Below are 65170 nucleotides of genomic sequence, written 5' to 3' on the forward strand. Positions count from 1 at the left end.
GGCCTTGGATGATACCCAGTGCTGTGCTGACTTTAGGTCTAACCCAGCACAGTCCCAGTGGTGGTAGCCACACAGGTGCTGTGTCACCCTTCCTGCAACTCCAGGCAGCTTAGCACAAAGAGAGAGAGAGAGACTCTGAGAGAAAGTAAGGGAAGTTAATGAGAATCTTTGCTTGGTAATCTAGGAAACTCTTCTGGATCTTATGCAAAACCAACAAGACGATACATCTACAAGTCTGCAAGAACCACAGCTTTATTAGGTGTGTGATGCCCAGTAATGCAGATGTGACATCAGTGAACAAAAACTTAGATCGTAACACTCAAATCCCTTCAAATACCTGGAAAGCCCTCTCAAGAACGATGGGTGGGAAATAGTCCAGACTGCCAAGACTGCAATAAATACCTAACTCTTCAATGCTCAGATACTGACAAATATCCTCAAGTAACAAGATTATTTAAGGAAACATGACCTCACTAAAAACAATAAATAAGGAACCAGGGGCCAGTCCTAAGGAAACAGAGATTTGTGACCTTTCACACAGAATTCAAAATAGCTGTTTTGAGGAAACTAAAAAAAAAAAAAAAAAAAAAAATCAACATAACACAAAGAATGAATGCAGCATCCTATCAGATAAATTTAGTGAAGAAATTGAAGTAATTAAAAAGAATCAAGTAGAAATTATGGAGTTGAACAATGCAACTGCCATACTAAAGAATGCATCAGAATCCCTTAATAGCAGAATTGATTAAGCAGAAGGAGGAATTAGTGAGCTTGAAGACAAGCTATTTGAAAATACAGCCAGTGGAGATTAGGAAAAAAATGAAAAGAATGAAGCATGCCTACAAGAGCTAGAAAATAGGCTACAAAAGGGCAAATATAAGAGTTACTGGCCTTAAAAATCAGGTAGAGAGAAATGTATATTAATGTGCAGAAAGTTTATTCAAAGGGATAATAACAGAGAACTTTGCAAACCTGGAGAAAGATATCAATATCAAAGTACAAGAAGGCTATAGAACACCACACATATTTAACCCAAAGAAGACTATCTCAAGACATTTAATAATCAAACTCCCAAAGGTTAAGGGTAAAGAAAGGATCCTAAAAGCAGCAAGAGAAAAGAAATCACATACAAAGGTACCCTGATATATCTGGCAGCAGAGTTTTCAGTGGAAACCTTATAGGTCAGGAGAAAGTGGCATGACATCTTTAATGTGCTGAAGGAACAAAACAAAGAAAACAGAAACATTTATTCTAGAATAGTATATGTGGCAAAAATATCCTTCAAACATGAAGGAGAAATGAAGACTTTCTCATATCAATAAAAGCTGAGGGATTTTATCAGTACCAGAACTGGCTTCCAAGAAATGATAAAGGGAGTTCTTTAATCTGAAAGAAAAGGGCATTAACAAACAAGAAATTATCTGGTAATATTATAATTATCAGATTATAAAACTCACTGGTAATATTAAGTACACAGAAAAGTGTATATAATATAATACTGTAATGGTGTTGTATAACAACACTGTAACATGGTGTATAAACTACTAAAAGATGAACCTGTCAAAAACAGTAATGACAACTTTTCTAGACAGACAGTACAGTAAGACAGATATAGAAATAAGAAAAGGTTAAAAAGCAGGAGGATGAAGTTAAAGTGTGGTTTTTGTTAATTTTCCCTTTGCTTATTTGTTTATTAATTAGTTTATGTAATGAGTGTTAAATTGTTATCAGTTTAAAATAATGAGATATGAGATGTTATTCACAAGCCTCATGGTAATCTCAAATAAAAAACACATACAGCAGATACACAAAATATAAAAATCAAGAAATTAAAAATACCACTAGAGAAAATGACCTTCACTAAGAGGAAGACAGGAAGAAAGGAAAGAAGTAAGAGAAGATTACAAAACAACCAGAAAATAAATAACAAAATGGCAGGAGTAAGTCTTTACTTATCAATAATAGCATTGAATGTAAATAACCTAAACTATCAGATCAAAAGACATAGAATGGCTGACTATATTAAAAAACAAGACCCAATGATCTGTTGCCTACAAGAAACACACTTCACCTGTAAAAACACATATAGACTAAAGTTGAATGGATGGAAAAAGATTGAAACTAAGAAAGAGTAAGAGTAGCTATAGTTATATCAGATAAAATATATTTCAAGACAAAATCTGTAAGAAGAGACAAAGAAGGTTGTTACATAATGATAAAGGGGTTAATTCAGCAAGAGGCTATAACAGTAATAAATATAATGCATCCAACATTGGAACACCCAGTTATAAAAAGCAAATATTCTTAGAATTAAAGGGAGAGAGAAAGAGAGAGACAGTGCTACAATAACAGCTGGAGACTTCAACACCCCAATCACAGCATTGGACAGATAATCCAGACAGAAAATCAACAAAGAAACATTGGACTTAATCTGTATTTTAGACCAAATGGACCTAATAAATATTTATAGAACATTCCATTTAGCAGCTATAGAATACACATTCTTCTCCTCTGCACATGGATCATTCTCAAGTGTAGACCATATGGTAGGACACAAGTCTTAAAACATTCAAAAGAATTGAAATAATATCAAGTATCTTTTCTGCACAATGGGATAAAACTAGAAATAAATGGCAAGAGGCATTTTGGAAACTATATAAACACATAAAAATTAAACAATATGCCCCTGAATGAACATTAGGTTAATGAAGAAATGAAGAAGGAAATTAGAAAATTTCTTGAAATAAACAATGGAAACACAGTATACCAAAACCTATAGGATAGAGTGAAAGCAATACTAAGATGGAAGCTTATAGCTACAAGCGCCTAAATTTAAAAAGCAGAAAAACTTCAAATAAACAGCCTCACAATGCATTTTAAAGAACTAGAAAAGCAAGAGAAAATCAAACCCAAAATTAGTAGAAGGAAAAAAAAAGTAATAAAGATTAGAGTCAAAATAAATGAAATTGGAACAAACAATACAAAACATCAGTAAAACAACAAAAAGTTGATTTTTTGAGAAAATAAACAAAATGGACAAACCTTTAGCCAGACGAAGAGAAAGAGACCCAAATAAACAACCAGCGATGCAAATGAAGACATTGCAACCAATACCACAGAAATTCAAAGCATCTTGAGTCTACTTTGAGCAACTATATGTCAATAAATTGGAAAACCTAGAAGAAATGGATAAATTTCTAAACACATACAACCTACCAAAAGAAACATAAAGAAATTCAAAACCCTGAACACACCAATAAGAAGTAATGAGACTGAGGCTGTAATAAAAGTCTCCCAGCAGGGAAAAGCCCAGGACTCAATGGCTTCCGTATCAGTCAGTTCTCACACTGCTATGAACAAATATCTAAGATGGCTAATTTACAAAGAAAAGAGGTTTAATTGGCTCAAGATTCCACAGGCTGTACGGAAAGCATGATACTAGCATCTGCTCAGTTTCTGAAGAGGCTCCAGGAAACTTACAGCCATTAGTGGAAGGCAAAGGAGGAGCCAGCATGTCACATGGACAGATCAAGAGAAAGTTGGTGGGGAGGTGCCACACACTTTTAAATGACCAGCTCTCTTAAGAACTCACTCATTATCATGAGAATAGCATCAAGAGGGAGATACACTCCCATTATCCATAGATGGTTACCAGATGCTGGGAAGGGTAGAGGGTGGGTGAGGGAGAAGTGGGGATGGTGAATGGGTACAAAAAATAAAAAGAATGAACAAGATCTAGTATTTGATGGCACAACAGGGTGAGTATAGTCAATAATAGTTTAATTGTACATTTAAAGATAACTAAAAGAGTATAATTAAATTTTTGTAACACAAAGAACAAACGCTTGAGGTGATAGCTACCCATTCACCCTGAGATGATTATTATACATTCCTGTATCAGAATAGTTCATGTACCCCTAAATATATACTGCTATTATGTACCTACAAAAATTAAAAAATAAAAATTTATAACTAATTTTGAATAAAATGCAACCAAACTTAGAAGACTTGTGTACCAAAAAAGTTCAACACTATTGTGGGACACTTCAAATTCATTAAAAAGTAATTCTTCATTGACTCAAACATTTCTCAAATCCAATTGACAATGGGTAGCAAGGAGAGAAAACAGTGCTGTGATGATGTGTGTTGTCTTGTATTCAACATCGGTGTTCTTAATAAAATTTTATAGGACCGTTACTCTAGCTATATAAAAATATCTAAAATTTGACAATTTGTATTTTGAATAATAAAATATCAGTTTTGGGGGCACATAGAGTGATTTGTAGCCTGCAACCAATTTTTAGGACATTTCTGCCCTATAGTTATTTTAATTTGGAAGAAAATACACTTTATTGTTTTTCACAATGTTATACTTCCATCATATTTGAATTCATATTATCACCACAAAAATAATTATTTTTCAATACTGAACTTTTAAACTGAATCTACAATACCATTTACAATAATTTCAGGTGTTTCGTGTTGCTATGGTTCGAATGTGTCCTTTCCAAAATTCAGCTTTTGTCAAGGTGATAGCAGTAAGAGGTGGGGTATTTAAGATGTGAATAGGCCATATGGGCACTTCCCTCATAATTGGGATGAAATCCCTTTTAAAAGTGGCGTCATGCAGCAATTCAGCTAGCCTGCCCTTCGGCCTTCTTGTCATGTGAGGATGCAGCAAGAAGGATTTCATCAGACACCAGATACCCACCCTGATCTTAGACTTTCCAGCCTCCAGAAATGTGAGAAATAACTCTTTGTTTTCTATAAATACCCAATTTGCAGTATTCTGCTATAGCAGCATAAATGGACTAAGACAGTTAGAAGGAATATTGTTTTTACACAACTTTATGCCCCATTCGTATTTGAATTTATATCACCACAAAATAATTAATTTTGGTGTTGAACTATTAAACTGAATTTAAAATAGCATTTATGATAACATCAGCTGTTTCTCCTTTAACCAGATGAACCACCCAAAAGCTTTACTTTTATTTTGTAAACGGGGTGAAAAGAATCCAACCATCCCATCATTGTTTGAATAACCATCCTATCTGATTTTCTATTTGAAATATCTGATAACATTGATATTAACTTGGTATTATATAAAAGCTTGGAAAATTGTTCTGCAAATAGAACTTCACTTTTATACACATACACACACACACACACACACACACACACACACACACACACAAAACTTGGAACGGAAAAAAAGAAAAGTTGATTTGAAGCATCAGTCATTTGATCTACCTAAAGGAAAATTTCTGTTTCACTTAGTGTCTTTGTCTATTCAGGCTGCTGTAACAAAATACAATAAACTGAGTAGCTTATAAACAACAGACATTTATTTCCCCCAGTTCTGGAGGTTAGGAATCCAAGATGAAGGTGTGGGCAGATTCGGCGAGGGCCTGCTTTCTGGTTTATAGATGAAAGCTTCTGGCTCTGTCCTTACCTGGTGGAAGAGGTTTGCTGGCTTTCTGGGTTCTCTTATATAAGGCTCCTAATTCTAAGCACCTCCCATAGGCCTCATTTCCCAATACTATCACCTGGAGGTTAGGATTTTAGTGAATTTGGGTGGGAATACAAACATTCAGACCATGGCACCTACTGATATAAAAAAATACCTTTGGCAACTACTTCTGTGAAATCATCATCTTTAGGCAAAATCTTCTTAAAATAATGATTTCTCTTGAAGTAGACAGTGATGCTTGTTCAGCAGATTTCTGTCTTTTGGTTTTCATGCTACATCAAACAACCCCATGGTGGTTGGTAAATGTCAACTAACATCTTATACAAGTTATATCTAAGTTATGCATTCACTATCAACTTTCTTGGAAAATACAAATTCATTACTTTTTCATTATGTAGACATTTGAAACTTTCAAAGCTCATTGCTGACAAAAGGATTTATTTGCAAAATTAGAAGTGTTACCAAACAATAAAATAAATATGTGGTTGTAGATTTATAAGACATAATCACAGCAAGCATGAGAGAGGGTTCCATAGAGTTCAGGGCTCAGAGCCTAAGACACACATCTTTAATGGGCTTGTAGGTCCACGCAAGGCCAAGCTTCCTGTGTAGGGAGCTGCCCATACTCTCTCTTGTGCCCAAGATAGCAGCTGGATAATGGAACTGTTAAATTAAATTTGGCCTAAGGTTATCTCTGTAGTTTGAGTTCCCACTAATGAACAGCAACCTAATGTAGTATGTAAATAAACTGAAACCTAACTTAGAAGTCTATGTTTTTTGTAACAGTAGCCAGATCTCAGCCGATCACAGGCAGCCAACTGATCAGCCCATGTTTAAATAAGGCAGACTCCTGGCTGTGGCCAATTAAACTATTTCTCTACTTTCTATTTTGTCGATAAATATCTGTATATTGCAGAGCAGAGCTCTCTGCACTTCTTCTGGTTCTGAGTGTTGCCCAATTCATTGAATCATTCTTTGCTCAAATGAGCTGTTATATTTGTTTTATCTAATGTTTTCCTTTTAATGAAAATAACAACAAACACAAATAATATTTGTGATGTGTCAGGCATTTGCCCAAATGCCTTACAAATATTAACTTACCTAACCATCATCATATCCCTGAGAGGTAGATTCTTTTATTATTCCCACCTTAAAAATGAGAAAATTTGGGGCACAGAAAAGGTAAATAATATGCCCAAGGTCACGTAGCCACTAGGTTGGTGACAAAACCCATGTGTGTGAACCCAGGAGATCTGGCTCAAGACTATGTTCTTCATTACTCTGCTCTTCTGCTTCTTGAAAAATCAGTTACCATAAGAAGCGAAGTTAGAAAGCCAGAGAGGTGCCCAAGCAATTTCTACTTTGCAGTAAGGAGATCTGAGCACTGGAGCAGCATTCAAGGGGACCTTGTGGACGAACCTCCCTAGTGTCCGTCAGTGCTTGCCACTCCCATTCTTTGGTGTGTACGCCCGGGGTTTTCTGTCATAATGGGATATTCAAAGCAGTTTTGAAAAAAGTCTCCTAGCATTCCCACCCTATGCCTCTTCGATCATGTGATCGTGTAGCCACCTCTAATCCCCGCCTCCACAGACATTCTGGTGCTGCCACCTTCTTGGATTCAGTCTAGTTGCCACCATTTACACTCATGCTCCAGTTAGCTCATCTGAAAATTGGGCTTATTATAAGCCACTTCACAAGCATAGTTAATGAGGATTAAACATGCGCAAGAAACTGCTGTTCAAAGGTCAGGATAAAAGTGACTTTTCCAGAAGGAAAAGATCAGAAGAAATTGGGAAAATAGGGGAAAACAGTTTATCCTAAAATTGAGGTGTCTGACATCAGAATCAGCCTTAGACTTGGTGCTATGGGTACCACGCTTTAGAAAAGGAGTTGGCAAACTTTCTGTAAAGCACCAGAGAGTAAATAGTTTAGGCTTTGCAGGCTATCCCATCGTGGTCATACTTCTCAACTCTGCCTTTGTTGAGAGAAAGTAGCCACAGACAATATGTAAACAAACGGGCTGTAGCTCTCTTCCAATAACATTTTATTTACAAAAATAGTCAGTGGGCTAGGTTTGATCCGCAGGCCATGGTTTGCTGACTCTCCTCTGGAGGGTTCCACTTGGGTCCTCTTCCAGCTGCACCCCTCCCCACAGGGTAAGGAGACTGTCAGGCTAGGAGCACATTCCCCTAAAGCTCACATACCTCCTCTTCTAAATCATGGTCCAGATATCCAGTATTTCTACCCAAACAGATGGAAGAACTTGTACACACTCTCAGGGCCTACACGTGACTTTTCCCTGGGCCCATCTTCATTGAGAGTGGACCACACATGCATAGCCCAGGGGCTGTGTGTGTATGTGTGTGTGTGTGTGTGTGTGTGTGTGTTGGAGGTTGAGGACAGAGGGTAGAGTGCAGATGAAGCTTGGATGCGAAGCCTACAATGTCCACAAGTATGCCCACGAGGCTTCTACTGTGAGAGACAGAGCCAATGATGGGAAGAGACAAAGATTGTTGGCTGGGAGCTGAGGACACGTGCAGTCGCATTCTGGTATGGAATTCCAAGGAGTCTGAGAATTCTAAATTTTCAGGTTCTGATCTTCAAAGTGGTTGCAAAGTTATATGTGTTAATGTTGGAGCCTAAGTCATATTTAACAGCATGTGAGCTGATTTTAATATTTAAACATCTAATATGCAGACCTTCATTTGCACCCTAGCTCTGGACCCCACAAATAATAGAGACAGGACAGCCTGATATCACAGGGTCAAGGACTGAACAAATGGGGCTATACTGGATGAACTTTTTATTGTACTTCAGGGCCACAAGTCAATAGCTGCAGGAAAACAAAGCCAGGCCCAATCCGCGATCTGAGAGGAAGTCAGGTAAGGCTTGGAAGAGAGATCCAAAGGCCAGCCTGCAAGGGGAAATCCCATGTGAGAATTCCTGGGAGAGAACAGGCCCCAGGCAGCAAGGTTACCTTGCCTGCTTCTCTGTAAGTTAATCCTGGAAACAAAAGGAAAACTATTTCAAAGCCCAACTCAGTAAACTGAGGCCTAAGTCAAATTACTAAACAATGGATACTCAGAGTTGGAAGGCTGCTACCCAACCATCTAATCAAGAGTTTTCAAATGGCTCTAGGCCCTTTGCCAGGATAGCAGAGCCAGTCCTTTTCCGTTGTCTGTCTGCAGTGAGACCCAGTGACCTGCTTCTCCACCCTCTGCACTAGAATCAGTGGATCACAGCATAGCTGGCTGGTCAGCAACAGCCTTCATCAGCACACCTAGGGAACAGAGGGCTCAGGGACGGAGCAGCAGCAAAGCCACCAACCTTCAAGGTCACAGGGAGGCTTAAGTAAAGGCATATATCAATAATGACCATGAGACCTCCCAAATATCAAGACTAAGTAATATCAACTGTGGGTGGGGAAAAAGAGCATTAGGTAATGACTGAGATTGAATTTATCATCAGTCCAGTGAATTGAGGGCATAGAGTCAGATTTATTGTGATTTAGAAAATTAAGACAGGCTGATGGTTTTGTAACAAAGAATTGTGGTGGAGTCAATGTTTATCCTTAATATACGTGTAATGAAAGTCTTTAGCTCATATTCTGCCCAATAAAGTGAGCTAAAATTTATTGATATTATTATTATTTTAAAAGTCTATGGGATGCCTATGAAAAGGGCAGAACCAGCCTAATTGCTAAGAAAACACCGCAGAAGAGGCAAAAGAGCATGAGAAAGGATTAGTCCAAATATGTGAAGATGATCTCCCCCAGTCTCCTGTGCCTGTTCTGACCAGCTCTCGGCCCACTTCCAGCCCCAGCCCAGACTGTTACCTTCATAGGGAGCCAAGGCTTCTCTTGACTGCTTGGACAAGAGGGTAAGGACCCTGGTTGCAGGATATGCCGGTGAAGTCATCCATGTCAATAGACCAGATCATGGCTCCTCCCAGGTTTAAATTCTTTAGGAACTGAACCTATGGGAGGCACAGAAGGACACACAGAGATGAGAAGACGCCCCTAACGATCCAGGACCATATCAGGTTCAGATGAGGATCTAGGCTTAGACTGCAGCAGTAGACTAGCTTATTTTCTGGAGTTAGAGACTCCTTGAGGAGTAAAATTGCTCAGAGAGAGAGTCGCCAAGTCAGCATTAGCCATCTCTCATTCTGACTCACAGAGTCACCACACTCAAGGTCCGGCATTCTTGGAGGCTAAGAAAACTCTCCATAATAAGGAAAGAAACTAGGAATCCCTTAACAAGATAAGTGGCCAGGATTGTCAGTTACACTTAAGCCTCCTTTTTGCCCTAACCGTGAGAGGAGCACAAATGTCTTTCCAAGGTCTAAGAAATGATAGGCTCGGGAATCTGGAGCCTTCTAGTTAGGCAATCCTTGAGAAGGACTGACAGTGTGTCCTGAGATAATTGACAAAGTAAATTACCTATACAGGCACCAATGTCTCCTTTATTCCCTCTCCCTGCTCCTTGCCCCTCACTTCTCTCCACTCCTTGCTTATCAGAATAAACTTACTTGTTCTCAACTATTTTTTGCATGCTTTCCAACTCTTCTACCTGTACCACAGCTGCTCACAGGTATGACATAGAGTCACTACTAGACTTGAACTATAGAGGGTGCTGGATCCCATCCTAGAGTCTGGGGCCTCAGAAACCTCTCTTTCAACATGGAGTATTCAGGCATTTTACCACATACCCCCGTTCCCTCCAACCCCCGCCCCAAAGCTGCATCTGCCCGTTCCAGAGCCTGCTGCCCCCCTACCTTGGTCTCCACGCTCTCCACGTCGTCATAGCCCACCCACTGGTTCCCCTTGACTGCGTAGGGAACTTGCTGATCCTGGAGCCTCGTGATTTTTGCTCCTTTCAGGAACTGGCAGATCTGGCAGGGGAAGGGGAAACAGAAGGGTCAGTAGTGGGTTATTCTTGAAACTTGATGAGAATAGACAGGACAGGTGAGCCACTAGAAACTTGGGGAAAATATCAGAACCTTTATCCCAAGGATCAGACAACGAGAGAAATGACCACCTATATCATACAAAGTGGGTGGCCCAAGGTGAGCCACTGTGAAGTGTCTGTGCTGAAGTCTCATCAGGAGGAGACACAGCAGCTAGAAATCAGAAAATACTTGAGTTCCAGATCAGACCCCAGCACCAACCAATACATCTTCCAACTTCTTCATTTGCAAAATGGAAATAATTACAATAATGCTTCCAACATATCTGCCTTAAAGTGTTGTTAGGATCAAATGAACTAATACACATTAAAATTTTTTTGGAACAGTAAAGTGCTCTACAAATGTGAAGTATTATCAAGATCATCACCAGTGTTCCTCACCTTGTAGTATCTCCACTTCAATTTCATTACTCCAGCTTTGTCCCCTCCCATTCCCAGTATCCCCTGTCCTGGGACTCCCCTTCTATCATTAGCTACATTCTTTCTGTTAGCATAAGGAGGAGCTCTAAAAAAGATACATCTTCAATTAAAAAATGCATTTCAGCATCATAGAAAATCCATTTTGGATTACTCTTTTTGAATGAACTGCGTTCATGCTTACTACAATGAAGGCAGAAAATGTAAGTTGAATATTTAATCAAATATCAACCTGTCAAAGTTGTAATGACCTAGATATGAACTGAACAATCGAATCAAACTTTCCATGAGATGGAAAAGTGCCTATCTACTGGTTGATTTTAAAACCCTACCAGCAGATTCTGAGCAATGACCTCTCTTCTCTCTTATTTTAAGAGTGTTATTGCTATCAACTTAAAGTACCCAAGGATGGTTCAGCCTCTCTCCCACCTCTTATCTGTCAGGCACCCTGAGATTCAATGAGGACTCTTACAATGATCCATGTCCCTTGCCTCTTGCCCATTCCTCTTGCCAGTTGAATTGATGATGTGTCAATCATTCTCATGTGTAATGTGAAGGGAAAAATTGAGCACTATACTGAATGGATATCTTGGTGGTTGTCAAGTCATTCAGCGTGGGCCCATGGCATGTCCACACCCACAATGAGAGGTCAGGCTGGGACTCCAAAGAGAGACCAGGATATAGATTAATATTTTTTTCTCTACCTGATTAAAGTTCTACTCATCCTTCAAGGCCCAGCATAAACTTCTGCTCTTCCATGGAGCCGTCCCTGGTCACCCATCTCTGATCTCATGTCACTCTACACCATGTATTGATCATTTAATCCCATATTGTTTTGCCATTGCCTCTGTGACTTTATTAAATGTTACAGTTATCTTGTTTTTGAACTTTTGTTTAACTAGTTATATTTGTATTCTACATTATTTCTACCTTGACAATAACCCCTTTAGAGAGAAGGATGGATAATTTCTTATTTCTAGCTTTCAAAGTACCCAGTGTTTGGGGTATGGGAGTGTCCAAAGAGTTTCTGTTGGCTGACTTATTGTTAGATTTCTATCTTCCCCTGTGCTTTTAAAATAAATGTTCCTAGATTGGAGGGCAGAGAGAAATGATGGCATAATTAGCTGAATACTTTTGTTATCCCCGTGATCTGTCTGACTTCTGTACAGAATTTGACACATTTGGCCACTTCCTCCTTTTGAAACACTGGCTTCTCTAAGGTCTTCCGCACAGAACTGTGTGGATTCTTCCCATCCCTCTTGTAGTTCCCTGTCAGTTACCTTAATAGTCATCCCTCCCTCTGCACATCCCCCGGGTGCAGGAAGTCCTTGGGTTTGTCTTGGGCCCCTTTCACTTCCCACTGTATGGTTTGGCTTCAGGTACCATCTTTATGCTGATATTTTTGAGTCTATCTGTCTGATGCAGACTGGCCTGCTGTGATACAAGTCCATCGATTCAATGACTCACTTGTTATCTGTATGTCCCACAGGCTCCTCACACTCAGAATGTCCAAGACTGATCTCATGAGCAGGCCCAGTTTCCACTCTGTCCTCCCTCCAGTCTTCCCTATCTCTGTAAATGGCATTGCCAGCCATTTAGCTGCTCAAATCAAGAACTTGGGGTGGTCTTCCTTTTCAGTTTTGCATACCCTCCTTCTACCTATCCCCATTCCTGGCTAGCTCCATCTTCTCTTCAGAGTTCAGCTTGTTTCACTTCCCCCAGGAAGCATTCCCTGACCCTCTCCCAAGCCAGAGTTAGGAGCTCCTCTCACACGTTCAGTACTCTGCACTTTCTCCTTCACAACACTCAGGACGCTTTACTGTCAGATTGAAGCTGGAACTGCCACCCAGACATTGCAGGCAGCTGAGGGCACAGGGGGTTTCCGGGTACCTCATAGTAGGCCAGGAAGCCTGAAGACTCTGTGATGGGTCCAGCAGCTCCAGGGCCATAGGCAGGGGCCCCCACGGTGGTTTCTGCAGAGGCCAGTGTGAAGGAGCGCCCATACGTGGGGATGCCCATGACCACCTTCTCTGAGGGCATTCCCTTACGTATCCAGTACCCCACAGCATATTCCTAGAATGGAAAGAGAGATAGTGGCTCAGAGTGTGAGGAAAGCAAGGTGTCAGGCCTTTTTTAGCCTCTATCCCAAACTTCACAAAGGTGACTGCTTGGTTTCTTTTCTATATCCGAGTGTGAACAGACCCAACCCCGCAGGACCAGAGTGCTTGTTCTAATGCACGTATGCTCCTTAGCCAAAAGGCTTATGCATCTTTTTCTAATTTCTGAAAGGAATTAGACAGTGGATCACTAAAGAAATGAGTCAAGAAACCTCAAAAACATGAAATCAAGACCGTCACCATCTTCCTTTGCCTTTGGAGTCAACTCAAAATCCCTATGGAATTTGTCTACATGATGGCTCATTGTGAATAGTGACAAACATGGCTGTCCATGAGGCCTCACAATGACCTTGGACCCAATGGGACATGTCAACATAAAGAGTCAAACTCTGTAAAATATTTGAAGAGATTTATTCTGATCCAAATATGAGTGATACATGGCCCACGACACAGCCCTCAGGAGATGCTGAGAACATGTGCCTGAGGTGGTCAGGGTACAGCTTGATTTCATACATTTCAGGGAGACATAAGACATCAATCAATACATGTAAGATGTACTCTGCTTCACTCCAGAAATGCAGGACAACCAGAAGCGAGGGCTTCTAGGTCATAGGAGAACTCAAAGATCTTTTGACTGGCAATTGAAGGAGTTATTATCTAAAGGCCTGAGGTCAATAGAAAGGAATATCTGGGTTATGATAAGCCGGTGTGGAGACCAATGTTTTATCATGCAGGTAAAGGCTCCAGGTAGCAGGCTTCAGAGAGACTAGATTGTAAATGTTTCTGGTCTCTGTGTTGGTGTTAATGCTGGTCAGCTGTGAGGCATGTCCGACACCCCACTTCCCATCATGACCTGAGTTGATTTTTCAGGTTGACCTTGGACTGCCCTTGGCCAAGAGGAAGGATTTGTTTGGAGGGCTTAGAATTTTATTTTTGGTTTATAGACAGATTGGGAGGTAAGAGGCTAGTTTTGGTTTTCCTGCTCTCAGAACAAAATAAGGGATTAGAGAAGACAAAAACATGTCTCCCCATCCTTAAAGATAGCTGGCAGAGAGCAAGGAGTGAAGGAGGCTGATGTGACTTAGCCCCATGAAGGCCTGGAAAACCCCAACCAGAAATCAGGAGATCTAGCTCTGGACTGATCCATTTTGTAACTTTGAATATGAAGGCCTGGAGACATGCAACACAGATGTTTTTCCCTGTTTTTCCCCCAGAATTTTAGAAATATACATCCATATATATGAAACAGCCTTTGCAAAAATTGTAACTGAGAACATTATGCCAGTGAAAGAGATCTGACCTAACTGACTCCATCTTTCTGCTGATCTCCAAGCTGTCCTTGCTCATTCCTGGGTGTAAGTCCAACTCAATTTGGGAGGAATTTAGTCTATAGCAGGCGTCTCCAAACTTTTTACACAGGGGGCCAGTTCACTGTCCCTCAGACCGTTGGAGGGCTGCCACATACTGTGCTCCTCTCACTGACCACCAATGAAAGAGTTGCCCCTTCCTGAAGTGCGGTGGGGGGCTGGATAAATGGCCTCAGGGGGCCGCATGCGGCCCAAGGGCCATAGTTTGGGGATGCCTGGTCTACAGTTTAGCTTTGAAGCAAAGACGATTATCAGTCCTTTTTGGAAACAAGCTCTCCTCTTGCCTAGAGATCAGTCTGCCTTTGTAGAACTAACAAATTAGCCACGAGATTAGAAGTTATGGTTTAGGACTCATGCAGCCAAAGGCTGCAAGATTCCAAACCTCCCCAAATTGCAGCTGGAAATAACATCACTGCTGCAAAAGCTAAGATCAATGCTTGAGATATTTTGTAGATCTTGCATTCTGATGTGCCTGCTGACACCACCCAGACCCAAGAATCTGGCTCAACCGGTTCTGTGATTCCTCCCAAGAACAGAAGACAGCAAGAAAAACCTACTTTGAACTCCTGTGATTTCATCTTCAACCTGACCAATCAGCACTCCCCACCTTCTGACCCCCATCCACCAAATTATCCTTAAAAACTCTGATTCCTGAATTTTTAGGGAGCCTGATTTGAGTAATACTAAAATTCCAGTCTCCCATACAGCTGACTCTGCATGACTTAAACTCTTTCTCTATTGCAATTCCCCTATATTGATAAATCAGCTCTGTCTATGCAGTGGGCAAGGACAACCCATTGGGTAGATACATTTTGTTCCAGAACAACATCAACAACATTTTTTTTTTCACTTTTCATTTCCCACCACCAGGATCTTCACATCATACAACCCTGAAGAGTCAATGGAATCTGCCAAGCTTCTATTTCATCATCCATGAAGTGGGAGTAATAATTCCTACCCAGCTGACCTCAAGGTGTTGTTTTGAAGATAGAATTAAATAGGGAATACAGATGGACACAGGAAGGTACAAGTTCTATACACCTGTGTAGGTGCCAAGGAATGTATCAAAGATGGAAAATCCAGAGAAGACCGGGATGGAGGCACTCTCAGCCAGAGAAAGAGCTCAGGGCACTTCAGCTGTCAGCACTTCTGACATTTTCCAGGTGATATTTTATTGGTGCCTGGTTAAAGCACTTCTCCTGCACTCACTTGCTCCTGGGGCCACCCACATCCCTCCTGGGCCCATGGATCTTCCTCAGTTCAAGACAGAAGTAACTCTAGACATGCTGGACTTTCCCCGGTGCCCCACGTCCACAGCTGGTGCCCCTGTGGTTCCCCTGGTCCACTCACCACATTGTAGTAGGAGCTTGGCCCTCTGTCCCGCCACCCCTTGCTCAGAGGGCTGTTGTGGCCGGTGATGAGGGGCTTTTCCCAAGACCCATGGAAATCGAAGGACAGGATGTTGATGAAATCCAGATCTCTAGAGTGCCAAAAGCAAATGGAGAGATTTTGTGATGAGCAGTGGTAGAAACAACTGGAAGTAATTGTTTTGGCTTTGAATGATGCTGCTAGATGGATTGAAAGTCTTTGGAAAGTTGTTCCTGACTGAATGATGCAGGCTTAGGACGGTGACCTTCCTTTTCTTCCTCCTCCTCTCATCCCTCAAACATGCTGATGCATCATTTGCAAGTTGGAAGCAGAGGGATGGAAAGTCGCTCTGATGTACTCACTTTGCCAGTTTCTCAATCTGATAGCTGTTATCAATCATTTGCCTCCCTGCAGATACACCTGCAGTCAAGAGAAGCCTTTCCTTGGTAGATTTTGTGATGTCCTTCTGAAAGGCTTCTGCTAACTCCTAGGGAAAACAGGGAAACAAAGTGTTAGATTTCCCTTCCTAGAGTACAGCACTAAGCTTCTTGCCTGGAATCTATGAGGTTTCTGGAACCACATTAGGTGGAAAAGATCAATCCTTTCCTCTCCATCCCACATGGGATGCCTTGTGCCTGTATCTGCTCAGGAAGTTTCCACATTAGGCAGGAGGATCCCAGCCTCACTGTACCCAGGAAATAACTGTCTTGATTTCTACCTGATAGATTTTCTGATCTACCTGATAGATCTTCTATGAGGCTACCTCGGTACCCAGGAAATCCTATGGCTCCACACTCTTTTTTATGGATGTTGCTTTATTTTGATGATCTTCATCAAAAAGAATATCAAAATAAATATATAAGGGGGCTCCATTGTTTCATATTGTTCCTGCCTTAAGCAAGGAACAGGGGCTTTTCTCCCATTAGTGGGGGCTTCAGAAAGGCTGGGACTGCCTACCAGACTCAACCTCTTCTTTTTTCTCTTCCAGTGTGTCTGTGGCTTCTGCATGTCAGAGTACTGAGTACACCATGGTGTCTGACTTACATGAATCAGCGCAGTGAAATGAGTGCTGTCTTTCTGACCTGGGTAGATCCAGCTCACATCCAGTCCATCAAAGTTATGGTTCCTCAGAAACAGGATTACGGAGTTAATGAATTCCAAACGTGATGTAGAAGAATCCACCATGGGGTGGAACCTGGGAAGAAGCAATACAAGTGTCTTTTTCGAAAGGACAAGTAACACCCGCAGTGCAACACGGTTTTCGCAGAAATCCTGAAGTAGTCTTCTCTTCCCCAATATTTGCTTACAAGTTGTCTGTTCTAATGCTTTCCCCTTTTGAAGCAGATGAAAGAAGAAGGATTGTTGGGCCAGAATGTTCATCCAGCCAGGTAAAAGAAGATTGGGTTCTCTGCAGACCTTCCTGATAGTAACGGAGCTGCCTTTGACCAAACCTCAGGTGGGCCTCTCTGAGCCCTCTTCTCAGCCGGACCTCAGCCCTGGGCTTCTGTGTCTGTCTTTGCAGTGTCCAGTTTTAGCAAAAATCCTGCTAGGTCAGTTTAGCAAGAGAACCCCACCCCTGGTACCTGATCAACCTCACCTCCCCACCACCATCCCCCAGGTGATAGCTTAGCACTCTGGCCTCCTTTAGCAGGAATTCTGTTGAATCAGTTTAGCAAGAGTCCTCCCAGCCCTAATGCTTTCTCCTTACGATTTTCCATCCACTGATTTCCCGCAGCGTGCTCTTTGACTAATTTCCTCCCTTGCCTTTGCTATCCTTGGAATGGAACCCAGTACCATACTGAGGTCTTTTCCCCCCATTGCAGTATTTCCTGAATAAAATCTATTTTACTGCTTTAAATACTGTCCAGCTTTGGTTTAACACTTTACACCCTTGGAAAAGCAGTTTGCAGTGTGGTGGGCTTGGGGTCAGGAGAGCTAGATTCCAGTCCAGGTCAGAGTCCTTTCTGATGGCCACTTTGTCATTAACCTGCTCTCTGAGTTCCAGTCTGGCTACCTCTAAATTGGGACTGGGGGTCCTAATCCTGATTCACATGCCTCAATGGGGTAACATTTAGGGAAGTTCTAGGAAAAAGAACTGGACTCCAGTGACTTCATGGTCCCCAAACAAGCATCCCGGTCACAAACAGGCAATGCAGATCTCCCCACCCCCAGGATATCTGACGAAAAGCGAGCCTTGAAAGCAGCAGCTCCTCAAGTTTCATCCGAACCAGAATTCTGAAGCCACAAAGTTGATTCTCAGATGCCCACACCAATGGTACCAACAGCATTTAAAACCCAAAGCTGTAGATGAGAAACTGGTATTTTCTGGGCACATAACCTTTAAGTTGTATCACTTTTCACCTCTTACAATAGCTCCCACCCCCAGGCTTTCTAAGAGCCTTGAATGAATTAATTTTGTTTTATTCAATTTAATTGAGATTTTTAATTCCTGCATGTCTCTCAGCTTCAAAGTAGAAGAGATAGCAAGAAACTGGCCTGGTATCAGAAAACTATGGTGGAAATAGGTTTCTAGCTTTTCTCTTGCATTTGAAAGTGCTTACAATAATCAGAAAGCCATCGCACCTGAGCCTCTGGGCAAATGACTCTAATTTTAGGAGAGATGCCCATTCAATAGAAATTTACTAATTTGTTCCTCAGAAGCAAGTTTGTGTGTTTCACATACATAATTATTCTGCACAGCACCTGACACAAAGCCTGGCATTTACCTAATAATAACAATAATAATCATATAATAATAATTACGGCAACCATTGAGCCCTTATGCTAAACAGTTTGCTTGCATTGCCTGCGTTTACAACATCACCCTGAGGTAAATTCTGTTACTATTCTTATTGTATAGTTAAAGAAAACTGAGGCATATGGACATTGAAGAACTTGATGAAGTCACACGCCTTGCATGGGTCTAACGGGAAATCCAAACTAAACACGTCTATCTCCAAAGTTCTATTTTTAATCACTAAACTGGTAAACAATTACTTACTGAATGAATTTACTGAATGAATGAACGAAAGCGAGGATGAATGAATGAATGAAGACATTTTTATTTGTATCAAAACCTAAGCACGGTATTAGGAAGGAGAGAGAATTTGAGAATTAGAAAGATAGTTGCCATGGAAACCCATTCATACTGAAGGGTGTTCATGGAGGGGTTAACACAGAACCAAAAAAGTTAGGTAGCCTGATCTTTCTTCCTTCTTTCTGTGTGCAGAAATCTACATAGGTCTTCTAACCCCTGCTTCTTCTCTATGCCGACTCCAGCTGTAACTGAGCACTGACAAGTTGCTCAAGTGGTATTGTCAGATTTCTGTAAAAACTGCAAGACTCTCCTAGCCGAGTGTAAGATCTCTGGATTTTTTAAGATGCTAGCACTTTAAATAATAAAGCAGAAGAAATTCAAAATTAGATAAATTCTAGTTGAAGATTGAAAAAATGTGATTTTTATCCTTATGTATTTTCATTTAGCTCTTGATGTAAGTGGGATATCATTTTCATGTGAATAGAAAATATGATTTAGAATGTGTGCTTTGTATCAGTAGCTATTTTGGTTTTAAGCAAAGCAGAACCGATAGTCTCCTCTGCTGCTCTGATGGTGCTCAGGCCATCTGGCTGCGCAGCCAGGACCCCAGACATTGTAGTCCGCTGACTGCTATGGGCCAAGGTGGGGCTTCTCAGAGGAAGCAACCCACCCAACCCACCCTGGGGTGCAAAGTCAAACCCTCTAGTGGTTAAAAAAATTGCACTTTCCAATTAAAACTATCTCTACAATCCATTAAGTGGAAAACGTTCTGTAAATAATTAAGAATTTTTAGAGTATTATTCATGGCCTACTTTTTCGCAAGCCTTGAGTGTCTGGGCCTGTGTTAAGCTCTGAGAGAATTCCTTCAAAGACCCCAGGAAGCTGAATGCTGTGCCTCTGCTTGTGAGAAAACTCAGATCAGTTTTGCCACCTGGCCAAGGGAAAATGTCTTAAAGCCTAGTCCAGTATCTCTTCTCAGGAGGAGGAAAAGTGGTGATGATCAGAAATTACGTGGGAAAATGAACAAAAAATAAAGATGTGGTCTTACCCTTTGGAACCAAACAGGTATCCTCCAATGGACAAGAGAATTTTCAGTTTGGGATTCCTGAAGTAGAAGAAAAAGATGATTATTGCTTTTCTGGCTGCCAGGGAAGCCTTTGTCTAAAGAACAGAGTTCTTAAGTGTAGAGAATATGGACAAATAGGGCCTGGATGTTGGAACCAAAGCAAAGTTCAGTGAAGCATTGGTGACAAAAACAGTTAGGATCAGAAATACACCCAGAGAAATACATAGGAATGGATGAATGAATGAATGAACGAATGAACGAATGAGATAGTAGGTCTTAGGCCCAGCTTAAGACCAACATCCTTCCCTAAAGCCCGTGCAGTATGTTTCCACCTCCATCTTACTGACTTGGTTTTGAGACTGTTGATAGTCTGGTAGAGCATCGCTTCACTCTTGTCCTTGATGATAACCTTGTTGTTCCTGATGCTGGCGAACGAGTAGATGAGGTGAGAGCATAGGAAGGGGTCAATGTTCTCTGGGGTGAATCTTCCTGGTTCCTGCCGGTCCTGGGACCAGTTGGTAAAGTAGCATACCAGCTTGTAGGCAGATCCTGGAGTTGAGTGAATAGACCCAATGAGATTCTAGTGCTGGTGCCTTAGAGCCCAGAAAGCCACAAGTTTCTCCTCAAGACAGCCATTGCATCATCCGCCCATTCTGCCAGAGCCTCTGAGGGTCATTCAGCCTGGGCCTTCAGTGCTCGTTCTGAAGTACCCAGACCCCAGTTGAGAAATACATTGAGTCTGGGCACAGGGGCTCAAACCTGTTATCCCAGCAGTTTGGGAGGCTGAGGCAGGAGGATCGCTTGAGCCCAGGAGTTCAAGACCAGCTCTGGCAACATAGCAAAACCCCATCTCTACAAAAAATTTAAAAATTAGCCGGGTGTAGTGGTGCACACCTGTAGTCTCAGCTACTCAGGAGGCTGAGGTGGGAGGAGTGCTTGAGCCTGGGAGCTCGAGGCTGCAGTGAGCCATGGTCATGCCACTGCACTCCAGCCTGGACCATACAGTGAGACCCTGTCTCAAAAAAATAAAAAGAACTACACTGAGAGACAGATATACCATCCACATATGAAATACCCACAGAGCACTAAGCTTCAGTGTGTATGGATGGATGGAGGACACAGATCAGCAGAGAAACAGATAATATGTACGTTGTGTATGCGGGTATTCATGCACACATATTGAGGCCAGGTATGGGAGTGGGGTGAGAGAGAGAATGGCTCAAAAAGACAGAACTAGAACAAGGGACACACAAAAAGATACACAGAACAAAAACTCAGTGTCATAAATATGTCAGTGGCAGAACCTGAGACAGTAATCAAGAGAAAAAGCATGTAGCAGAGAAAGAAAATGGACATCAAAAATGAGGCCGGGCGCGGTGGCTCAAGCCTGTAATCCCAGCACTTTGGGAGGCCGAGGCGGGTGGATCACAAGGTCAAGAGATCGAGACCATCCTGGTCAACATGGTGAAACCCCCTCTCTACTAAAAATACAAAAAAGTAGCTGGGCGTGGTGGCACATGCCTGTAATCCAAGCTACTCAGGAGGCTGAGGCAGGAGAATTGCCTGAACCCAGGAGGCAGAGGTTGCGGTGAGCCGAGATCGTGCCATTGCACTCCAGCCTGGGTAACAAGAGCGAAACTCTGTCTCAAAAAAAAAAAAAAAAAAAAAAAAAAAAATGAAAGCACCCAAGCCAGGAGACCCAGGCAGTAGTGACTTATGGATTACTTACCTCCCTGGAGAAGCAGCAGGACCACTAGACCTGCAAAAGACGGGTGGAAAGAGAAATCCGTTGAGCCAAACCTGGTTCTGCTGTCCCAGATGATGGCAGTGAAAATGTGGCTGTGCCCGCATACGAGATAGAGCCACACTTCATCTGGGCTCTTCAGCCACAGCTGCTGTGGTTCTTTTACAGGACCTGAGGTCCCCAGCCCTGGGGTGCCTTATAGTCTCTATATCCCTAGGCAGAAACATTTTCCAACCTGGGAATTTATTTTTCCATTCATTTATCCAACAAAGTTCTATTAAATCATATGCTCTGTGGCAAGCATTGCTCAGAACACTGGAGAAGCTACAGTGCATTAATGCCTTCCTTGCACTCAAGGAGCTCATGGTCTACACTGGAGTTGAATATAGGTAGTGTGACCACATAGTTTATTGTCCAATGAGACCCTTAGGAGAGTGAAAAGGAGCATTAATAATTTCCCTGGGACAACAGCTTGAACCAGAACTGTCTCAGGCAAATTGAGATGAATGGTCACTCTATGCACAAACAATTAACTCTTACAACAAGGTAAGATGAGTTGAGCAGTGTGAGCTGGCCCTGGAAGTGCTCTAAACTTACATGTTTGAGATTATGCCCAGGCTTTCTCCATAGGATGCCTACCCTAGGAAGACTGGTGAGATTATTCTGTCCTGAACACATCCTCCTAAAGGAAAGAAAGAGCAGCCTGCTGGATCCTAGACACTTTGCCCACTGGACAAGACTCCTGGAACAGCAATCCCCCCAGCCTGAACATACTGTCCACACTGGAACCCTTGGGGTCTGAAAGTGAAGAAAGGGGCAGTCAAAAAGGAGAGAAAACTTTGAATGACACAGCTGCTGGAGCTGATTCCTCCCCTGCAGAGCTTAGGGCTGGAAAACAGGGCTCTACTGTTCTCTCCTGATGATTCACGTGTTTTTTAGGCAGGGAATGTAGGAACCTGGTTCTGCACACACCCGCTAAGTAAACGGCCGGAGAAACTGTTTGGCACATGCATTGTCAGGCCAGCCTCCAGGCCCTTCTCCAAAGGGTCCCCTCCCTGCTGGCTGACCTGTTGAGGGTCCCGGGCTAAGCTAAGCTCAACAGGAAACTCAAAAGGCTCTGACCAAGGGCCCGTCATAGCCTGAAAGGCTAAGACAGGATAAAAGAGGTATGGACACAAAGCAATGGATTCTTTCCTCCAGCAGACATACTCCTCCCTCCCCTCCTGGTAAATATCCCTCGTTCACCCACAGCCCTATTTCCTCAGCCTCATCCCCACTCTCATCCCGATTCCCAGCCACCACAAAAGCCAGAGTTTTGGATCAGAACTGTAGAGTTGAAAGGGAGAGTTTAGAAAACACTTAATTCAGTAAACCATTCTGCAGATGAGAAACATGGGGCTTTCCAGAAGTTTTAAAATGTAACCACAGCATAGCCCATGAAAGATGTGACTCCTAATACAACGCTCATACACCGAGGGACTAAGAAAGTCTGGCCTCTTTCCTGTCTCCTGACTCTGGTTCTAATGTGGACAAGAAGCGCTTCTGTGCAAACTGAAAACATCCCACTGGTGCAAAGCGCTCTGGCTACTGCTGCCTTCTTTCCCATTCAGGAAGGATCAGGAGGTTCCCCTGCGAAAGCTGCATTAACTTGAGATTTTTTGACACTAAGGTCAACAGAGAGACTGCAGTCCCCTGAAAGAAGGAAGATCACTTCTTCTACAAACCTATTATCCCTTCCCTCCTCACCAGCTTTCCTTCTGAATTATCAACCCCCTGCTTACCTGCCCAGAGAGACTTCTGGTTCATGGTGATTGCTCTCATATCCTCAGCCAGCTTCCCCTGGGATGTATGTTCCCTGGGTCTTTTATCTTCTGAGGTTTCAACAGCCTGTCCCACAGGAAAGAAGCAAGAAATCCAGGAGATTCTAGGGACTTCCCCTGGCAGACTTGTGAAACTTCTCGGCAATGAAGCCCAGATTTGAGCAATGCCAACTCTGACCTGTGGGAAATGAGTTGGGAATACAGCTGCTGAAGAGCCCTTTTCATGTAATCCCACCTGAAAGGGACCCGGTCCTGGAGAAGGGAAGATGATACTCAGGCTGTGCTCCCTGGTATTAACCTCGACCCTGAATCTCCTTCCTCCTCATCCCAATCTGTCTCCTTCTTCTTGTCCCCACCTCTCTCTGTGCTCACACCACTTCTGGCCTGCTTCTTATTATTATTATTATTATTATTATTAGAAATAGGGTCTTGCTCTTGCTCCGTCACCCTGGCTAGAGTGCAGCGGCACAATCATGGCTCACTGCAGCCTCAACCTCCTGGGCCCAAGGGATCTTCCCAGTTTAGCATTCAGAGTAGCTGGAACCACAGGTGTGCACCACTACACCTTGTTAATTTTAAAAAAATTGGAGAGGCAGGATCTCACTACATTATACCCTGGCTGGTCTTGAATTCCTGGGCTCAAGTGATCTTCCTGCCTTGGCCTCCCAATGTGCTGAGATTACAGGCAGGAGCCGCCTCGGCCTACAACAGCTATTGTTTACCAGTCACCGCCAATGGCACCTTCTCTGTAGCTCTTCCCACTCCACCCCCGCCCCCCCCCCCACAGCTGGGACTGGCTGGCACCTCTGCCCACAGTGCATCCTATTTCCTTTCATTCCTTCATACCGTATTGTGTGACTGTATCGGTGCCTATGTCTGTCTCCCCAATTCCACTGTGCAGTTCTTAGGTAAAAGACGTATGAAAAGCAAAAATTAGTCAGGCGTAATGGCACATGCTGATAATCCCAGCTACTTGGGAGGCTGAGGTGGGAGGATCACCTGAGCCCCAGAAGTTGAGGGTGCGGTAAGCTGTGATCACACCACTGCGCCACTGCAGTCTAGCCTGGGTGACAGAGTAAGACTCTATTAAAAAAAAAATTATGTGAAACACAAAACCGAAAACCTCAACAAATGTTTGTTCGGGATCCTGCCTTAGCCTGTGAGAAGAGACTTGCACTCAATTCAAAGGCTCAGATCCTCGGGGCCCTGCACATCTGCTCCCTACCTATCTCCCAGTGCCCTTTTCATAACTGGTTCCTCCGTGCCACCCAAAATTTACATGTTGAAGCCCTAATTCCTAGTGTGATGTCATATGAATAAGGTAGCATTAAGGGTAATTAGATCATTAGGGTAGAGCCCTTATGAATGAGATTAGTACTCTTACAAGAAAAGGCACAAAAGAGATGATCTCTCTGTCTACCATGTGAGCAGACAGCAAGTAGGTGGCCTACAGCAGGCCAGGAAGAGGGCCACCACCAGACACCTCATCTGTGTGCAGCTTGGTTTTAAACTTCCCAGCCTCCAGACTGTGAAAAATAGACGTTTGTTGTTGAAGTCACCCAGTCTACGGTATTTTCTTATAGCTGCCTGACCTAAGACATCCACCTACTCAGTTCTCAAGGTCTCCAGAAAGCTGCAGAAACTTCAGTGTGAAAACAGCTCAGCCCACTGAGAGGGTGCCAAGTCAGTGATGTGGAAAGCTCTAATTTTGTTCTTGTTTCTTTGTTGATAATAAATATAATATAGGTTCATACTAAACTTCTTATGCATAGCAATGTATTCATTCTTCTTTCAAATTTAAAATAAGATTTAAGAAAGCACTCATGGGATTCTTTGTTAGTTTGAATTGAAGTCTTTTCATCTTATGGTAGGCATTTCCTGCCCTGCTGAAGGAGGTAAATGCAGCGTTTGATAAGTGTGCCTGTGAATTCACACTTGCTTGCATTGCTTTGCAAGTATCTACGTCTGTACGGATGACTAGATTGGCACTGGGAGTACACTAACGAAAGGCATTAATGTTTTATCCCCACTTGCCTGACATGATGCCTTATTACGTTGGTGGATGGAGAGATGTGTCTTCATTTTAATTCTAGAAAAGGATAAACTTGTCCCCCAAACTAAAAGAGAAAACTTAGTCAATCAGATTTTGACTTTCATGTTCAAGGTTATGGCAAGTGTTTGCAGATTTTCTTCTTAAACAAGTTTCCTTCCAGGCTTAAGCTATGGATTCTCTCCTAAGCAAAGTCTTCATCTGCTCCAGTGCCTCTTCCAACTCAAAACCTAATTTGGAGACATTCCTTACTAGACTCCTAATCTTTCGAAGTCACAAGAGATATTAGCATGTTCTTAACTCATGGAAGAGAAAGAGAATACGGGTGCAGGGGTTGGAGCCCCAGAAGGAAAAAATGGATTTCAATCCTTTAGCATCCAACAAGTACAACAAACACTTATAGAAAACCTACACCTTGTAATGAACTGATAAGAGCTTATAGAGCCCCTGTTTTATCTACCTCAAGAAACGTGTACTCTACTTGTGGAGACAAATGCATAAATACAGGTAAATATACTATTATGGGGAATGAAGAGCTGGCACCTCTGCCCTCAGCGCATCCTGTTTCCTTTCATTCCTTCACACTGTATTGTGTGACTGTTTCAGTGCCTGTGTCTGTCTCCCCATCTCCGACGTGCAGTTCTTAGGTAAAGGAAATATGAGAAGCAAAAATTCGCCAGGCATAGTGGCACATGCTGATAATCCCAGCTACTTGGGAGGCTGAGGTGGGAGGATCACTTGAACCCCAGAGGTTGAGACTTTGGTAAGCTGTGATCACACCACTGCACCACTGCAGTCTAGCCTGGGTGACAGAGCAAGACTCTACCTAAAAAAAAAAAGAAAGAAAGAAAGAAAGAAAGAAAAAGAATTACTTGAAACAAAAACGAAAACCTTAACAAATGTTTGTTCAGGATCCTGCCTTAGCCTGTGAGAACAGACTTGCACTTAGTTCAAAGGCTCAGATCCTCGGGGCCTTGCACATCTGCTCCCTACCTGTCTCCCAGTGCCTTTAAAAAAAAAAAAAAATAACTGGCTGCTAAATAAAGCATCGATCTTTAAAATATATAAAAGAAAATTAATTGAAAAGAATATGAATGGAGTGTTTACTCTTTGTCAGTCACTGCATAAATGCAATTTATACAGTAAACCAAATACGAACCACATATAATTCGATTCCAGCTTTCTGTTGACTTCTGTTTTAAGTCGAGGAGACAAACATGTAAACAGATTATTCCTTTTTTCCTCAAACTTGAAATTTAAAAAATGTAATTGTAGCAAATTTACATTGCAGCAAAACCCTAAGAATATTAAAATATATAAAGCAGAAAATGAAAGTACCTACTCATTCTTTAAAGAAACTACTGTTAACAATTTTGGTATGTATCTTCCCTAATCCCTTCTCTCTCTCTTTCTTTTTCTCTCTGTCTCCTCTGTCTTGACACACGCATACACACACACACTCTCTATTTCTCTCCCACTCTCAACAATTTATGGCAAAGCATCCTTTCACATAGTCAGAATAGAGAATATCAATTTATATGCCATTTGCAATGACTGCATCCCCCATTGATGGATATTTCAGTTGTTTTCAAATTTCACAGTCTCAGATAATTCCTCGATGATTTTGTATAAAAGACATGTATTGGCCAGGTGCGGTGGCTCAGGCCTATAATCTCAGCACTTTGGGAGGCCGAGACGGGTGGATCACGAGGTCATGAGATCGAGACCATCCTGGTCAACAAGGTGAAACCCCGTCTCTACTAAAAATACAAAAATTAGCTGGAAATGGTGGCGCGTGCCTGTGGTCCCAGCTACTCAGGAGGCTGAGGCAGGAGAATTGCCTGAACCCAGGAGGCGGAGGTTGCCGTGAGCCGAGTTCCGCCATTGAACTCCAGCCTGGGTAACAAGAGCGAAACTGTCTCAAAAAAAAAAAAAAAGATGTATTTACTATTCTACTACTCTTCAAATTGTGCTTCTTTGTGTACTCCTTCCAACTACATATGGGCATGCTTCTTACCCTCATTCTAGTAAACAATAAACAATGGCTGTTATTAGTCGATCTTTCATATTAAAATTTTGCCTTCTTATTTTAACTTACGTTAAAATTAAAGATTGAGCCAATACTTTTCTCCTTCTCTGAGTTGCCTGCCCATTTCTACTGGATTCTCCCCTTCTCTTTGGTATAGCTTTTTAGGAATTCTCTCTGGATTATGTAAATTAATCTATTATATTTATTGTAATTTTTATTTTTTTCCTTCCTATTGTATTTATATTGTTTTCATTATATAGTTTAAAAAATTTTGTACGTCTGCCAATCTTCATTTACAGCTTTTGCATCTAGCTCTGGAAAGACATATGTGAGAGGCAGGATAAAGGAGCAGATAATTAAACACAAACACCACAGTGGCACCAACAGAATGGAGGACTACAGAGAACGGAGGGGCCAAACTGCCCAGGTAGGGACCTGGCTGGCATCCTTTGAAAGCAAACTTTGAGAAGAGATTAGGAGGAGGATCTGGGCATTGCCATGAGAAGAATAGGAAACTCACAGGGAGACCAGCTGTAGTGAAGTTGGACCCCGTAACTCTGTGGCAGATGTGGGAACAAGTGTGACTGAGAGTGTAGGGATGTCATGGGAACCAAGATCACCAGTAGGGGGCTGGAAGCATGAGGATGCGAGAGGATGTCCATTTCTTGGCATATGAGGCCAGATTTAAATGCCACTCTCCAGTCACCTTGATTTGCAGGGGGCCTGTGAAGGCGGAGTCTAGCTCCGTTCTAAAACCCCAGGGAGAACTTGAATCCCTAAAGGTTGGAAAACTACTTATTAACCCGAGATAAGGTTAAAAATATGCTTTGGGGATTTGCTTAAGGGGAAATTCAGAACCCGGTTCTGCCACAGGGCGGAAATAACAGCGGCGGGTGGCCTTCTATTAGTCAGTGATGAGGAGGGGGCAGTCACCATCCAGAGACAGCCTGGACTCGGGTGGGAGCTTCCCTGGCAGAGGCATGGGGAAGGGCGCCCTCTCGTGCTTGTCGGCTGGCAGCTCAACATCTACTTGGCTCTGGGCAGGTGTCCCGGGCCCAGACTCTTCTTGGCACCGAGGTTGTCTCAGAAATGTTGGAAGGATGAGGGGAGAGAGAAAGAAATAAGTATGATCCAAAAAAAAAAAAAAAAGGAAAAAAGGAAAAAGAAATAAGTATGTTCACTGCAGAAATAAGTGTGACCCAAAAAAGAGAACGTAGAGGAAGAACACGTGGGAAGATCAAAGGGAAAAATGCAAATAAAAATAAAGGAAGAAGAAATGCTCTATTCTAAATATGGCAAAGTGGATTTTTCTTGTTTGCCCTAACATGCTTGCATGCCTGAGGCTTGGCGCTGTCCCGCCTTGATTTCTGGGGCCGGATTCAGGCCTAAAACTGGTGTAACAGAAAGGGACTTCTTCTGTTCAGGTGCTTCAAGGCTGAGGAAGAGCCGGCTTTTTTTTTTTTTTTTTTTTTTTTTTTTTTTTTTTTAGCATATCTCAGCATGGGACACATGGGATCCCAGCTCAGTGTGGCCATCGAGAAGGCAGGACACTGGACGGAGGTTTCAAGAGGGAAAGTGTCCACTGGGATGGCCCTGGGGTAGAAGAGGTAGCAGGTTCAGAGAGAGGCATGTGCTCCCTGGGGAGAGCAGTGGGTCTGTGAGGCACCCAGACAGCCGAAATAGAAAGACGTGGGCTCAGTGATGAACGAGGGAGGACGAGAACAAGGTGCAGCAGCCACCTCGATACTCACCTTGTCTGAGACCCTTTATGTGTGAGATGTCATGATCCTTCTCCAGCTACAAATCTCTTGTCCATTCTTCTGGATGTTGTGTGTGTGTGTGTGTGTGTGTGTGTGTGTGTGTGTGTGTGTGTGTGACTGGACTGCTCCAAAGTTGTTTGATAATGGACTGTAAATCTTATTTCTTCCACTAAGTGGAGCATGTGATCAACACTATTTCTTGCTCCCCACTACATCTTCAGGACCTGTGCTTCAAACAAAATAAGACCTCAGGAAGTCACTGTTGGGTGAAAAGTGTAAGAATAAACAAATGAATCATTCATCTGTACACTTCCAGTTTTCCCACACACACAGCAGATCCATCACTGGTAGTCCACTGCTGATGAGTGAATGAATGGCCTCCCGGGAGCCCAGCTTTGGTGGATGCTAGGTTAGCTATGAGCTGGAAGGTGTTGTGTAAACTTTTGCCTGAGTTGAACCACTGGTGGGAACTTTGCTCAAATGCAGGATGTGGTCTGAGAGTTTCTCCTCTTCCTATTTTTGAGGGTGGGGGTTGGGCATTGAAAGTGCCTCTGATTTGCTGATGGGGTCTGAGCAGGTGCTGCCAGATCTGCAGAATTGAGAGCTGGGGAGGAAGGAGGAAAAAGAGGATGTAAGCAGCAGCCAGTAATGAGAATAAAGCTGCTCACAGGGATTCATGCGGTGGAAGACAGACCGGGACTCTGGAGGGCATCTGAGCTCATCGCTCGTTGCCCTGGGGCCTGCCCCAACTCTCATAAGACAGAGTCAAGGGGCTTTATAAAATGGGGATAATAAGATCACCTCCCTGGGAGGTTGTTTGAGGGAATGAAATGTGATAATGCAAGTGAAGTGCTTAACATAGTACCTGACTCAGAGCGTCTACTCGATAAACATTATCTAGTCTCATGTCCCAATAATTCACCTTCATTTCAACTTTCTGTTACATTAATAAAGAAGGAGTTTGGCCAGGTGCAGTGACTCATGCCTGTAATCCCAGCACTTTGGGAGGCTGAGGCAGGTGGATCACTTGAAATCAGGAGTTCAAGACCAGCCTGGCTAAATGGTTAAATCCCGTCACTACTAAAATTACAAAAATTAGCTGAGTGTGGTGGTGGGTGCCTGTAATCCCAGCTACTCAGGAGGCTGAGTCATGAGAATCACTTGAACTGAGGAGGCAGAGATTGCAGTGAGCCGAGACCGCGCCATTGCACTCCAGCCTGGATAACAGAGTGAGACTCCATCTCAAAAGAAAAAAAAGAAGGTAAAAAGTGTTGAGGAGCTGAAGACTGGTGTCAGGGTAGCCCTTCTGTGGTAATCATCCCCTGCCTGACCTGACCTTTCACTGTCTGCGGGGAAACTGGGCTGGACTGTAGCTGCCAAAGTCCATGGTCTTTGTCATTCCCTGTGTCACGGTTGGGCCCCCTGGGAGCAGGTGTGGAGTTGAAGTGGGAGTGCAAGTCGTTAATCAGAAATTATCAGCTGTGAAAGGAAAGAGGGAGCAAGATTGGGCAGAGGGAGAGACTAAGTTTGGAGGCAGCTCTGACAAAGCTTCAGCCAACCTAGCCAGAAGATCCAGAACAAGTGACATCCACCAGAGTTGTCTCACTTTGGACTAAAATACCTCCATTTTTATACCTCCTCCTCATTCAGCCACAAGTTATGGGCTTCCCTGGCAAGTCATGACCTTGGGTAAAGGGGTTCTTTGCCTTATCTGCGTCTGAGGCAGACCCTGAAACCATTGGCAGTAGAAGGTTGTCTGCTAACTGAACCCCGCAGTGAGCAGCCAGTCCCTAGAATAAGTGCTGTTTGAGAAGACAGGCCTTTCACCTGCACCCGCTGTGGTCCGGCACATGGAGGCAGATGCTTATTGTTCTAATTATTGTTTAAAGAATCCCATTAGCTTAAGTGCTGCTGTTTATGGCATGCTTTCACAGACATGGTCTCATATTGCAGGGTGCATGGTGATGAGGGGGTCTTTGGGCACATTGGAAGCAGGAGTCAAAGTAGGGATAATCAAAAAGCTCATTCACTGGCTCATGATGGAGCTAGTGGGTCTTGGTCTTTCCAAATGATCTGATTCACTTGGGATGGAAAACCTCTTTCCAGCTTATTTGACTGTGGGTATGGGGAAGGCTTGGAGTGGGCCTTGGCTGAAGAAGTCAGCATCCCAAGTGCTGGAAGACGTAACTGAGGAGGAGGAGACAGCTGAGGAGGAGGAGACAGCTGAGGAGGAGGCAGTGCTCAGAGCAGCTAAGCCAGGGAAGAGATGATGTGGCTTGAATGTGAAAGCACAACCCGAGGATGCAAAGCTCCAGGCCTCTCCTCCCAGTTCTAACGACAGCTTTGACTCGGGCAAATTCCTCCCCACCCCACCCCACCCCCGAGTTTCAGTTCCTCTACCTCCTCTATGCACACTAACTCATCTTCACTAAAATGCTTCACACATGTAATAAGTATTTGTGGGCCGGGTGCGGTGGCTCACACCTGTAATCTCAGCACTTTGGGTGGCCGAGGTGGGCAGATTACCTGAGGTTGGGAGTTCAAGACCAGACTGACCAACATGGAGAAACCGCATTTCCACGAAAACTACAAAATTAGCCAGGCATGGTGGCAGGTGCCTGCAATCTCAGCTACTTGGGAGGCTGAGGCAGGTGAATCGCTTGAGCCTGGGAGGCAGAGGTTGCAGAGGGTTGAGATCACGCTGTTGCACTCCAGCCTGGGTAACAAGAGCAAAACTCTGCCTAATAGATAAATAAATAAATAAATAAATAAATAAATAAATAAATAAATATCTGTGGTCTCCTCCAGTCCTGACTGTGTAACTCTCACACCATAAACTAGGATATTATATAAAATATAAGAAACGATTGTTTTCAGACATTGGGCAAGACACAATGCAGGGCTGTGAAAACAAACAAAGCGAGCCCTCCCACGACTCCAGCTTTGTGACTTATGTAGACTGCAATACATGGAGGGGCCTACGGAGAGCATGCAAGTCCCACCCAGACAAAGAATGGAGTTTGATGGGGCTGGGAGGCATGGAAACTTCACAACAGAATGCCAGAGATAAGGGAGCAGTACCGAAAAGAGCTTTGGAAACCTGCATGCGTTTCCCTCAGATCTTTGGCTGAGTGCAAAGTTCTACATATGGGGGTGAGACTGCAGGAGAATGGGCAAAAACGACAACAACAACAAAAATTACCGAGGAAACGAGCACCACCAGGTATCTGGAAGCTGAGTAACCACTGGAGCTTGCATAGGGCTGGGAGACATTTGACTTAAGGGTGGCTAGAGTGGAAAGTCCTTCTTGAGCAGGTAGGGATTTAATAGAAACCTCAGAAGGGTCGAGCCTTAGTTAAGGGCCGCCCTAGCCTCATGGTAAGGGTGACTCTAGACCTGTTCTAATGAAGTCTAAACACAAGCTTCAAAATGTTCGAGTCGCCGGGCGTGGTGGCTCAAGCCTGTAATCCCAGGACTTTGGGAGGCCGAGGCGGGTGGATCACGAGGTCGAGAGATCGAGACCATCCTGGTCAACATAGTGAAACCCCGTCTCTACTAAAAATACAAAAAAAACTAGCTGGGCGTGGTGGCGCGTGCCTGTAATCCCAGCTACTTAGGAGGCTGAGGCAGGAGAATTGCCTGAGCCCAGGAGGCGGAGGTTGCGGTGAGCCGAGATCGCGCCATTGCACTCCAGCCTGGGTAACAAGAGCGAAACTCCGTCTCAAAAAAAAAAAATGTTCGAGTCGAGTGGGGCACAGTGGCTCATGCCTGTAATCCCAGCACCTTGGGAGGCCGAGATGGGAGGATTACTTGAGTCCAGGAGTTTGTGACCAGCCTCGGCAACACAGAGATTCTGTCTTTACAAAAAATAATTTAAAGTAATTAGCTGGGTATGGTGGCATACACTTGTAGTCCCAGCTACTTGGAAGGGTAATACAGGTGAATTGTTTGTGCCCAGGAGGTTGAGGCTACAGTGAGCTATGATCACACCACTACCCTCCAGCTTGAGCAAAAGAATGAGACTCTGTCTGAAAAAAAGAAAGAAAAGAAAGCTCATATCAATCTCCAAATAAATTAACTGCCTGTCCACAAAATCTAAACATTCAACAGCAATGTAACATTTACAATGTCAAGCATTCAATTAAAAAAAATCACCAGATAAAACAAAAAACAGGAAATATGACTATATAAACAGGATAAAAACGTGTCGATAGAAACAGATCTAGAAATGACAGAGATTAATACACAAGAACTTTAAAGTAGCTATTATAAGTATGTTCCAAGCCAGGTGCAGTGGCTCACACCTGTAATCTCAGCAGTCTGGGAGGTCGAGGCAGGCAGATCATTTGAAGCCAGGAATTTGAGACCAGTCAGGCCAACATGGTAAAACCCTGTCTCTACTAAAAATACAAAAATTAGCCAGGCATGGTGGCAGGTGCCTATAGTCCCAGCTACTCGGGAGGCTGAGGCAAGAGAATTGCCTGAAATTGGAAAGCTGAGGTTGTAGTGAGCCCAGATCGCACCACCCCACTCCAGCCTGGGCAACAGAGTGAGACTCCATCTCAAAAAAAAAAAAAAAAAAAAAAGTATGTTCAAGAATTTAAAGGAAAACATGAGTATAAGAGAAATAGAAATTATGAAATATTAATCAGAAAAATGAAGAAAAGTTAAAAATTACAAGTTTCAAAATTTAAAAATTCACTGAGTGAGTGCAATAGATTAGATCCTGCAAAAGAATAAGCAAACTTGAAGGCAGTAATAGAACGTGTCTAACCGAAACAAACAAACAAACAAAACAAGACAAATGAAAAAAAAAAAAAAAAAAAAAACCAGAGAGGAGCCTATTCAGGTAAGTGCCCTATAGTCCATTTTAAAGATTTTGGCTTCTAATCTGAGTAACAGAGGCACCATTGGAGAGCTTTTATGAGAGAAATGATACCATCTGATTTATATTTTAATGGAATCATTCTGGCTGCCATGTTGAGAAAAGACTGAAGGAATAAAAGAGTAGACCCAAGTGGCCCATTAAAAGAACGCTGCAGTATGAGTGAGAGATGGTGTTGGCTTCAGCCTGGTTAATGGCAGTGGGGGTGGTAAAGTATTAAGTAGTTGAAATATGAAATACACTTTGATGGTAGAGCAGACAGGATTTGCTCATGCACTGATTTGGAATCAAGACTGATGCAAAGGTGTATGTACTGAGCCTTTAACTGTTTTTGAGAGCATGCACGATGTACCTATTAGGACTGCATTGAAGTATATATAACAGGAAACCCAGCTACAGTGACATAAACAAATGAAGCCTTAGCTGTTTCACATAACTGGTTAGACCAAGGCTGGTCAGCTACACAAAGTTGTCATCTGTCCCAGGCTCTTGCTGTCTTTCTGCTAAGCCATAGTTTCATAGATTGCTTCTTTGTCCTTTTTCCTGTGCTTCCTAGTTCCAAAATTGCTGCTATACTTCCATGCATAATGCCAGTATGACAGGAAAGAAGCAATGGCTGAGGGACAAAAGGGACCCTACCAGTTAAGTTTGTCCTTTTTTGTCCAGGAAGCAAAAGTTTTCTTGGAAGTGACGTCCAGCAAACTTACCCTCATATCTCATTGGGTCACATGGCCAATTATAGAAGAATGAAATGACTACGTGTGGTTTAGGTGAATTACAATTCATGCATTATGGCCAGGGTAGGAGGCCTCCTCTCTTTAAAGGCAAAGGATTTCCACTGGTACCTAGCAAATAGGAGTTCTATTAGCAGAGAAGAAGGGACACGTGGCAGGGAGGATGTTGGGCTAGTGATGAATAATTTCAACCGTTGATTGCTTTTTGAACTTTTATTGCAAAATACCTGCTACCCATGTTTGGCAGGCGTATATAATAAACACGTTGTTATAAGATATCAGCACAGTGGCACCATGCTTATGGAAGACTTTATAAATAAGCTGTCTGAAAGACATGGGAGGGATATGGAGGGGGCACCATTTCAGATTATACAAATGACAGATGAAAAGGGTGTAGAGGATGGTGAACTGGCTTGGTGGTCTTGCTCATTTTAGGTTCTCTGGAGAAACGAGGGAATTACTGACTGAAAAACTAATATAGTGAGAAAAGAAAATGCATGTGTTTTAAAGCTGGAGGCAGAATTCCTCTTGAAGGACTCTGTGTGCGTATGTGTGTGTGTATGTGTGTGTGTGTGTGTGTGTTAGTAAAACATTCGGATGGTTGTTTAATTCTGAAAAATTATGCTCCAGAATCTTGTCTTGAAAGGGAAAAATGAAAAAAAGAAGACTAAATTGCTCTGCAAAATAAAACAAGCAGAATTTTAAGTTTCGACTGTCAGTGTAAGAGGAAGCATAAAGATCTTGGGAACTGGGAAGGAAACGGGGGAAATGAAAATGGATAGGTGAGGAAGTTATACAACCCTCATCACCAATGTATATTATAGCCTCTCCCGATTTCACAGGGAACAGGTTGAACAACTTTCAAATGGCAGGGCCAGGATTTACATGCAGTAATTTCTGACTGCATTGCAGGCCTGGCAGACCTGTTGCTTTTTCTGCACAAAACCTTCCCCAAGTCAGCAGGGAGTTCAGAGTTGACCTGAGCGGTAGTTTGTTGGTCATTTATAAATTATCCCATCCTCCATCTCTGTCTATGGAAAGATTATGAGGTGAGGGCTCACCTCAGTCATGAACTTTTCCATCAGGTACTCTGGCAGGAAGTCCCACAGTGACCTTGGGAACCAGACAGTTTCCTCTGGTTAGTGCTGTGGGTGACGGTTCCACCTCCATCTCCAGAATAAGCTGATAAACAGACTTAGCCCCACCTCCTGCCCTGGCCTCCTGCAAACAGACCTCTGTTGAGAGACTTACTGAGACTTTCAATTTCCTGTTAAAAAGGGGACTAGTATCTGGGCCCTATAGAATAAACATCAATTTGCATTTGGTTTCCTTTGTATCTTGAGAGAGACAGAAAAAAAGAAAAAGAGAGAGAGAGAGAGAGAGAGAGAGAGAGAAGTGTGGGGGGAGAAAGCAAAAGCAAAACGGAGCAGTAATTGGACAGCCCCATTCATCCTGGGAACTTGACGTTCATGCTTTCTCACGTTCTCTACAACTCCACAACCTGATGGCTGCTCAGACCTCACATCTCTCAGGCGTCCCATCGAATGCTGATTACCACTATATTCTGCTTCCTCTCAGTTGCAAGGACACTAGTGAGCTCTGTTTTACCATTGGAGTATATGGCAATAATATTAGCTCAAATACTCCAATTATTTAAAGCATTTTTATATCTAAAATCTCTTGTAGGTCTTTGCAAGAACCCTGCAAATTACGTTCGTTGTGAAAACTCCTGGAAGGGCTGAAATGTGTTGTTGGAAAGGAGCCAAAGTCTGTAAAATATTTGAAGAGATTTATTCTGAGCCAATATGAGTGACCAACGACCTGTGACATAGCCCTCAGGAGGTCCTGAGCACATGAGCCCAAGGTGGTGGGGGCACAGCCTAGTTTTATACATTTTAGAGAGACATGAGGCATCGATCAAATACATCTAAGATGTACTTGGTTGGTCTGAAAAAGGGGAAAACTTGAAGTGGGAGGATTGCAATGGGGACTTCCAAGTTATAAGAAGATTTAAAATTTTTCTTATTGGTAATTGGTTGAAAGAGTTCTTATCTAAAGACTTGGAATCAATAGAAAGAAACATCTGGGTTACAATAACCAGTTGTGAAGACCAGAGTTTCATCATTCAGATGAAGCCTTCAGGTAGCAGGCTTCAGAAAGACTAGACTGTAACTGCTTCTCATCATACTTTCAGAGTCTGTTCTGAGAGGGAGGAGCGCACGATGAGGCGTGTCTACATGCCACCCCCGATCATGGCCTGAACCAGTTCCTCAGGTAAGTCTTGAAATGCCCTTGCTGAGAGAAGAGATCCATTCGGATGGTGGGAGGGCTTAGAATTTTATTTTTGTTTTACAGATGGTACGTCCTAGGAGCTGAGTTCAGTTTTGCGTGGTTTGATTCTCGGCACCAAGCAGTGTGACGCTCAGGAAATGATAGCTACATAAAGACTTCTTAGAGTAAGATGAAAAGTGAACAAAGAAGTAGAGAAGAGATGGCGTCGACTGTGGTCTCTTTTTTTAAGTAGGAAAGTCTGATAAGAGCATCTCCTAGCCAGAGAGGAAAAAGGAAGAAACTGGTCAAGCAGGCAGTTAGGGTGGGTCCTTGGGTTGAATTATTTCAAACAAAAGAACAGCCTAAAAAATCAAGCTGCAGGCACAGATAAGGGAACTTGCACAAGGGGCTTGCCTAAGACATGCCCACAGTCACACGTATAAGGCTACACAGGTGACTGGCCCAGACATGCCTGCAATGGACAATTCCATCTCTTGACACATGCACAGGAAGGGGAACAAAGCAATATGGAATAACTCAAGCTAAGGGCCCACATGTGCATTAGAAGAACAAGGTGGGGCTACCAGAAATTCGTACCTATGCAAATGAGATGCCCAGCCCTTATTGGTTTCCTATAAAAGCTTTTGCATTCAACTGTAAAAACGGCAAGGCTCTCCTGGGTCCCCTCTCTGCAGCCAAGAGCTTTCTTCTTTTGCTTATTAAACTTTTGCTCCAACCTCACCCTTTGTGCTCACTCTCTTTAATTCTCTTAGTTGTGAGACAAAGAACTCCAGGTGATAATTCACAATGAGAGAACTGCTACATTGTGGTACATTGGCAAGACTGTAACACCAGGGCTGAGGCTGGCCCTGTCCCCTAGTCAGCATGTAGTTCCAAGAGTACAAGCTCACCAAGGGAACCAAGTTTGATTGGCTCTATTCAGCAGAGATCGGTTTTGGGACAAGTGTTTATTTAGTACAGATAGTTAAATAGATATGTGGGCACCTATACATGCACACGTTTTGTGCACTCATCTCTTTAAATAAAACATGATGTTATAGTAGGTAATTATGCAGACATGAGCAGGGTAGGAATGGACCCCCCAACAAGAAATGCCAGGTGACCATCAGGTGATGGTCAGGCAATTGTTAACTATCTCTCTAAAATAATAATTGGTCACAGCTGGCACCAGGGAAAAGCAGTCTCCCAATAGATAGAAAACACCAAAATTTGGTGATCGGCAGCTTCCCAATAAGAAGATCACAGGAGTTGGGTGAGTGGTCCCTTTTAGTGGCCATGTGCACTAAAAGGCAAAGTGGCAGAGTTTAACTGGTATATGACCTTCCTCTAGGAATACTCAACTGGTAAAGGAAGAACACCTCCAGTGAGCATGTGCATAACTCCAGTAAACACACTATGCATGGGGCCCCTCCCAAATACTGGCAGGCCACTGCTCATGCAACAGCTCACCCCAAAGGAAGAATCAGGGGGAGGTAATGCAAGACCTCAAAAGGACACCAACATATAATAAAACCCCAAGTCAAAAGTCAAACCATTCACTTTAATCTCTCAAGTCATCTGCCTGGTCCTCTTCCAACTGTACTTTACTTCCTTTCATTTCTGCTCTAAAACTTTTTAATAAATTTTCTTTCCTGCTCTAAAACTTACTTCAGTCTCTTCCTGCCTTATGCCCCTCAGTCAAATTCTTTCTTCTGAGGAGGCAAGAATTGAGGTTGCTACAGATCTGTACAGATTCGTCACTGCTAGCAATGAGACATAAGATGGAATGATATTCTCTGCAGGAGCCCAAAGGGAAGGAAAAGAGAGTTGTTTCTGAGACTCAAGTAGGCAACGTGGTGATGGTGATGGCAATCCATCCCCAGCTTCTCCACCTAACCATGTCTCTCTTCCCTCCAGAATCCTGTCCACTGTGACCTTCCTTCTTTCTTTCCACAGTTGTCTTTCAAAGCCTTTCATCACTTTCTTGGCTTCCCTTAAATGCTATGGTCACTTAGCAGGCAGCCCTTCTGCCTGATGTGGTTGCTCTTCACACCACTTCCTGAGTTGTGCAGGGGCGAGGGGGTGTTAATCAATCTGTTAACAAGTATGTTCTGATTTCTGAGATCCAGGACTGAGCTAAGGGCTCACTGCTCTCTGTTGTCTGTCTCTGCTCATCAAGCAAAAGAAGGGGGAAAATAGAAAACAGTTATCCATCAGATCATTTTCTTGGGCTGAAGATAGGGGCTTGGAGAGACATTTCCTGGATTCTGGTCCTGATAGCCACTAACTGGCTATATAATCATGAGGCTTCACACCCCAGCCAGGGAGGCCAGAGAATGACAGGCTTTATATTTTCTTGAGGCAGGATTTTCCCATTGTTGAAACTGTGCTCAGCAGAGTTCCTGGCACTTAGCAGGAACAGCATGGGGGCACATGAATGCCTCTGATACTTCTAACTCAACACTCTAAAATTCCAGATTCTTTCTGTCAATAAATGGACAGAGCATGGTGGTTAATGAAACACAAAAGGTTCAGAGAAACAAATAGGGTGTAGGACCCAGACAGGCATTGAGATTTCATTGCAATTCAGGTAAGAAAAAGAGAATTTTAATTCAAATTATTCAATTGAAATTTATATAAGAGACATCTTGGTAAAGTGTTATAAAAGGTTACTGTTCAAAAAAACCAAAAAGGTGATAAAGGATGCACGATATTGCATGAAAAGTTACATGATTCAGAAGTCATATTGCTACAAGAAGAGTTCAGTTTATTAACTTATTATCTCATCTAGAATGAACTTCGAACTAATGCTCAGGCCTTGTTTCCCCATCCAGAGTTTCAGACCAAACCCTGATTCTGATATGTCAGTTACTGTACTCACAGAACTGAGCTAGCTTTTAAGTTTCCTTTATCTGGATGACAAAAATGTGTAGTTCTGGGAAACTATACAAGCAAGTAAAGAGATAATGAAGAGATAAGAATGGTGTCCATACTTTCGGTAAATTGTGTTCATTCAAGGAAACTGATTGGTCTTCATGATGCTGCTCTGGTTATGCGTTCTCTGCTTAGCACATTTAGCAGGTGGATATGTTCAATTTACAAGATTTATTTATATGCTTACAAAGATTCTGCTTATTAGATTTATAAATCTTCTCTGGGCAACAAGAGCATTACTCTGTTTCAAAAAAAAAAAAAAAAAAAAAGGAAAGTTTCCTTTTCCCATTTGAAGCCAAACTTCTACCTAAGCTTCTAATTGGCCCCCTCCTCTCTCTTCTCTCAGACTCTGTTCCATCTGCATACCCTCTTTCTTATACTTTAAATCTCTTCCCTTGCTGGTTCTCATTGTTATACCCATAATATGCTCTCATCTTTCCCCTCTTAACCCATCACTTTAAACCCAAATTTTCCTCTAACCATGGATCAATGAACTTGTTCCTATTATCTACACTTCTCAAAAATGCTGTTTATACTTAGCTCTACTTCCTCCCATCCCAATAATTTCTAATTTTATTCTGAACTAGCTTCTTCCTGTTTCATTACCTTCATTAATACCACCCTAACATCCTAACGAATACTTTGAAACTCTTTTTAAAGTTTTATATACATATAGAAAAGTGCCTAAGTGTTCAGGGCCAAGAATGATGACATAGCAAATACATCTATGTATCTACCACCTGGTTAAGAAATAGGACATTACCAGCACCCTAGAAAGAAACCCTATGGTATTTCCTAATCATTATTTCCTTCTTCCTCCCTAAAGGTAACACCATTCTGACTTCTCATACCATAGATTAATTCCACCTATTAGAAGCTTTATATAAATAGACTCTTACGTAATGTACACTTTGCGTCTGGCTTCCTTTTCTCAACATTATGTTTGTGCAGTGTAGCCATGTTATTGCATGCAGCAGTGGTTTATTTATTTTTACTGCTATGTAGTACTTCATTATGTGAATATATTGCAATTCACCCACTTTACTATAAATGGACATTTGAGGTTATTTCCAGTGTGAGTCTATTTCAAATAAGGTTCCTTGAACATCTTGTACTTATCTTTTTGGTGCACATGTGCACAGTTTTCTTTGTCCACTTTTAAAGAAAGGAAGTTAGTTTGGTTAGGAACACTACAAAATACATTGGGGAAGTTAAGGCACAATAATATGCAACCAATTGAACAGGTTTACCGTGAGCAACGACTGTTCTTACAGAGAGATGTGTAAGACAAGGGTCCAGCCCAGAAAAGGTACTTGGGGAAGGGATATGTCCTTGCATGCAGGAATACAGAAAGAATAGGGAACAGAAACAGACTGTAATTAAGTGCAAAATTGCATACGGCCAGAGTAAAGTCAACTTTTAGAATCTCTGGGCTAAGACTAGACAGTTTAATACTAGGGCTGGATTCCCAATTCTGGCTCACCCATGGTGACTGGAGAGTCACCTGGAGGACATGCCTGGGAAGAGAAAAGAGGGCTGTAGTCTGGGAGTCAGACCCACAGACCCCAGACATATATTTCTGCCAGAGTCCCTTCTTCCCTCTGCCTACGCTCCTGAAACAGACCTTAAAACATTGTAAATAAGGCAACCCCAGATGGACTCTGCACTTCCCAGCCCTACAGATAATGTCCTGAGAGACAGCGGGGAACTAGGGCAGATCTCCCAAGAGGAAGTGGGCTTAGCAGACCCACAATGTCATGGCTGATACCTGAAGTTTAAAGCCTGGACATATTTGGAAGTCAATAAGATGTGAAAAGGGAGAAGGAGCAGAATGACTGCATTGAAGCATTGGGATTAGCATGGGAGAGGGGACAGCTGCAACAATTACGGCAATAATAGTCCCTTAAATTTGTATTATGTAACAACTCACAAAAAATTTTCTATTCCTGAACTTTCACGTTTCTGTGGAATGGCAGGGTTACCCCCATTTTGCTGGTCTGCCCAAGGACAAGTTTGAATGGAAGGCAGGGTCAGGTCCCTAATCCACATCTCCAGCTCCTCCTCAGGAACCCCGCAAGTGAGAGGATAAAAAGGACAAGAGACCTGGATATGGTCGAGAGGCTAAAGCAGTTGCAGGTGGAGGTGTGGAGGGGTTGGAAAGGTGTGAGGACTGAAAACTCCGTCCTTTTGGGATTAGTTTGGAGCCACCTGGAAGCCGGTAACTTCAACCAGGACACGCGCGTTTGCGGGCTACGGGGGGTTAGGTAGGTTAAGCCTCCCCAGGAGCCCCACAGAGGGTGGGAACGAGGTGGCGCCGCCCCGTCCCGGACGCGCGTCGAGCGCCCTCTGCCACCCCAGGCCGCCCTGCCCAGGGCGAGGGCAGAGCGGGCCCGCCCAGGTGCGCCCGGAGGTTGGGCCGGAGCCCGGAAGGTGCGCCGCGCCGCCCGAACCTGTTCCTTCGGCCTCCCCCCGCGTGAAAGTGAAAGTGTCGGACCCGCGGAGGTCAAGGACGGGGGGGGCGGGGCCCGCGCGGAGCCGGGAGCGGGCGCCGGGCACTCCAGGGGCCATGGATGGGCTCGGCCGCCGCCTTCGAGCCAGCCTGAGACTGAAGCGCGGCTCTGGGGGTTAGTGCCGGTCGGGGAGAGCGCGCGGGGACGGCGTGGGCACCGGGGAGCCGGGGCCAGGGCTGGCGGCGGGGGCCCGGGGGAGGGCGGCACCGGGCGTCGAGGTCCGGGAGCGGTTGGAGGGGGACTGAGGAAGTGCGCGGGGGCAGGTGAGCGGGAGAGAGCGCGGGAAGGAGGGAGAGGGCCAGGTGGGGGCGGGGGCGGGAAACGGCGGCCGGGCCAGGCCTGCAGGGGCGAGGGGGAGGCGGCGGGACACAGGAAACCGTTGTGGGGCCCCGGGGCCACGTGTCCTTCCATCCAGGAAGCTTGTGGTGCAACCGCAGTGTGCCTGAGAGCGCCCCGGTAGTGGTGCCCTCCCGGAGGCACCGCCTCAGCGCCCGGCGTGCCCGCCGCCCCGCCCCACCTCGCGGCCCTAGTACTCCACCGTGGCCTTTGCCCAGTTCCTCCGAGTCAGCGCCCCTGCCCCTGCCCCTCAGATAGCCACCGGCCACTAACACGAGTCTCCCCAATGACGTTACCACCCTCACCCCGCGCGGCCGGGTGCTCCTCCGAGTGTGGCTTCCAGCGGAGCTGCGTGGAGCCTGCACAGCTGCTCTCCAGCGTGTAGCTCAGACAGGGCACCCCCTTCCTTTTCCCTCAGCCCCGCAGCAGTGAAATGGATGTAATTCCCCCGTCCTGGATTGTGGGGGTTAAATTAGAAGTCAACTAAAGAAGCAGCTTCTTTTCTTTCTTAGCAGAGCCCTGGGGTTTGGAAGGAGGGTAGTTAGAAATTCATTCATTTATTCATTTATTCAACAAATATTTGTGCAGTTTGCCACCAGCCAGTCCAATGACTAAGCAGCCACGACCCTTAGATACTTTGCTCAGAGGTCCCACCGTCTGAGGAGCAAAGAGTGGATTAGAAAGTGAGCAGGGGGCTTTCCCAGACCACCCGCCCCTTCCAACATTGGCATGCCAGGAGGCCACGTGAGCCCTTCTCATAGCCCAAGCCCCAGAGGGACTTGGGGGGGGACCCCAGGGAGTGAGGTCAGTCCTCCCTTCTTTGAACTGCAGTGACCTCTGAGTTCTGAATAATCTGCTCTTAGTCTTGTTCAAATTCCTCCTGACACACCTGCCCCTTCTCCATATGCAGTGTCCTCTCTAGACACAGATCTCTAATATCTGGCCCTTCCATCTGGGAGAGGTCAGAGACCACAGGTTGGGGCAGAGGGCTGGGACCATGCAGTGGCGGGAGCAGAAGGCAGGATGAGGCTGACATTGTCTCTTCTCTGGAGAGCATTGGTCTGGTCTTTCCTGGTCTTCCCAGACCCTGGGACATCTGTGTGAATGGAAGGGGTCTGCCCCCTGCAGCCCAGAGGAGACATTCCAGTTGTTCCCACCCACCCCTACCCCAACACGAGGTCGATGACTATGCCTGGAGGAGCTTCCCCATACTGAGGAACTGTAAGAACTGAAGCCTAACACTTGTCCGGTCCAGGAGTGTGTGCCCTCTTCATCTTCCATACCATCCTCCATCTGCCTGGGGATTCTCCCCTTCCTCTGACTTTCTGGCCCTAGGGCAGTTGTATATTAGGAGGGATGGTGTGTGTGTGTGTGTGTGTGTGTGTGTGTGTGTGTGTGTGTGTGTGTAATTATGTGTAATTACCCTGGTGACGAGGAGTGATGTGGTAGTGGTCCTGGGTTGAGAGCAGCTGAGCTGGAAGGGATGGACCAGCTTCCCAGACCAAGGTTCCAGCAAATATTCTGGAGGTTCCCTCACCTATATTTCAAAAGGTCCCCTCACCTATATTCTAGTCAGATCTGGGACTTCAGTCACGTGCCTGTGGGAGAGGCTTTCTGGTGGAGGAACAAGTGCGACCAGATTCCTGATTTCCCTAGAAAGGGTGGCTCCCTCCTCAACTAAAACTCAGGATAATAATTCCTTTCTAGGGCACTGGAGATTAAATGAGATGCCTTATATGAAACATAGGAGTTTGATGTGTGTTAGTTTTCTCTTATGCTTTTCTCTCCTGTTGATAACCCCTTTTGAAAGCGGAGAAAACAGTGTTTTGCTGCATTTCTTAGGCCTTATCTCCAAAGAGATATCTCCTTACTTTCTAAGTAAGAGATATCTCCTTACTTTCTTTTGACAATGATTTCTTAATTTTGCTATTCTCTTTGCTCTTGTAATAAAGCAGAAGAAAATGAACTGAAAATGCAGCCCAAAGGATTTAGGGAAAGGCACAATTTCCTTAGAATCTGGAATGATCAGTAATAAGATTCTGTTTCTCACTGTCCTTTGAAAATCTCTGTGGAATAGCCTAAGAGATGCAGCCAGAAGGCAGGTGTGTGGATAGGGAGCTTTCCTAATTCCCACCCCCACGAATCCTGCCAATTTTAATCGCTTCTGAATTACTTTATGCCTCAGTTTCCCCATCTGTATCAGGAAGATGCTCGTTTCTCAGAAAGGTGGTAAGGATTGTGCAACAAGTCTGTGCAGCTTGCAGGTAAGGTGTGGTGTCAGCTCCAAGTGTTCTGGTTCACTCTTCTCACCCATTAAAGCATTTGAACACCCTTATTTACTGTAAATGAGCTTGGCTCTGAGTCTTGGCTTTTACTAGTCCCACAGAAGCCAGGTCTAGAACTCTTAGGAGCAAAGCATCTGTTTATCCTATCCCAGCACCCCATTCTCTTCCAGAGGGCTTCTTCTTTTTCTTCTTTTTTTTTTCCCCAGGCTGGAGTGAAGTGGCATGACCTTGGCTCACTGCAGCCTCCATCCCCTGTGTTCAAGCAATTCTCCTGCCTCAGCCTCCCAAGTAGCTGGGATTACAGGCGCCTGCTACCACACCTGGCTAATATTCGTATTTTTAGTAGAGACGGGGTTTTGCCATTTTAGCCAGGCTGGTCTCGAACTCCTGACCTCAGGTTATCCACCTGCCTCAGCCTCCCAAAGTGCTAGGATTATAGGCATGAGCCACCGTGCCCAGCACCCAGCCTGGCTGCTTATTCTAAAAGGAGTGGCCGCAGAGGGTTCTTTTGCCTCCTGCTTTCCCTTTAAGGCAGCTTCCTGGCAAAAGTCCTTCCCTCTTTCCCTGTGCATTTTACTATTTCAGGGGTTTCTATGAGAATCCGAGGTCACTTTTTGCTATTCTTTCTCTCTTCCCTAGTCTCCAGATACAGCAGTGGGCTAGCAGCTCTGTCTGTAGCTTGGGCAGAACAGCTGACCTGACCTGACTGGGAGGAAGCATGAGCAGAAATAGGGGTTGGGTGGAGATCACCTGGATGCCTTCCACTGCCACAGAATCACCCTCAGGCTGCTGGTGCAATCAGTCTCCTACCTTAGGCTGGGGACAGTCTCCTGAGTCAGTGCTTCCTATTTGGGAAGAGAGACTCTGCTGGAGCCCTGGAACAAATGCCAGTGACAGAACTCTCTGCCTTAGCCCACAGGATGTATTGCAGGGGGTGAAATTTACCAGCGTAGCCATTTCCAAAATATCAAGAACTCTCGGCTTAGAGATGGACTTTGCTCTCTCCTGCACCATCAGAAAAGGAGGCTATTGGGTATTGATTTCCAGAACTCCTTCTTTTGTTGGAAGAGTTAATATATTTGGTTAATTATTAGGCCAAGTCTATTTATCTTAATCAGGGGAAGACAGTGGTATCCTGGCTGCAGAGAGTATTTGGCCATGTGCTCTAGGTCAGGAATTCCTGGAAGTTCTAGGATTCAGCAGGTGGCCTTGCTGGGGTTTTTGACTTCCATTGACCAAGTTGAGAAGTGAAAGGTCAGCAATCCAAGTGATGGGGATATAGGATCTCTATCCTGAGACCGGCCAGTTTCCAGTGCCCATAGTCTGATGCTATCAAGCACTATCCACTGTTCTGAGGTTTTAAATAAACTGTGCACAATCTGCAGCCCAGATTCAAAACCCTTAGCCCAGAACTAGTCAGGTCTTTCTGGCTGCTTTCAGCCAGAGGTGTTTGCTCATGACCTTTTCTCTCACCACACCCTGGGGCCCTTGGGAGGAGCTGAGATCTGCGCTGCAGTGCCAGGATGCTGACTCTCTTGGTGCTGGCTTCTGCTGCCTTCCTGGGTTCTGTCACATCCTTCTTGCTCAACCACTGGGTGCACAGGATGGAAACTGCTCTCCCCTCTCTGGAAAACAGCGCATGGCTTAGCTTCACAGAGTTGTGGCTGGCGACCAAAGCAGCAGCCCCTTTCTCAGACTTTCTGTCACCAGTCTTTCTGTGTTAGGGGAGAGGGGAGTCTGCTCTGCCCTGAAGGTTCAGCGATGGAAGGACAAGTGGTAGGCCGGGCATTCAGGCTCCTCCGACATCGACTGCTTCGACCCAGAGCAGGTCAGGACTGGACTGCCCACTTCCTTGTTTTTGAGGTGACCCTCTTAGGCAGGGCTGTTTCTTCTTTGAAATGCTCCTTCCTCCTTTTCCTTTATATCTTGGCCTCCACATGGTTCTCCATGTGACTGGGCCAGGAGGCTTCCTCTGCTGGTTTTTAAGACTGGTCATGCCCTCTGTGGGGCTAATGTGGTCACAGTCACATGCCCCTTGGGCCTGTTCTTATTTACCTAGTATGAACTAAACTCTCAGGGCATATTGTGCCAGGACTGCCAGGGGCATCCAACAGGCTAGGCAGTCTCTGTGGTACCCTGGGGCCTTGGCCTTCTTGTGGCCTCTGCAGCATATTTCCGTGGCTTCTGCATCGCAGGTTTCTTTCCTCCTCTTGGCTTCCCATGGTTTCAAGTCTCCGAGAGCACGTGTGGAAACTGCCCATTTGGCCCTGATCCTGAGTGTCTGGTTGTGCTGGCCAGTGTCCAGGTATCTCAGCATTGACAAGGCGGCCTTGAGGTGTGGCGGTCACTCCGATTCTCACAGACTCCACTCCAAGAATGGATCAATGATATTATACTAAATGGGCTCTGGTGTCTCGGTTTCAGGACCACCCCAGGACAATTCGAGGGAAGCTTTAAAGGAACCAGAAAGGGCCCAGGAGCACTCTCTGCCCAACTTTGCTGGGGGGCAGCACTTCTTTGAATACCTTCTTGTGGTTTCTCTAAAAAAAAAGCGTTCAGAGGATGATTATGAGCCTATAATCACCTATCAATTTCCTAAGGTAAGGACTGAGGGAGGGGGCAGGGGTAGCCAGAGGACTGGGATGTTTAGAAGGTGGTAGGCGTGGGCATTCTACCTCCTTCTCTTCACCCTGCCGGGGCTTGCGCCTAGAACCTCCTTGAGCTCTGAGCTCGCTGCTCTCCATTTCCTTCTTAGCACAGCCCCAGTTCTGTTATCACTTGCAGAATCTAGGTCTAACTTCTTTGTGAGGGACTGACCTAAGCCTCCTAGCAGGGAAACTAGGCTAGATAGTTTGCCTTTTAGGGGACCTCACAGGTCTTCCAAATCCCATTTTCAGTCACCCTTCTCTGTAGATAAGCTTACCTTCTGCCAGACCTTCTAGAAGGAGTCCCCTCTCTGGGATGTGTAGGAAGGAGAGAGTGGGGCAGGCATGTAACTGGTGGGCAGGCACAGCCTTCAGCCTGAGCCCAAGCATCAGACTCCTTCTTGTCTGATCCTACACCAGGTAAAGGGGTGGGAACCCTTATTAACCCTTCTCATTAGCAGGTGTGCCACTGAGCTGGCCGCTTCTCTTCTCTGATGTGGTACCTCTCTGATATTGTCCTCCCAGGGGCCATTTCAGGGCATTTCTATATTCGCCATGGCCCTGTCCCCTTCTTATGTAGATCCTCAAGATACTGAGGTCGAACTCAAGCTTATGTCGAGTTGACCCAGGAGGGGCTGTTTCAGCTCTGGAGTCATTCCAACCAGACCCAGAATGCAAACTGCAGAGTGCTGGGCAAATGCACCCTTCATCCCTATGCTAGTGGAGAAGCTTATCCCCAGACTGCTTCAGAGCCTCAAAAGAAGCCCATCACCTCTCAAGCCCTTTCCTCCTTACCTCTGCCCCCAGCTTCATATCCACGTGTCTTTTCCTTTTCCTAACAGCGGGAGAACCTGCTTCGGGGTCAGCAGGAGGAGGAGGAGCGGCTGCTCAAAGCTATCCCCTTGTTCTGCTTCCCAGATGGTAATGAGTGGGCGTCACTCACTGAGTATCCCAGGTAATTGCTCAGCCCTGGGCAAGGGTATTGGATTTGGGGAGGAGGAACAAGTGTGAGTTCTGTGGCTCCTGCAGCCTCCCTCACTGCTGCCATTTGTTGATTTTTCAGTCTGGGAGTGGAATCGATTCGTTCGTAAACATCTGGCCTGGGGTTCCTCAAGTCCAGGGATATTAGCTATCAGTTTGATCAGTCCCTTCTGTCCAGAGAGCCAGAATCTCCCACCTGTCATAGAAACAATAGTTGCTGCTTTTGACTCTGCTGCTGGTCCAAGCCGGGCTTAGCAGGAGGCAGTTGGCCTCTAAGAAGGCAATAGCAAAGGCCCTTCCAGCATAAGCCCTGGAATTCGGCTGCTGGAGCTTTGACATCACCATTTATGAGTTGAGTGACCTTGAATTAGAAATAGCCTCTCAGAGCCTCAGTTCCTTCATCTTTAAAGTGGGAATAATAACTGAAGCTACCTCAAAGAGTTGTTTTGAGAATTAGATGAGATGCTGTGTCTAGAGCTTGATTAACTTGACTCCTATGGTTAATCAGCTCCTCTAATGCTGACCACTTTCCTGTTTCAGAATCCGGTAAGCAATGCAAATCAAGGCTTGTCTGCTCTTTCTTAGGGAGACCTTCTCCTTCGTTCTGACCAATGTGGATGGGAGCAGAAAGATTGGATACTGCAGGCGCCTATTGGTCTGTGCAGCCTAGAACTGCCCCTTCCTTTCTGAAGCCTGCTCAGCTCCACAGCTGGGCTTGCTCAAGCCAGAGCTGCAGAAGTCCAGTCTTGTTGGCAGCACTAGTTGTAGAGAGAGCACAGCCCGGGACCTGCTGCCATGCTAGTGCTCCCTCTGCAGCTCCACAAGCACGAGGACCTGATGCCCCTTCTCCCCCTGCTGGTTAGGCTCTGGTCTGTGTTCCTGCTGGCTTTCAATTACTCTCTTCTTTGTGAGAGGTTCCAACTGACTCCTCTCTCTCCCTGCTCTATCCAGGCCTGCTTACCTTGGCCCCTGGAGCCTCCCAGAGCAGAGGCTGGGATTTGGACCATTTGTTTCAAATCTTAGGTCTCAGGAGGATGCCCCAAGTTACCTTTACAGTACCTTCCTCCTTAGCCATTTCTTCATCTCTAAGGCACACTGGCTCCCTCTCTTTGCTGACCCCAAATTGTGTTGGCACTGAAGGCAGCAGCACCTGCCCACCAACCCACCCAGTACCCTCAAGGATTTCCTCTTTTGACCTTGGTGGCTACTCTGACCTCCCTGCTGCACCCACCATTCACCGTAAATATCCCCTCCCCAGCCCTCAGCCTTGTACTCCTTCAGACCCAGTGGGGAGAAGCCCTTGGGGAGGCTGCAGCACTGAAGGAGCCCCTCTGTCTCTTCCCAGCCTGCTGGACCTGGCCCTCGCCTACCCCAAGTGTACTGCATCATCAGCTGCATTGGCTGCTTCGGCTTGTTCTCCAAGGTAGGAGTGGAACAGGATTCCTCAGGGCCTGTTAGTCCTGTCCATCTTCCGGGCTCTCTCTGACTGCCAGTCCTGCCTGCGCAACCTAAGCCCTTAGTGGAGCTCCTCTCCCATAGTCAGAGTCAGCATTAAAACACACTTGTGGAAACTGAGGCAAAGGGGCATGCACTTAAGAGAAAAGTGGAAATTGAATCTAGGGGATTGGATTCCTTGCAGAGACAGCCACTGTTCCCACTCTAGCTAAGTAAGAAAGTAGTTGAAGTAGGACAAGGGGAAGAAAGTCAGAGGCCTTCTACCCTGAGGTTCAATTTCCTCATCTGTCAAATGGATGTAATAATCTTTCACCTTCCTATCTTGCTGGTTGATGTGAGGCTGAAATGAGGTGATATATGAGAAGACTCTTCATAAAAGGCAGAGCACTAGACAAATATGAGGTAGTTATAAGACCCATTCTGACTCCTTCAAGGGTAGAAGAACAGTTGAGGTCCCCAGGACTACTTCTGCTGGAGCTAATTTGAGTGCCAGTGCACCTGAGTCAGGATTTAAGCAGAATCCATGGCGGCCATGCCATCCGTTGGTGGCCAGAAAGGACTTCATTATGCTCTGCTCCCAGCAGGACCTTTGGAGGAGGCGGGGAGGGAACTCTGTCAGTTTTGCTGGGGCAGTGCATTCCTTTGTGCAGTGTTCCCAGGGATGGAGGCAGCCTCTGACCCTGGGAATCTACAGCGGGAGTTGGAGGACAGAGTGGTACCAAGAGGCTTAGGTTTCTTGGCTGCTGCTCCAACCAGCATGAGTGGACATGGTCCCATCATGGGTGATGAGTTTACCCTGAGATGACTTCCCGGGGAGATACTTTTATGTTGGTGTTAGAAGAAGGGAAGACCATGGATTGGTAGAGAGAGAATAAAAAGAAGGAAGCTGGATAAAAGCAGTCTCATGTGGGAGATAAACCACAGATTATTTAGCATGAGCCCAGTCTCTGCCAGGGAGGGAGAGGACCAGTTTCTGGAGGGCCCTAAAAGATACATGAGGATCCGCTGAACCAGCGTGAGAACATGATGATGCTTAGGGGCACAGAGTCTCGGCCACCTGCCCAGCAGCGTCCCTTTGAGCCATGCCTCCCATGGTCTTTTCTTTTCCCTACAGATCCTGGATGAAGTGGAGAAGAGACATCAGATCTCCATGGCTGTCATCTACCCGTTCATGCAGGGCCTCCGAGAGGCAGCTTTCCCTGCTCCTGGGAAGACTGTCACTCTCAAGAGCTTCATCCCTGACTCAGGCACTGAGGTGGGTTAACAAAATGGGTGAGACCTTCTCTAGCTGGAGAGCGTAGGCATCTGTGGCACCTCTCACCACTGTTGTACTATTGACCAGGTTAAAGTACAGAGAAACTGAGCCAGACAGGGACTGGGACTGGTTAGAATGGACAAAGCTGAAATCAAATGCAAATTTTCTGATCCTAACTTGATACCCAGAAGCACTTAGTGACTGCTCAAGCCACCGACTTTTATTTATAATAAATAAACCATGTAAGTGGAGGCTTCTGGCGCTATGAAGGACTTTTTCCCCTAGGCACTAGACTGCCACTTGCCCCCACCCCCACACCATTCCCCTTTGTTTGTGCTGTCTCCACCTTACACTCGCCATCTGCCCGTTTCTTATCATCCGTCCCCACTTCCGAGTATCCACCCATGGACGGGGGAATGCTATTGTTTTAGCACCAAACACACCGAGACAGCAGGTACAACACTGTTCTAAGAATTCCAGTCCTGACTCCTGGAACTCTGAATAATCTGTGTACCCCTCTGAACCTTGGCTTCCCCACAGGAAAATAACGGGAGAGGCTAGAAGTTTTCACTTTCTCAAAATAAATAAATAAATAAATAAAAGTACTGAATGCTTGCTGTGTGCCAAGCTATACTGTTTTTCTGGGAATACAATGGTGACCAAATGAATGTGGACCCTGACCTTTTGGAACTATAAGTCCAGTGGAGGAGGTAGATGTTAAATAAACACAGCAGTGCATATTGAATTAAAAATTACGTAACTGTGATGAAAGAGAAACCAGGATGCTACATGAGAAAGAAGATAGGAAAGTATCACATGGCCAAGACAGGCTTTCTGTGACCTGAAAGAGGATGAGAATGAAGGGAGCAGAGCAGAGCAGGAGGAGGGGCCCACACTGTGAAGGCTGCAGGAAGGAAAGAAGGGATTGCTCAAGGAACAGAAGCCCATGTGGTGAAGTGCAGTGAGAGAGGAGCGTGTGCTCCGGGAGGCAAGCGAGGGAGGGCGCAGGGCCTTATGGGCCATACTCGAGATTACATCAGAGCTGTCCTCCAGTCCATTAGCAGGGGAAAGAGAGACAGGGTCACATTCACTCCTTGGGGCAGAAGGAGCAGAGGCTGGTAGAGGCCCAGCACTCTGGGGTCTGCATGATCTTTCAGTGTAGTGATACCTTCTCTCTCTCTGCTTTCCCCACAGTTCATTTCACTTACACGGCCCCTGGACTCCCACCTAGAACATGTGGATTTTAGTTCTCTATTGCACTGTCTCAGTTTTGAACAGATACTTCAGATCTTTGCCTCTGCTGTGCTGGAGAGAAAAATCATCTTCCTGGCTGAAGGTCTCAGGTGGGCCGAGCCCCCGAATTGCTCACCTGAACTGCCTAGAATCCCTGGGTTCAAGGGAACACACTGGAGGTTCTCCAAGGAAAAACTGGTCTGTAGGGCCCATGTGCCCACCCCCGTGTGTCCAGGTCCTTGTACTTTAAACCAAGAGAAACAGCTGTTTTGAACCACCCCCACTGCCTCTGCCTCCATGCAGCACTGCTGCCTGGGCCTGAGGAATGGCCCTGACTTAGCTGGGAGAAGGACAGGAAGTTTTCTTGGGACAGCCCAGATGGGACCAGTTAGGGTGGATGCAGACATGGTTCTGCCCTTGCAAGGCTGAGGGAGGGTGGAGGACAGGGGAGGAGGTAGATACTCATTTAACAAACATTGTGTGTCACCTGTTTGCCAGATGCCAGCATTGGGAAGATACAAACAAGACATGGTCCTTCACCTGAAGGGGATGCAGAATTGTATCGTGGTTGAAAGCATAGGGATTGAAATCAGCAGAATTAGGAGGTTTAAATCCAGTTCTTCTACGTTTAGCTATGAGGTTCCCCTTAAGTTAGTTTGTTAACTTCTTAAAAATGGAAATAATGATTGTGATGACCTCATCAGGTTGTGGTGAGGATTACATGAAAAAATGCAATTAACACCCTGCCGAGCATATGGTGCTTAGTGCCAGCTGCTGTTCTTCAGTTCAGTTGAGTACATCCCAGTGTTAATGGAAGCAGGGTACTGTTGTATCAGGGTCTCCACCTCTTAGGGGCTTCAAATCTGAGAAGGACATGGGGAGATGTAATAGAATGGAGAATGGCCGGGCGCGGTGGCTCAAGCCTGTAATCCCAGCACTTTGGGAGGCCAAGGCGGGTGGATCACGACGTCAAGAGATCGAGACCATCCAGGTCAACATGGTGAAACCCTGTCTCTACTAAAAATACAAAAAATTAGCTGGGCATGGTGGCACATGCCTGTAATCTCAGCTACTCAGGAGGCTGAGGCAGGAGAATTGCCTGAACCCAGAAGGCGGAGGTTGCGGTGAGCCGAGATCGTGCCATTGCACTCCAGCCTGGGTAGCAAGAGTGAAACTCCGTCTCAAAAACAAACAAACAAACAAAAAGAATGGAGAATGAAAAAAGTCATAGAACAGTAGGGTTAGGGGTGGACTTTCTATTCATATCTAGGGAGGGAGAAAACCAATGATTTTACGTTGACAACCCTGCTTTTATCTTTTCTGGAAGAAGAAAAGGATGTTAGGGAACCAGTAGAAATCACAGGGTCAGCTGAATGTCATGGGTTCCAGAGAGGAAACTTGGGCAAGCAGTGGGGTCTCTGTGTTGAAGATTCTGTAAAAATGGGTGATGACCAAAAAGGAACTAGTTGTAGGTAATCCTTGAAGGGAATGGCATCATCTTTTGCTTTGGAAATAGCTCTTTCACTCCCAGCCCTGAATGGAAACCAGAAGTGCCTGTGTGACTAGAGCTGGGATTCTGCCTTTCCTCCTCAAATCAGTGTTTGGGAAGTGGAGGTTGGCAGGATTTACCTCTCAGACGTTTACTTTCTTTAGGGAAATCCTACCACTCCCTACTTCCTTCCCACACTGAGTTTTTCAGCTCTCCAAAGCTCAGATAGGGAGGGGACTTCCAGTCAGTCTAGGCCTTGGCTGGCCTCTCAGAGACTCAAGTTTGCTAATTCAGGAAGTGCTAGCTTGAAACCAAGAACTGAAACAAGGATTCCTGCATCTGTGCTTTTATTGGCCTTGACTTTGAAGCAATTTGGCTGCAGTAAAGAACAGCCATGAAAGCCAGTGGAGAAAAGAGAAGACAGAGTGGGGTTGTGTGTGTGTGGTGGCATGAGGAGTAGGGCCAAGCTGTGACTTGGGCAGGCGTGAAGAGGGATGTTTCACTGCAAAGTCTTGAGGAGCCACCTTTGTGGGACTTTCCATGCAGGAATTGCTGGGCAGAGGTTCCTGGAACCTGGGAATTTCCCAAGCTACTCAGGCAGCAACCTGGTAATCTCTAATAACCTTGAGTGCCCAGAGGGGGCTGTGTAGGGCAAAGGCTGGGGATAAGGGTGGATAGCCATAGGGAAGTAAAAAGGCTTTGCCTCTCTGCTGGGCCCCCAGCGCTTACATGTTTGTCTCTTAACTACACTGAATTCCTTAAAAGCAGGGTCAGGGTCTTACTCTTCCAGGTATCCACATCCTAGGGGCTCAATCAATTATCTGCTTGAATGAAAGCAACTCTTCTTCCCTCTCCGCTTTGGAGTCACTTTTATTTTTGGCCAATAGTAAGTTGAGAAGACTAACTGGGAAAAGAAGGATCAAATCAAGGCCCCCTCTTGATAGTGGAGCCTCAGCCTCTCTAGCTTCTGTCCCTCCCTTCCAGCAATGTATGTTCAAGCTCTGTGTCCAGCATGGTCCCCAGACTTGCCTTTCTGCCACGGGCGTGGGCAGCACTGCTGTAGCTGCCGGTGGTGTTGGGTGATGAGGGGTGTGTAGCATGGAGGTGCAGGGGCCCCCTGACTCTCGTCTTCTGTGCTCTGTCCTAGCACCCTGTCTCAGTGCATCCATGCTGCCGCTGCGCTGCTCTACCCCTTCAGCTGGGCACACACCTACATCCCTGTTGTACCCGAGAGCCTTCTGGCCACCGTCTGCTGCCCCACCCCCTTCATGGTTGGAGTACAAATGCGCTTCCAGCAGGAGGTCATGGACAGCCCTATGGAAGAGGTATGATGTGGCAAGAAGAGTGCACGATTTGGAGCCAGGCAGACTGGGATTCAGATCCCAGCTTTGCTGCTTACAGCTGTGTGATTAGGGGCAAGTTATCTGACCTCTTTAAGCCTGAGCTTTCTCATCTTAAAATGGTGATAACAGTGTTCAGGTCTTAAGGATTCTGGGGAAACCACCTGTGTAGGGCTTTAGGGCCCCTGTGCCCACCCTCCTGTATCTGTATGATCTTGCGGTGTAGTGACACCTCTTTCTTTAGTTTCTGTATCCTAACCTACCACCCGACACATGGTTGATGCTCAATAAATGCAGGCTCCCTTCTGAAGGATTTCCCTTTAGGCTTAAGGGGCAGTGGATAGCTTATTCAGGGGTCATCAGACTTCTATGCCAGCTGGCCCTACTGAGCAGTCACTGTGGTGTTCCATCTCATCCAGATGGATGACACAGCTGGTCTATACAACACACACCCCACTGGAATGTATTTGAATTCCTTGGAAGGGAGCTAACATCACCCCCTGGCAAACTATGGGTCTTGAAAATGCAGGTTTTTGCAGCAAGTCATCTTTCTGAGTAGCTCAGAGCTAAGGTTGGTTAATGAGGATACAGGTCTAAATCCTCTTTGATTTTGTTAGCTTCTTACATCTTGGCAGTGCCCCAGACACACCAGAGGACTCAGTTGTGAAAATGGGCACCAAAAGCATAAATCTATCCCCAGTGTTGGAAAAGTAACTCAAAACATGTGCTTTAGAGTTGTCAGTAGGGACTTTGTAAAGATAGCATGTTATTATATCTGAAGCCAGAAGAGGGACTTGGGAATGTGTCCTGGCTATAAACATTGACTCACTAGAGCCTACTAAGGGGAAAGCAGGAGTCTAAAAGTCAGCTACTAAAGAGGCATGAAGGATTTCCCCATTTACATAAGAGATACCTGAGTTCCAGAGACTTATCCAAGGCGACATATGCAGCAGTGGAACCTAGCACAGCGAAAGCCAAATCCCCTCCTATAGAAACTATTGCTGAGAAGTAAAGTAGGCTGTTTCCCTTCTTTGCTCCACCGGCCCTCTTGTCCTTCCTTAGAACTGCTGAGTACACATGCCCTTTGAACCAGCCTTAGCCTTGTGACTAACTGGGATAGAGCTTTAGCCCCATGTTTAGCAGTAAACATTTAAATGTGCCAACCCCAGAAGTTATGAAACTTCCTGACTCTGCAGCTCCAGCTCCCTGGAAGCTGTGACTCCTCTCCTGATGGCCGCTCAGACTCTGGCTTTTGGTAAGGCATTACTCCACAGACAATATCCCCCAATACTGGAAAGATTTCTGGGAACAATCTTGAAAAACAAATTATTTATACACACACTTTCCTCCCAATCCCTCAAAGGAACAGCCTTCCCTTCATGAAGGCATCTGAGCCTATGTATACAAGTGATTTCAGGCCTGGACTAGTTCAACTTTTCTCCCCTGACGACAGATAATTACAGAGCATGCTCTATTTTTTGGCATACTTTCCACTCTCTCTTTCCTTGTATTTGGAAGAAGGCACAGTGGAGGGATCATTCTCTCTATTGTCAAGACCAAGGTCACAAATGGAAAAGAAAGGCCCAGCAGTCATTTAAATGACCAACACAGGAGTTGGGTGATTATGGTAAACTGATGAGAACACATCCTGCCTAAAGCAGACAGGTGCTACTCAGTTCCATCTGAGTGTTGCCCTTTAGAAATGTGGACCAGAGTTAGATCTCCTGACTTTTCAGGAGAGGCCCCAAATCCAAGTTTTATGTGAGATAGTCCAGTTTAAATATTGGAAGCCAATTCAATTGTTTAAAAATACTGTGAGGATCAAAGAAACAGATCTGCTGGTTGGAATCAGCCAGTGGGATGCCTATTTGTAATCTCTGGTCTAGCCTGAAGGGTCCCTGGGCAGTGATGGAGCCAGTGCTAAAACTGAGGTCCCCAAGTCCCAGCCTGGTGCTTATCTCACCTGAGGACTGCAGACACATGGTCTCCTCACATACTTTCCTTCCCTCTTTCTGTTGATCCTGGGCTCATTTCCTTCCTTTGCTGTTTTCTGCTGGAAGGCCCAAAGCTCTGAGGGAGTTTTTCTAATAGAAAATTGTACATAAGTTGTTGCAAGCATGAAAAAAATAGAAGGGTGTTGGTCTCTGTCCCAGAGAGCAGGGAGTTGAAGGGGAAATGTAGAGAGGAATGCAGTCTCAAGAGTATCAGTCTAGGCTTGGGAAAAAATTGGTTCTCCTACTAGCAGTATAGTATGACCTTAGGCAGCTTCTTTGGGTCCGTTTCCTCATCTTCAAAATGGAGATGGTGTCTACCTCACAGGACTGTTGCTTGAGATCAAAGGTGTAAAGCACTTTATGTGTGCAATGTACTAAATGCTCCATGTAGAAGCAGGTTCTGAAGTTCATGATTTATTAAAGGAGTGACTGACCGTGATTTCTCCATCTTGTATTCCCTGTCTACCTTAGCTGCTTCTCCTACTCCCAACAAACACCCACACCCCTTCCCCAGGAAGGGAACTGAGATTTCTAGAGGGGAATGGTATCAAAGGAGAATGCTAGACAGGTAATGAGAATTGAAGATATTGATTTTGTTGCTACCTGGGCTGAAAGGTACAGCCACAGGCAGAAATCGAGATGGTAAATCCTCTGGCGGTCTATGAAGACAGGGGACCAGAGAAAGCCATTCTATGTTTATTTCAGGTCCTGTTGGTCAATCTTTGTGAAGGAACCTTCTTAATGTCGGTAAGTGTCTGGGTTCAGATCCCCGACAGGCCCATCACCAACTCTACCACTCTAGTTTCACTTATTTCAACAAACATTAAGTTCTTTGTTGAGTGAGAATCTGTGCTAAAAAGACCACATCTCTCTCAAGGAGCCAATGGACATAAACACAGATGACCTCACGGTAAGACAATCAGTGATTGTGCCTTTCAAGCAAGGGATATAAATCAAGTACCACTGGTATGGAGAGAATCCCTCGCTAATGTTGAGAGTCAAACTGAAGGCCAAGAAACAGCTTCGGTTATTTCTGTCCTATGTGGCTGATTATTTGTGGGTGCAGTGGGGTGTAGAATTCATGACCTCCTCCTGCTTTTCTGCCAACTCCCTTCCCTCCACACTTCTTCCTGTTTGACCTCTGAGCTCTGTCCTTCTAGGTTGGTGATGAAAAAGACATCCTGCCACCAAAGCTTCAGGATGACATCTTAGACTCTCTTGGTCAGGGGACCAATGAGTTAAAGAGTAAGTCCTCGGGTCCCTCTTATTTTGGGTCTCTCCAGAGAGTGCAAGGGCATGATTCTCAATCATTCCCTTCCCAAACTAAAATGAACTCACTCAGCAGTTCTAGACCAGCCCTAGAGACCTAGAACCTAGGGCAAATCTGAATATGGGATTGTATTCTTTCCTAAGCAATGGCAGAGAACCCATACCCAGACTCCCATTTCAGCAATGGCAGAGAACCCATACCCAGACCTCTTATAGCTTTCTCCAGCTTTCAGCCTGAAAGAAAGCCATGCTTGGAGGTGAGTTTTGGTAATTTCATCCTACTGCTACCCTCTGAGATGGCCTTCATGTCTCTTGCAGCTGCAGAACAAATCAATGAGCACGTTTCGGGTCCTTTTGTGCAGTTCTTTGTCAAGACTGTGGGCCATTATGCTTCCTATATCAAGCGGGAGGCAAATGGGCAAGGCCACTTCCAAGAGCGATCCTTCTGTAAGGCTCTGACCTCCAAGACCAAACGCCGATTTGTGAAGAAGTTTGTGAAGACACAGCTCTTCTCACTTTTCATCCAGGAAGCCGAGAAGAGCAAGAATCCTCCTGCAGGTACACTCTAAGCCCAGAGAGGGTTACCTCTAGGATAAAGAGGAGGGGGAGGAAAGAATACTTCTCTTTAGAAACCCACAAAATAGCTGTAGGTAGACTTTTATTAGTGGAGTTGAAATAACAACCTGAAACCTAAGAAAATGTCTAATGGGCTGCCATTTCGTGGAAGTTGTTTTACTCATTAGCTGACAGGACTGAGCCCTTTCCTCTGTTTTAGTCTATGGCTAATTCCTGCTAAGTGCTCTCTGTTTATGGGCTCCTCTTTGGACCAAACTTAATGGATCTCCAGAAGCTTGTGAGGGCAGAGATATCCTGTCAGGGATGGGAGTTTGGGGAGCACACAGGATATTTCTGATCCTCATTTCTGAGCTCATTATCGTCTGCTTGACCAGATCAGATGCCTCTAACACCTGTATCTGAACCCACAGGCTATTTCCAACAGAAAATACTTGAATATGAGGAACAGAAGAAGAAGAAACCAAGAGAAAAAACTGTGAAATAAGAGCTGTGGTGAACAAGAATGGCTAGAGCTACACGCCAGTTCTGAACTTCAGCCCCTGCCTGTGTGGCAGGGTCAGCAAAGCTCTCAGCCCCCCAATCCATAACCTCCGTCTAAGTCTTGACATCCAGGTATTGCTTAAAACTGGTGTCTGAGATTTGGATCCCTGGTATCAATTTTTTGGGACTTTGGAGGGCTCTGACACCATGCTCACAGAACTGGGCTCAGAGCTGCATTTTTTGCAGAGGTGACACAGAGTAGGAAACAGTAGTACAGGTATTGTATATACTTGGTTAGAAGCTGCTGCAACTGCCCTCTCCCATCATAACAGCTTCAACAGAGAACACACTTTGTAGTTGAAAGGCTCAGCCTCTCCACATAGACTGTGGACATGTAAGGATGAGTAAAGAGGAAAATCTTATGTTTATGTGCGTCTTTGGCTTTTACTATGGGTGGAGAACCAGGTAAATAAGGCAATACATATAAGAATCAAGTGGACTAGAAGTGGAGGACCTGGCCATGGTGGTCCTGAACCTAGGGATATGTTTGGAGTAACAGAATCATGGGGGGCAGCAGCTCCACTTCTTTTAACAGGAAGGGTAAAAGATAGGTAAAAGCAGCAGCAACAGTACTGGATACAGGGCATCAGAGTCCTAGGTTTGGAGTCAGGTGTGCTTTCCAGAATCCTGGGAGGAGAGGCTGCTCACGGAAGGGAAGCAGCTTCAGTTTAGAATAATTTGAGGACAGGAATTTCGGTCAGAAGCAGCCAGTGAAGAACATTACATGGCTTCCATAAGTAGGTCTGTTTCCCCATCACTTTCAGTTTGCACTAGTCCTTTACCTTCAGTCTTAGATAATCCTACCTCCAACCGATCATTTTGAGTAGCACAGTTCTTTAGCTAAAAGTGAAGGGATCTCTGCACTGATGTTCTTCCCCTTTGAGAAAATAATTGTAATTTTAAGTCTGAAGGAGTTTAGTGGTCACCTAGTCTCTCCTCCCTTGATACCTCCACTGATAGTTCCTACTCAAGCATTGGGAAGCTTTTTTAGATGAATCTTATTTTCAAAAATTCCACCTTTTTAATGTATTTGAATGTGGCCCTCAGAAGTTCCTGAATTCTGTACAAAGAACACAAAAGCTGGAGGATGGAACAAGACAAACTGAAGTTAAAGTCAATGTAATTGGATTTTGGGAGCACAGAGACTTACTGCAGTTGGCAGATGTCCCACTGTCCACACACTATCCTGAGCTACACTGCTGTTCTTCACAGCTTCTAGGAATTACATCTTTTTTGGTAGTTTATGGTAGTGGTGCCTAAATATAGTTGTAACACCAAAGGTTTCAGAACAGGAACTGGAATCCTGAGAATCTTGTGAAAATATTCTCTTATGCCTCATCCCAAATATACTGAATCATCTCTAGAGATAGGACCTGGAAATCTGTACTTTCTTAAAAGGTTCTTCAGGTAAGGTTTGCTGAGGTTTACTACAAATGTACCCTTGATCTGATGCTAATGGTGTATTTAGGGATGAAGGATACACACACTAAATATCTGAGTGCGTTTCAGATTCCATCTATGCTGAAAAAGAATCTGGGAGAACACACACATTTCAATTAGCCCTCAACATCTTGCTTTACAGCTGTAGACCACTAAAGCCCAGTATAGTACAGGAGAGAACACTGACCAGGATTCAGATGTGGATTCTAATTTTTGTTCTGAAAAAACAGCAACTGACACTGGCATGCCATTTAGCCTCTCCAGGCCTCAATTTCTACCATAGATAATACCTGATGTGTCAGTAAGACAACTGATGTAACTGTGCCAAACAAGTAGAATCACCCATCCTTCTCTGTCCTGCTTTGTCCTAGCTTTCAATGTTTGATCTGCCTTAACATTTTCCTGTATGTATTTCTCTATCCCAGATGCTAGAGCAATTGCTAGCAAGGAAAGGTAATGACAGACTTTTATTTCCCACTATAGTCTGGCCAACAAATGAAAGGTTTACCTCTCCTTGCTAATCCAATCTACATGGGCCTGATGGAATCATTAAAAGTGCATGCAAGCAGCACTCTGATTGCCATGTAAGATGGTGCAGCTACTGTTTATTCCTACTATGGAACAGGATATAGATGAAAATCAATAATAAGACACCTCATTTTAGCCAATAGTTTAAATCTTTTCTCCTATGTCCCTCTTATTCAAGCAACTGAATTATCTGTATACAGTGGAAACATCTGGTTCCCATTTCAAACCACAGTCCAGATACCAGAAAAGGAGAGTGCCAGAAAAAGAGTACAAAGTGAACACTTAGGCCCAGGCACTTGCTGAAAATTTAGGGGAAGGGGTTGACATTTCTAAGTGACTGACAATCACATAACTGAAGACTGTATCACAAAAAAACCCATTGACAGGAAAGATGAACATAGTTCTTCTTTTAAAAGTTAAAAGTTTTGGTTCTGGATCCAAGATGGCTGAATAGTAACAGCTCTGGATTGCAGTTTCCAGTGAAAACGCAGAGGGTGAGTGATCACCGCATTTCCAAACTAATTTTACTGCCCACAGACCAGGAGATTCCCAGGCAGAAAAGGACCACAAGTCTCCAGTGCAGCTGTTTCAGCCAGCACAGCGGGTCCCCGCATAAAAACTGACACAATTCCGGGCGCCGTTTCAACTGGTGACTGGAATGCCTGGGAGACAGAGTCACCCATTCAACTGAAAAAAAGGGGCTGAAATGGAGCCAGGTGATCTATTTGGCTTGGCTGGTCCCACTCCCACAAAGACCCACAATCTGAAACACTCTGGACTCAGAGTTTCACAGCAAGCATAGCTGGACCCGGGATGGTCCAGCTCTGTGGGGGGAAGGGTGTCTGCCATTACTGAGGCAGTTCACCACTACCGAGGCAGTCTGCCATTACCAAGGCAGTTCCAACCATATCCCTATGAACAAAACTGCAAGGAAGTTCATACAGCAGTCGGGCAGAGCCCATGGCAGCTCAGCAACGCCTCTGCTGGCAGACTGTGACTAGGCTACCTCCTCACTGGGCAGGGCATCTCTGAAAAAAGGCAGCAGAATGACAGGAACTTATAATAAAGCCCCACCTTCCCAGGACAGAGCACCTGGGAAAAAAAGGCGGTTATGAATTCTGCTGTAGCAGACTTAAACATACCTGCCCAGCAGCTCTGAACAGAACAACAGAGCACACAGCTCAGCACTTGAGCTCCTACAAGGGACAGACTGTCTCCTCAAGCAGATCCCCGACCCACATATAACCAAAGAGACCCCTCTTAAAGGAGAGCTCAGGCTGACATCTGGTGGGTATCCTTCCAGGACGAAGATAACAGAAGAAGAAACTGGCAGCTACCCTTACTGTTCTGCAGCCGCTACAGGTGATCACCAGGCAAGCAGGGTCTGGAGTGGACCTCCAGCAGTCCTACAGCAGGGGGGTCTGTTAGAAAGAAAACTAACAAACAGAAATAACTTCCATCAGCAACAAAAAGGACATCCACTCAGAGACCCCAACTGAAAGTCACAAAGACCACAGGTAGATAAATCCACAAAGATGGGAAGAAACCAGCACAAAAAGGATGAAAATACCCAAAACCAGAATTCCTCTCCTCCTCCAAGGGATCATAACTCCTCACCAGGAAGGGAACAAGTCTGATGAGTCTGATGAATTGACAGAAACAGGCTTCAGAAGGTAGGTAATAACAAACTTCTATGAGCTAATAGATCATGTTCTAACCCAATGCAAAGAAACTAAGAACCTTGAAAAAAGGTTTGACGGAATGCTAATGAGAATAAACAACTTAGGAATATAAATGAATTGATGGAGCTGAAAAACACAACACAAGAACATCGTGAAGCAACCACAAGTTTCAATAGCCAAATCGATCAAGTAGAAGAAAGGATATCAGAGATTGAAGATCAACTCAATGAAATAAAACAAGAAGGCAATATTAGAGAAAAAAGTAAAAAGAAATGAACAAAGCCTCCAAGAAATATGGGATTATGTGAAAAGATCTAATCTACATTTGATAGGTGTACCTGAATGTGATGGAGAGAATGAATCCAAGTCGGAAAACACTCTTCAGGGTATTATCCAGGAAAACGTCCCCAATCTAGCAAGGCAGGCCAATGTTCAAAACCAGGAAATACAGAGAACACTACAAAGATATTCCTCAAGAAGAGCAACCCCAAGGCACATAATTGTCAGATTCACCAGGGTTGAAATGAAGGAAAAAATGCTAAGGGCAGCCAGAGAGAAAGGTTGGGTTTACCCACAAAGGGAAGCCCATCAGACTCACAGTGGATCTCTCAGCAGAAACTATACAAACCAGAAGAGAGTGGGGCCAATATTCGACATCCTTAAAGAAAAGAACTTTCAACCTAGAATTTTATATAGCCAAATTAAGCTTCATAAGTGAAGGATAAATAAAATTCTTTATGAACAAGCAAGTACTCAGAGATTTCATCACCACCAGGCCTGCTTTACAAGAGCTCCTGAAAGAAGCACTAAACATAGAAAGGAACAACCAGTACCAGCCACTCCAAAAACGTACCAAATGGTAGAGAGCGTTGACACGATGATGAAACCGTGTCAACTAAGGGGCAAAACAATCAGCTAGCATCAACATGGCAGGATCAAATTCACACATAACAATATCAACCCTAAATGTAAATGGGCTATATGCCCCAATCAAAAGACACAGACTGGCAAATTGGGTAAGAAGTCAAAACCCATCCGTGTGCTGTATCCAGGAAACCCATCTCACATGCAGGGATACACAAAGGCTCAAAATAAAGGGATGGAGGACGATCTACCAAGCAAATGGAAAGCAAAAGAAAGCAGGCATTGCAATCCTAGTCTCTGATAAAATAGACTTTAAACCAACAAAGATCAAAAGAGACAAAGAAAGGCATTACATAATGGTAACAGGATCAGCGCAACAAGAAGAGCTAATGATCCTAAATATATATGCGCCAAATAGAGGAGCACCCAGATACATAAGGCAAGTTCTTAATGACTTACAAAGACACTTAGACTCCCATAATAGTGGGAGACTCCATAATAGTGGGAGGCTTTAACACTCCACTGTCAATATTAGACAGATCAATGAGACAGAAAATTAACAAGGATATACAGGACTTGAACTCAGATCTGGACCAAGCAAACCTAATAGACATTTACAGAACTCTCCACCCCAAATCTACAGAATATATATTATTCTCAGCACCACAACACACCTACTCTAAAACTGACCACATAATTGGAAGTAAAT

At 44.8% G+C, this 65170-nt stretch overlaps 2 protein-coding genes across 4 annotated transcripts; one reads left to right on the forward strand and one right to left on the reverse strand.

The window, feature by feature from the left end:
* Nucleotides 1–8267: 8267 nt before the first annotated feature.
* Nucleotides 8268–29295, reverse strand: CHI3L2 (chitinase 3 like 2). Of its 2 annotated transcripts, none has more exons than XM_003933447.2 (12): nucleotides 29207–29295; nucleotides 23338–23554; nucleotides 21542–21571; nucleotides 20160–20361; nucleotides 19795–19851; nucleotides 16754–16904; nucleotides 16072–16196; nucleotides 15692–15821; nucleotides 12748–12930; nucleotides 10250–10366; nucleotides 9309–9448; nucleotides 8268–8476 (listed from the first exon to the last, which is right to left on the reverse strand). In XM_003933447.2, the coding sequence occupies exons 2-11, from the start codon at nucleotides 23375–23377 to the stop codon at nucleotides 9311–9313; spliced, it is 1173 nt and encodes a 390-aa protein (XP_003933496.1). In that variant the 5' UTR covers nucleotides 23378–23554; nucleotides 29207–29295; the 3' UTR covers nucleotides 8268–8476; nucleotides 9309–9310. The 2 variants fall into 2 exon arrangements, with proteins under 2 accessions (XP_003933496.1, XP_010342321.1); XM_010344019.2 differs by having other exon boundaries at nucleotides 8269–8387.
* A 13100-nt stretch (nucleotides 29296–42395) lies between these two features.
* On the forward strand, nucleotides 42396–60309 carry DENND2D (DENN domain containing 2D). 2 transcript variants are annotated; one of them, XM_039460790.2, is made up of 12 exons: nucleotides 42396–42663; nucleotides 47595–47770; nucleotides 48658–48770; nucleotides 49382–49451; nucleotides 50142–50219; nucleotides 51366–51506; nucleotides 52701–52849; nucleotides 55376–55553; nucleotides 58268–58309; nucleotides 58723–58807; nucleotides 59150–59389; nucleotides 59818–60309. In XM_039460790.2, exons 1-12 carry the CDS (start codon nucleotides 42606–42608, stop codon nucleotides 59889–59891), a joined length of 1404 nt encoding a protein of 467 aa, XP_039316724.1. In that variant the 5' UTR covers nucleotides 42396–42605; the 3' UTR covers nucleotides 59892–60309. The 2 variants fall into 2 exon arrangements, with proteins under 2 accessions (XP_039316724.1, XP_003933490.1); XM_003933441.4 differs by lacking the exon at nucleotides 42396–42663 and adding an exon at nucleotides 42916–46998.
* The last annotated feature ends 4861 nt before the right edge of the window (nucleotides 60310–65170 follow it).

The sequence above is a fragment of the Saimiri boliviensis genome, chromosome 11 (genome assembly GCF_048565385.1).
Source record: "Saimiri boliviensis isolate mSaiBol1 chromosome 11, mSaiBol1.pri, whole genome shotgun sequence".
NCBI lineage: Eukaryota > Metazoa > Chordata > Mammalia > Primates > Cebidae > Saimiri > Saimiri boliviensis.

What these genes read in the sequence shown, in the direction of transcription:
- CHI3L2 (XM_003933447.2), bottom strand. Translation starts at nt 23,377, where the DNA reads ATGAGAGCAATCACCATGAACCAGAAGTCTCTCTGGGCAG. An exon ending in CCTGCTGCTTCTCCAGGGAG is followed by an intron (nt 20,362 to 21,541) that starts GTAAGTAATCCA and finishes ACTCAACTCCAG; the next exon opens with GATCTGCCTACAAGCTGGTA. An exon ending in ATCAACAGTCTCAAAACCAA is followed by an intron (nt 19,852 to 20,159) that starts GTCAGTAAGATG and finishes CTTCTACTTCAG; the next exon opens with GAATCCCAAACTGAAAATTC.
- DENND2D (XM_003933441.4), top strand. Translation starts at nt 46,932, where the DNA reads ATGGAAGGACAAGTGGTAGGCCGGGCATTCAGGCTCCTCCGACATCGA. An exon ending in GCTTCGGCTTGTTCTCCAAG is followed by an intron (nt 50,220 to 51,365) that starts GTAGGAGTGGAA and finishes TTTTCCCTACAG; the next exon opens with ATCCTGGATGAAGTGGAGAA. An exon ending in TGGACAGCCCTATGGAAGAG is followed by an intron (nt 55,554 to 58,267) that starts GTATGATGTGGC and finishes TGTTTATTTCAG; the next exon opens with GTCCTGTTGGTCAATCTTTG.